Source organism: Triticum aestivum, chromosome 2A (genome assembly GCF_018294505.1).
Source record: "Triticum aestivum cultivar Chinese Spring chromosome 2A, IWGSC CS RefSeq v2.1, whole genome shotgun sequence".
NCBI lineage: Eukaryota > Viridiplantae > Streptophyta > Magnoliopsida > Poales > Poaceae > Triticum > Triticum aestivum.
In genome coordinates, this window is record NC_057797.1 from 422927565 (window position 1) to 422999653 (window position 72089).

The following is a 72089-nucleotide window of genomic DNA, read 5'->3' on the forward strand; positions in this document are numbered from 1 at the left end:
ATAGTCATGCCCATGATCAGGAAAACAGGATCATCATGCAATACTTGAGCCAGTCATAGAGGCTTGACTAGGAATACATTTTACCGTTTATTATCCCACACGTGCACATGAGTTTCCCTCCAAGCCTCGTTTTATTTGCAGACTCGAGAATCATTGCAGTTATAGCATGGAACATAAACCTTCATTACAAACCAGGAGATACAAAATAACTGATATTACTGCCTCTAGGGCATATCTCCTACAGTTTCGGCATGGGGCGCCACTCATCGACGTTCGACTCGGAGTCATCCGTAAGGGAGGTCCTCCCCTTCTTGGACACTTCCGCCTCTAGATCAGCGAAAGCTGCCCTCTCCTTCTTCTTCTTCTCCCCCTTGGGTGGGGGATCGCTCTCTTCCTCCTCCTCTTCCTCTTCGTCAGGGGAGGAGAGACTTTTGGTGTCTTCAGACACTACGCCTGAGGCGCCTTTACAGCGGAGGCCACTCTAGCCTCCTTGCCCTTCTTGGCCTTCTTTTCCAGCGCCTGGTACGACGTCAGGACTAGCATCCTCGTCAATAGAGGAATAGCTTTGTCTTAGGGTAGCGGATCCAGACAGTGAATCCGTTCCGCTTTCTTTGTCTAGCCTTGCAAAAGAAAATGGAGAGTTTAGTGTGATCCTTAGGCTCGCAAAGTAATGTTATCAAAGAACTTACGGGGGTCGCAGCGTGGGTGCTGTCGTAGCCGAGGTCTTTGGTTGTCTCCGGCCATGACATCTGGTTCTTGAAGAGCAGCTTCCACATGTCTTCGTGCTTCGTGCCAAAGAACCGTTGTAGGGTCCGGGGACCGGCTAGGTCGAACTTTCAAATGGGCTCTTGACGCGCCCGACAGGGGAGTATCCGGCGGAAGAGCATCACTTGAATCACGCTGGCGAGGCTGGTATTTTTATCTACCATGCTCTTGATGCGCTTCTCCAGCATCGTTACCTCGTCAGACGACGCCTAGTCCAGGCCCTTGTTGAGCTAGGATGTCAGCCGCATTGGAGGCCCGGACTTGAACTCCGTAGGAGCAGCCCATGTGGAGTCACGGGGCTCTGTGACATAGAACCACCCCTGCTGCCACCCCTTCATGGTCTCCACGAAGGTGCCCTTGGGCCAAGTGACATTGGGCAGTTTGCTCACAATAGCGCCACCGCAATCTGCGTGCTAGCCGTCCACCACTTTCTGCTTCACATTGACGACCTTGAGCCATAGGCCGAAGTAGGGGGAAACACGGAGGAATGCCACGCATACGACGATGAACGCCGAAATGTTGAGGAAAGAATTTGGGGCTAGATCATGAAAATCTAACCTGTAGTAGAACATGAGGCCGCAGACGAAAGGATGAAGGTGAAACCCTAGTCCGCGGAGTAAATGAGGGATGAAGACTACCCCCTCATTAGGCTTTGGTGTAGGGATGATCTGCTTTTTGCCCAGGAGCCGGTGGGCGATCTCCTTGGCTAGATACCCCGCCTCTCGGAGTTCCTTGATGTTTTTCTCCGTGACGGAGGAAGCCATCCACTTGCCCTGTGCTCTGGATCCGGACATGGCTGGAGTACTTTCTGGGAACAAAATGCATCGAAGCTTGAGTGCTGGAGCTTGAGGGCGGATGGACTGGGGAAGGGGAAGGCGTGGGGTAAAAGGGGGAATCTTATCTCCTTATAAAGGCAGTGAATATCATGCGTACCCCACGAGCCTTAAAGCTCACCTATTTCCAAGGGGTCATGCGAAACGGCATGGTTGGGTTTCCCAAACCCGTATTGCTGAGAATCCTGTAATAAGTGGGCACGATCTCTGTTTTGATAAGACGTGTCGTCGGAGGTTTCGTCTCGAAACGCGAAATGGGAGGCCGAACAGTGGTTTGAAATAATAAAATGGCCAAACGTAATGTCTCACCAATGAAATCTTCAGAAGACAGAACTTATCTATATTATGCCCTTATGATTCAAAGGTATGACTGATATACAGAGCCGTACATAGTACTGACGATCAACTGATTTGAAGAATTCGGAGGAGGAACCCGCCTTGCAATGCCGAAGACAATCTACGCGCCGGACACATCATCATTGAAGACTAGTTCAGGGGCTACTGAGGGAGTCCTGGATTATGGGGTCCTCAGGTGTCCGGGCCACGTGACTTGGGCCGGACAGAGGCCGTGAAGATACAAGATAGAAGGACTTCCCTCGTGTCCGGATGGGACTATCCTTGGCATGGAAGGCAAGCTTAGCATGCGGATATGAATATTCCTTTCTCTTTAAACCAACTCTGTACAACCCTAGCCCCCTCCGATGTCTATATAAACCGAAGGATTTAGTCCGTAGACATAATAGTCATAATCATACAGGATAGACAATTAGGGTTTAGCCATTACGTTCTCGTGGTAGATCAACTCTTGTAACCCCTATACTCATCAAAGTCAATCAAGCAGGACATAGGGTATTACCTCCATCAAGAGGGCCCAAACCTGGATAAACATCGTGTCTCCTGTTACCATCGATCCTTAGACGCATAGTTTGGGACCCCCTACCCAAGATCTGTCGGTTTTGACACCGACAACAACCTCACCAGAAGTCACTTAGACGCCTGCCCACAGTGGGCGCCAACTGTCGTGGGAATGTATCTGACAGTAGACATAGGGGGTACGTAGGAGAGGGCAGAGTCCTAGCTATGGCGAGGCTGTACACTCGGATTTACGAGTTCATGCCCCTCTCGGAGGAGGTAACAGCCCTACGTCTTGGTGCCGCGGAGGCTCTATATATTGGAGTGTTGAGTTACAGGGGGTGCGGACCCTTGTGCAAGAGGGAAGGGGTAGCTTATATAGAGTACACCAACCCCTCGCGGCCCTCAGTTACACAGGGGTTCAATGAGAGAATAAAGTCACGTACGTTACTGGTAACGCCCGCGTTTAATGATCTTTAAGGTGGTGGAGTGAATGCCCGACTGTTGCCATCCAGGGGTGGCTCTTAGTCTTCTGTCCTTCGAGTGGATTCTTGTCTTCCGATTGAATGGCATTGGTCGAGTGGAATTGGGTTATCCGAGTGAACCTTCTGTCGAGTGGGTTGCACTCTGAGATGATTCCAGTCGGTATCTTCTTTCTATCGTCGTAGGTCATGGCCTCTTGTGTAATGTCCTTGGGTAGGGCATATAGGTCAGGCCTAGGACCCTACCCTAGGTACATGTCCTCGTCAAAGGGAATATAAATCCTACCTTTAGCTCCTTGTTGGGTTCAACACTCTTATTTATCGAAAAAGCTACAATTGATCCCCTATACTTGTGGGTTATCAAGACCTTTTTCTGGTGCCGTTGCCGGGGAGCAATAGCGTGGGGTGAATATTCCTGTGTGTGCTTGTTTGCTTTGTCACTAAGTAGATTTTATTTTATGTTCTAAGTTGTTCTCTATCTTTAGTTATGGATATGGAACATGAAACACCAAAAAAATAGTTGTACTTGCTACTCATGGAGATGGGGAACCTCCTTAAACCCTCGGTGCTCATTATGTGGAAAATATTAAACACTACTTTGATAAATCCTGAGAAAACCCCATTCACTTGATAATGGGATACAGTTGGATCAACATGAAACTTTTGGGATTATCGCTTCACTCAAAAAGGGAAACTTTTATGGGATCAAATTGAAATGTTGCAATGGTATCCTTGGGATTTATGCTTGAGATATGATTATACTTGCTGCTCTAGGATGAAGTCTCCACACCTTCCCTTTAAATATGAATTTAATGATAATGAAACCTTGGTTTCTTATGCTAATGGTAGATATGATTACTATGATGTGGAATGAATAGAAGAATTTGTTATTTTAAGGGTGCTTATGAAATTGAATCTTTGTTTGAAAAGTATGAAGATTTTGATGATGCTGTTTATAGACCTGAAAATTTTGCAATACTTAAATATTGCTATGAGAATTATAAATACAATGCCGATATTGATGTATTTATTGAGAAATTCTCCACTGTCCAAGAAGAGACTAATATTTTGTAGGAAACTATGGAAGAATAAATTGATGACACTGTGAGCCCATTAGATGTAAAGGATGAGGAGGAGAGCGAAGAACAAAAGGAGTAAGAGCGAATTGATCACCCATGCCCACCTTCTAATGAGAGTAACTCTTTATCCCACATATTGTTTAATTTCCCTTCATGCTTACCGAAGGATAATTACTATGATGATCGCTATGATCCCGTCGATTCATTTGAAATATCCCTTTTTGGTGAAATTGGTGCTTGCTATGCTTGTGGCCATGATGCCAACATGAATGATGATTGTGGAGATGAACTTGTTATATTTCCTTACGTTAAGAATGAAATTGTTGTTATTGCACCCACACATGATAGTCCTATTATCTTTTTAATTCTCCCAACTACAATATATCAGAGAAGTTTGCGCTTATTAAGAATTATATTGATGGGTTGCCTTTTACCATTGCACATGATAATTTTGATGAATGTAATATGCATGTGCTTGCTGCTCCTACTTGCAATTATTATGAGAGAGGAACTACATCTCCACCTCTTTATGTTTCCAACATGATAAAATTGCAAGAAACTGCTTATGCTATGTATTGGCCTTTACTTGATGTGCATGAATTGTTCTTTTATGACATCCCGATGCATAGGAATAGAGTTAGACTTCGTCATTGCATGATACTAGATAATACCCCGCGCGTTGTTGTGGAATAGGTTGTAATATATACTAATGTGATACGATTTTATTGAACATTAACATTTTGGATTAATAATAACTAAAACTGAATATACATATGTGTTATTATGTAATTGTAAAATATTTATACAACATAAGTATCATTTTTTCATGCATGGTACATATGATCTAGAATTGGTAAAATATACAATAAGAAAATCATATTACCCATGCAGCTAGTTATCTATGATTTTTGTGAGCTTCAGGCTTAATAACTGGGTTCTAAAGCATTTCTCTTCTTTTTTTCGTACATGGGTTGCCCTTGGCAGTCTTGAAAGAAACTTAAATGAGGAACAAACTTTAGGGGGAAAAACTGGAAACCAAATGGACACTTTATTTAGGGAAATGGATGCTTCATATTTGGTAAGATCAGACGGAGGCTTTTGGGAAATTGGAAGGAAACTTTTAAACTTGGATTATATATGGCGTTACCCCATAGAGTTGGGAATTATATATTGTTGGGGAATGTAGTAATTTCAAAAAAAATCCTACGCACACGCAGGATTATGGTGATGCATAGCAACGAGAGGGGAGAGTGTTGTCTACATACCCTTGTAGACCGTTTGCGGAAGTGTTATATCAACGCGGTTGATGTAGACATACGTCTTCACGATCCGACCGATCCAAGTACCGAAAGCACGGCACCTCCGAGTTCTGCACACGTTCGGCTCGGTGACGTCCTCGCCTTCTCGATCCAGCAAGAGGGGCGAAGTAGTAGATGAGTTCCGGCAGCACGACGGCGTGGTGACGATGTTGGTGAAGAACAATCTCCGCAGGGCTTCGCCTAAGCACTACGAAAACTATGATGGAGGATAAACTAGAGGGGACGGGGTTGCCGGCACACGGCTTGGTGTTTCTTGATGTCTTTTGGGTGCTAGCCCTACCCCTCTATTTATATGTTGAGCCTTGGGGTCGAAACTTGGAGTAAAAGCCTCCACAAAGTCGATTTCAACCGAAAGGCAAGAGTCCTTCTCGGACTCCAAGGCCAGACGCCAGGGACCCTGGCGTCTGGCCCCTAGACTCCGTAAAACTTCCTTTTGCGCTTTCCAAAAACCTTGTAGGCTTTCCCCTTTGGCCCAAATAAAGTGTTATCGTACCCAAACATTTCGGGAAACATCCGGAACCCCTTCCGGTGAATTCTGGAACCCTTCCGGAGTACAAACACTATTGTCCCATATATCAATCTTTATCTCCGGACCATTCCGGAGTTCCTCGTCATGTCCGTGATCTTATCTGGAACTCCGAACAACATTCGGTCACCAACATACATAACTCATAGTACTATATCGTCAACGAACGTTAAGCATGCGGACCCTACGGGTTCGAGAACTATGTAGACATGACCGAGACACCTCTCTGGTCAATAACCAATAGCGGGACCTGGATGCCCATATTGTCTCCTACATATTCTACGAAGATCTTTATCGGTCAGGCCGCATAACAACATACATTGTTCCCTTTGTTATCGGTATGTTACTTGCCCGAGATTCGATTGTCGGTATCTCAATACCTAGTTCAATCTTGTTACTGGCAAGTCTCTTTACTCGTTCCATAACACATCATCCCATAACTAACTCATTAGTTGCAATGCTTGCAAGGCTTAAGTGATGTGTATTACCGAGTGGGCCCAGAGATACCTCTCCGACAATCGGAGTGACAAATCATAATCTCAAAATACGCCAACCCAACAAGTACCTTCAGAGACACCTGTAGAGCACCTTTATAATCACCCAGTTACGTTGTGATGTTTGGTAGCACACAAAGTGTTCCTCCGGTAAACGGGAGTTGCATAATCTCATAATCATAGGAACATGTATAAGTCATGAAGAAAGCAATAGCAACAAACTAAACGATCAAGTGCTAAGCTAACAGAATGGGTCAAGTCAATCACATCATTCTCCTAATGATGTGATCCTGTTTAATCAAATGACAACTCTTTGTCTATGGCTAGGAAACATAACCATCTTTGATCAACGAGCTAGTCAAGTAGAGGCATACTAGTGACACTCTGTTTGTCTATGTATTCACACATGTATCATGTTTCTGGTTAATACAATTCTAGCATGAATAATAAACATTTATCATGATATAAGGAAATAAATAATAACTTTATTATTGCCTCTAGGGCATATTTCCTTAAGTCTCCCGCTTGCACTAGAGTCAATAATCTAGTTCACATCTCCATGTGATTTAACACCAATAGTTCACATCACCATGTGATTAACACCCATAGATCACATCGTCATGTGACCAACACCCAAAGGGTTTACTAGAGTCAACAATCTAGTTCACATCGCTATGTGATTAACACCCAAAGAGTTCTAAGGTGTGATCATGTTTTGCTTGTGAGAGAAGTTTAGTCTACGGGTCTGCCACATTCAGATCCGTATGTATTTTGCAAATTTCTATATCAACAATGCTCTGCACGGAGCTACTCTACCTAATTGCTCCCCTTTTAAAATGTATCCAGATTGAGACTTAGAGTCATCTGGATCAGTGTCAAAATTTGCATCGACATAACCCTTTACGACGAACCTTTTATCACCTCCATAATCGAGAAACATATCCTTATTCCACTAAGGATAATTTTGATCGCTGTCCAGTGATGTACTCCTAGATCACTATTGTACTCCCTTGCCAAAAAAATAGTGTAGGGTATACAATAGATCTGGTACATAGCATGGCATACTTTTATAGAACCTATGGCTGAGGCATGGGGAATTACTTTCATTCTCTTTCTATCTTCTGTCGTGGTCAGGTTTTGAGTCTTACTCAATTTCACACCTTGTAACACAGGCAAGAACTCTTTCTTTGACTATTCCATTTTGAACTACTTCAAAATCTTGTCAAGGTATGTACTCATTGAAAAAAAACTTATCAAGTGTTTTGATCTATCTCTATAGATCTTGATGCTCAATATGTAAGCAGCTTCACCGAGGTCTTTCTTTGAAAAATTCCTTTCAAACACTCCTTTATGCTTTGCAGAATAATTCTACATTATTTCCGATCAACAATATGTCATTCACATATACTTATCAGAAATGTTGTAGTGCTCCCACTCACTTTCTTGTAAATACAGGCTTCACCGCAAGTCTGTATAAAACTATATGCTTTGATCAACTCATCAAAGCGTATATTCCAACTCCGAGATGCTTGCACCAGTCCATAGATGGATAGCTGGAGCTTGCACATTTTTTAACAACTTTAGGATCAACAAAACCTTCTGGTTGCATCATATACAACTCTTCCAGAAATCTATTCAGGAATGCAGTTTTGATATCCATTTGCCAGATTTCATAAAATGCGGCAATTGCTAACATGATTCATATAGATTTAAGCATAGATACGAGTGAGAAACTCTCATCGTAGTCAACACCTTGAACTTGTCGAAAAGCTTTTTGCGACAATTCTAGCTTTGTAGATAGTAACACTACTATCAGCGCCCGTCTTCCTCTTGAAGATCCATTTATTTTCTATGGCTTGCCGATCATCGGGCAAGTCAACCAAAGTCCACACTTTGTTCTCATACATGGATCCCATCTCAGATTTCATGGCCTCAAACCATTTCGTGGAATCTGGGCTCATCATCGTTTCCTCGTAGTTTGTAGGTTCGTCATGGTCAATTAACATGACCTCCAGAACAAGATTACCTTACCACTCTGGTGCGGATCTCAGTCTGGTTGACCTACGAGTTTCAGTAACAACTTGATCTGAAGTTACATGATCATCATCATTAGCTTCCTCACTAATTGGTGTAGTAGTCATAGGAACATATTTCTGTGATGAACTACTTTCCAATAAGGGAGCAGGTACAGTTACCTCATCAAGTTCTACTTTCCTCCCACTCACTTCTTTCGAGAGAAACTCCTTCTCTAGAAAGGATCCATTCTCAGCAACAAATGTCTTGCCTTTCGGATCTGTGATAGAAGGTGTACCCAACTATCTCCTTTGGGTATCCTATGAAGACACATTTCTCCGATTTGGGTTTGAACTTATCAGGATGAAACTTTTTCTTATAAGCATTGTAACCCCAAACTTTAAGAAACGACAACTTTGGTTTCTTGCCAAACCACAGTTCATACGGTGTCATCTCAGCAGATTTAGATGGTGCCCTTTTTAACGTGAATGCAGCTGTCTCTAATGCATAACCCCAAAACTATAGTGGTTAATCGGTAAGAAACATCATAGATTGCACTATATCCAATAATAGTACGGTTATGACGTTCGGACACACCATTATGCTGTGGTGTTCCAGGTGGCACAATTTTGTGAAACTATTCCACATTGTTTTAATTGAAGACCAAACTCGTAACTCAAATATTTGTCTCTGCGATCAGATCATAGAAACTTTATTTTCTTGTCACGATGATTTTCCACTTCACTCTGAAGTTATTTGAACTTTTCAAATGTTTCAGACTTATGTTTCATCAAGTAGATATACCCATATCTGCTCAAATCATCTATGAAGGTCAAAAAATAACGATACCCGCCGCGAGCCTCAACACTCATCGGACTGCATACATCAGTATGTATTATTTCCAATAAGTCAGTTGCTCGCTCCATTGTTCCGAAGAACGGAGTCTTAGTCATCTTGCCCATGAGGCATGGTTTGCAAGCATCAAAATGATTCATAATCAAGTGATTCCAAAAGCCCATCATCATGGAGTTTCTTCATGCGCTTTACACCAATAAGACCTAAATGGCAGTGCCACAAATAAGTTGCACTATCATTATTAACTTTGCATCTTTTGGCTTCAATATTATGAATATGTGTATCACTACGATCGAGATCCAACTAACCATTTTCATTGGGTGTATCACCATAGAAGGTTTTATTCATGTAAACAGAACAACAATTATTCTCTAACTTAAATGAATAACCGTTTTGCAATAAACATGATCAAATCATATTCATGCTCAACGCAAACACCAAATAACATTTATTTAGGTTTAACACTAATCCCAAAAGTATAGGGAGTGTGCGATGATGATCATATCAATCTTGGAACCACTTCCAACACACATCATCACTTCACCCGTAACTAGTCTCTGTTCATTCTGCAACTCCTATTTCAAGTTACTACTCTTAGCAATTGAACTAGTATCAAATACCGAGGGGTTGCTATAAACACTAGTAAAGTACACATCAATAACATGTATATCAAATATACCTTTGTTCACCTCGCCATCCTTCTTATCCGCTAAATACTTGGGGCAGTTCCCCTTCTAGTGACCAGTCCCTTTGTAGTAGAAGCACTCGGTCTCAGGCTTAGGTCCAGACTTGGGCTTCTTCGCTTGAGCAGCAACTTGCTTGCCGTTCTTCTTGAAGTTCCCCATCTTCCCTTTGCCCTTTTCTTGAAACTAGTGGTCTTTGTCAACCATCAACACTTGATGCTTTTCTTGATTTCTACCTTCGTCGATTTCAGCATCACGAAGAGCTTGGGAATTACTTTTGTCATCCCTTGCATATTATAGTTCATCACTAAGTTCTAGTAACTCAGTGATAGTGACTAGAGAACTTTGTCAATTACTCTCTTATCTGGAAGATTAACTCCCACTTGATTCAAGCAATTGTAGTACTTAGACAATCTGAGCACATGCTCACAGGTTGAGCTATTCTCCTCCATCTTGTAGGCAAAGTACTGTCAGAGGTCTCATACCTCTCGACACGGGCATGAGCATGAAATACCAATTTCATCTCTTGGAACATCTTATATGCTCCATGGCGTTCAAAAATGTCTTTGAAGCCCCGATTCTAAGCCGTTAAGCATGGTGCACTAAACTATCAAGTAGTCATCATATTGAGCTAGCCAAACATTCATAACGTCTGCATCTGCTCCTGCAATAGGTTTGTCACCTAGCGGTGCATCAAGGACATAATTCTTCTATGCAGCAGTGAGGATAATCCTCAGATCACGGATCCAATCCGCATCATTGCTACTAACATTTTTCAACTTAGTTTTCTCTAGGAACATATCAAAAATAAAACAGAGGAGCTAAACGCGAGCTATTGATCTACAACATAGATATGCTAATACTATCAAGACTAAGTTCATGATAAATTTAAGTTTAATTAATCATATTACTTAAGAACTCACACTTAGATAGACATCCCTCTAATCCTCTAAGTGATCACGTGATCCAAATCAACTAAACCATAACCGATCATCACGTGAAATGGAGTAGCTTTCAATGGTGAACATCACTATGTTGATCATATCTACTATATGATTCACGCTCGACCTTTCGGTCTGAGTGTTCCGAGGCCATATCTGCATATGCTAGGCTCGTCAAGTTTAACCTGAGTATTCTTCGTGTGCAAAACTGGCTTGCACCCGTTGTAGATGGACGTAGAGCTTATCACACCCGATCATCACGTGGTGTCTGGGCACGACGAACTTTGGCAACGGTGCATACTCAGGGAGAACACTTTTATCTTGAAATTTAGTGAGAAATCATCTTATAATGCTACCATCAATCAAAGCAAGATAAGATGCATAAAAGATGATATGATATGGCCATCATCAACTTGTGCTTGTGATCTCCATCTCCAAAGCACCGTCATGATCACCATCGTCACCGGCGCGACACCTTGATCTCCATCGTAGCATCGTTGTCGTCTCGCCAATCTTATGCTTCTACGACTATCGCTACCGCTTAGTGATAAAGTAAAGCATTACAGGGTGATTGCATTGCATACAATAAAGCGACAACCATATGGCTCCTGCCAGTTGCCGATAACTCGGTTACAAAACATGATCATCTCATACAATAAAATTTAGCATCATGTCTTGACCATATCACATCACAATGCCCTGCAAAAACAAGTTAGACGTCCTCTACTTTGTTGTCGCAAATTTTACGTGGCTTCTACCAAGGTAGTCATAATCCCGATTCAACTCCTAGAATCCTACGACTTCATGACCCTACGAAAGCATGTCGATCCAAGTCCCACTATGAATCCGGATCAGGTAGAATCCATGTTGAGTCGTGATCCAAATCATAGAAACCTTGACAAAACTGTAGAATCCCGACTAAACTATGGACTATGTACGATTCTACTAATATATCTAAGCAGTTTGTTTAGTTGTAGCAGAATAGTATGACATCATCCAAACCCTTATTCACATGCCAACTCTAGATTGAAACTAAGAATCTGGCTTATCACGGATGGAATTGACATGGGAAGGAGCATGCGTCAAGATTGATAGGAGAAGGAGCGCAAGACTCTTCAAGGTTCAGTACTACGGGTTAGCTATACAAGTGATCGTCTATTCAAGAACTCTAACAGAACTCCTAAGTAAATTTCATGCATTGAAGATTTAAACGTTCCATATATTTCCCTCTCATATGTGTTCCATACATACAAGCTAGATAGTAGGTTAGGTATAAAAAGAAGTGGAATACAGCTAGCATTGAATGTGTATGGTTTTTACTCTATATTTAGTGTTAAAACTCTGTAGAACTCATGTAAATTTCCAGCATGGATACAAAATATCTTATTTGAGTAAATCTAGTAGAATCCTTGATTCAACGACTCGATACTATGACTCGATTATGTCTAAGGAAATTCGATCCGACTCCGAATCCCGACTCTGACTACCTTGGCTTGTACTGGGCTTAGCAAGAACCGTTCGTACCTACGCATCAAAACCACAACGATAATTCGTCAAGTTGGTGCTGTTTTAACCTTCGCAAGGACCGGGCGTAGCCACACTCGGTTCAACTAAAGTTGGAGAAACTCACACCCACCAGCCACATGTGTGCAAAGCACGTCGGTAGAACTAGTCTCGCGTAAGTGTACATGTAATGTCAGTCCGGGCCGCTTCATCCAACAATACCGCCGAACCAAAGTATGACATGCTGGTAAGCAGTATGACATATCGCCCATAACTCACTTGTGTTCTACTCGTGCATATGACATCTACGCATAAAATCTGGCTCTGATACCACTATTGGGGAACGTAGTAATTTCAAAAAAAATCCTACCCACACGCAGGATCATGGTGATGCATAGCAACGAGAGGGGAGAGTGTTGTCTACATACCCTTGTAAACCGTTCGCGGAAGCGTTATATCAACATGGTTGATGTAGTCATACATCTTCATGATCCAACCGATCTAAGTACCGAAAGCACGGCACCTCCGAGTTCTGCACACGTTCGGCTTGGTGACGTCCTCGCCTTCTTGATCCAGCAAGAGGGGCGAAGTAGTAGATGAGTTCTGGCAGCACGACAGCGTGGTGACGGTGTTGGTGAAGAACAATCTCCGCAGGGCTTCACCTAAGCACTACGAAAACTATGACGGAGGATAAACTAGAGGGGACGGGGTTGTCGGCACACAGCTTGGTGTTTCTTGATGTCTTTTGGGTGCTAGCCCTACCCCTCTATTTATATGTTGAGCCTTGGGGTCGAAACTTGGAGTAAAAGCCTCCACAAAGTCAGTTTCACCCGAAAGGCAAAAGTCCTTCTCAGACTCCAGGGCCAGACGCCAGGGTTCCCGGTGTCTGGACGGCATCTGGGTCCAGACGCCGGGAACCCTGGCGTCTGGCCCCTGGACTCCGCAAAACTTCCTTTTGCACTTTCCAGAAACCTTATGGGCTTTCCCCTTTGGCCCAAATAAAGTGTTCTCGTACCCAAACATTTCGGGAAACATCCGGAACCCTTTCGGTGAATTCCGGAACCCTTCCAGAGTCCAAACACTATTATCCCATATATCAATCTTTATCTCCGGACCATTCCGGAGTTCCTCGTCATGTCCGTGATCTTATACGGAACTCCGAACAACATTCAGTCACCAACAGACATAACTCATAGTACTATATCATCAACGAACGTTAAGCGTGCGAACCCTACGGGTTCGAGAACTATGTAGACATGACCGAGACACCTCTCTGGTCAATAACCAATAGCGGGACCTGGATGCCCATATTGTCTCCTACATATTCTACGAAGATCTTTATCGGTCAGACCGCATAACAACATATGTTGTTCCCTTTGTCATCGGTATGTTACTTGCCCGAGATTCGATCGGCGGTATCAAAATACCTAGTTCAATCTCATTACCGGCAAGTCTCTTTACTCGTTCCGTAACACATCATCCCGCAACTAACTCATTAGTTGCAATGCTTGCAAGGCTTAAGTGATGTGTATTACCGAGTGGGCCCAAAGATACCTCTCCGACAATCAGAGTGACAAATCCTAATCTCGAAATACGCCAACCCAACAAGTACCTTCGGAGACACCTGCAGAGCACCTTTATAATCACCCAGTTACGTTGTGACGTTTGGTAGCACACAAAGTGTTTCTCCGGTAAACGGGAGTTGCATAATCTCATAGTCATAGGAACATGTATAAGTCATGAAGAAAGCAATAGCAACAAATTAAACGATCAAGTCCTAAGCTAACGGAATGTGTCAAGTAAATCACATCATTCTCTAATGATGTGACCCCGTTTAATCAAATGACAACTCTTTGTCTATGGCTAGGAAACATAACCATCTTTGATCAACGAGCTAGTCAAGTAGAGGCATACTAGTGACACTATGTTTGTCTATGTATTCACACATGTATCATGTTTCCGGTTAATACAATTCTAGCATGAATAGTAAACATTTATCATGATATAAGGAAATAAATAATAACTTTATTATTGCCTCTAGGGCATATTTCCTTCATATATGGCGTTACCCCATACGAAAAAAGCAATAGGTACTACTCAAGAATGGCTCGATAATCTGGTCTTTTCTTTTTTGAGGGAACTCGATAATCTGATCTGATGTGAACATTTTCCTTATTTTTACATGTTAATGATTACTTTATTTATATAAGATATCCTACTATTTCTGATTAAAATAAATTGTGTGACTGAACCCTCCATGTACCTTAATCATATATGCGTTTTGTTCTAATCTAGGAAATGATCAGATAGCATAAGTTGATAAAAATCAAAAAAAAACAAATCAGTAAATAAGCAGCAGCCTTGGAGTCCGACCTTTCACCCATCTCTGAACAGAAGTCATGGCAAAGAATAATAAGCAAATCAGGTAGCACAACCTTACACTAAAGTTGCGAGATAATTAGAGGATTAGGAATGGAGCAATCAAGTATATCCTGCTATGTTTTCCTCAAAACAAAAATGGAAGAGCATGCTACATGGTACAGATGTCATGAGGGTCGGGCCATAATAAGCAAATAGTGTAGCATAACCTCACGCTAAAGTAGGAAGACAATATGAGGATTAGGAATGGAGCAATGAGGAAGAACCTGGTATGTTTTCCTCATAAAAAAGAGGGAATAGCCTGCTACATTGTACATATGCCATGAGCGGTAGGACCTGCAGGCAATGGAGAATACAAATTTCACTGACCACTATAATCAGTATGAGCTGAGCAGAAATTGAGGTGCATGAAGAAAATTAACCACATGCCAAGATTAATTTAGGAGACATAATCGAGGATTCACACCAAGGGTTATTTACCTACTCATGGGAGAGGTCTTGCTGCAGTCGAAGGCTGGATAAAAGTAGGGGACTTGTCCATGATGCAACGGGCAGGAGAGGCGGGGTGAAGGCGCTGGAGATGACACCAAAACGTTGATCATGGTCTCATGGAGTGAAGGTCATGGGGGCGGCAGCAGGCGACATGCCCACCGTGGTCAGCAATTATAGCAGCAGTAACTTGCAGGTGTTTGGTAATGGTACCTCATAACAAAATGACCCGGTCAGGTGTTAGGCTGCAGTCTGCAGGAAGCTGGATGACATTTGGGAGTTTAAGGGGCATGTAATGGATCCGCTGATCAAGGGAGATGAAGCATCAGATAGTGTGGTGGAATTTTATAAGGCAGAGGAGAAGATATGGGATTGGGGATGGGAAACGTCATGTAGTTACAACTTGCAAAACAACTTGTGTGTTGGTTAAACACTAATTAATGACACGTGAGCATGCATAAGGTGGGTGAATTTCTTTCTCACAGGAAACAAAATGCAAGAGGTGGCTGGCTTCGGTCTGTTGCATGCAAATAGAAACTGAAGGCATGACGTGGTAGTATGGATGTTTAGAGTTGTTGACATGGCTAGATGCTGATGTGGACAGCTTGCATGCTTAGATAAATAAGATAGTGGGGCTGAACTTCTTAAGTATATAGGATATGTTGCTTTGTGCTCACTACTAAAATACAAATCATTGTTAAATAAAATTAGCATTGATATACCTTGGGATCAGGGTGGATCAATTACTTGGGCACTTTATGCCTAGCTTAATGGCTTTGAAGAAAGCACTGCCATAGAGACAACCCGGAAGTTTTAGGGAGTCATTTACTTCTGTTGTGTGCTTTTATAAAGTTTAAAAACAAAAAATATAGAGGGGGACTTAAAAACATTTTCAAAAAGAGAAGCGATTGGAAGGTTATGCATTGAAGAAGTGAGGGTCGACCTTGAACACTTGTGTTCATGCTCATGAAAACAATGTAGAATTTTTCATGGAAGTTTCTCACAAAAATAATTATTCCCTTGTACAAATCCATTCTATTATAAAAGTAATATGCCAAGATTTGCATTTAAGATGATAAGATCGCTTGTTGGTATGTGCGGTGCAAAAATAGAAACTTTGGCTATAGTGCGTGAATTTACATTTTTTTTACTAGAACGTCGAAAGTTTCTGAAATTTTTACAAAGTAATGCTATGCAAAAAAAATATTTTGTCCTAATTTTTCAGAAATTTTGGAGTTACATAAGTATGGTCAATGTTCAGATTGCTACAAACTGTCCTGTTTTGACATATTCTGTTTTTGATGCACTGTTTGCTTGTTTTGATGGAACTATGGAGTGTATCGAGTGGTATAAGCCATGAAGAAGTTAGAATACAGTAGGGATAATGCAAAAATAAAGGGTTTGTAATAATACTTAAATTGGTGATTTGCTTTATTATACTAACGGATCACACGAGGATTTTGTTAAGTTTTTGTGTGGATGAAGTGTTCGAAGATCGAGGAGGTCTCGATATGAGGAGAAGGAGGAGAGGCAAGAGTTCAAGCTTGGGAATTCCCAAGGCACCCCAAGTAAATATTCAAGGAGACTCAAGCGTCTAAGCTTGAGGATGCCCCGGAAGGCATCCCATCTTTCTTCAACAAGTATCGGTATGTTTCGGTTTTTGTTTTGTTCACATGATATGTGTAAATCTTGGAGCATCGTGTGATTTTTTATTTTCTTTTAATAATGCACCATGCTGGTATGAGATATTCCTTGGTCGATTTATAGAATGCTCTTTGCACTTCACTTATATCTTTTGAGTATGGCTTTATAGAATGCTTCATGTGCTTCACTTATATCATTTGAAGTTTGGATTGCCTGTTTCTATACATATAGAAAACCGTTATTTGTAGAATGCTCTTTTGCTTCACTTATATTTATTAGAGTGTGGGCAAGTCTTGTGTATAGAGAATTAAACTCTCTTGCTTCACTTATATCTATTTAGAGAGTCAACATGAATTGGTCATTCACATGGTTAGTCATAAAATCCTACATAAAACTTGTAGATCATTGAATATGATATGTTTGATTCCTTGCAATAGTTTTGCGATATAGAGATGGCAATATGCGGGAGTTACTAGTGAATGATTGTGTTTAGTAGGAATATTGGCGTCAAGGTTTGTGATTCCCGAAGCATGCGCGTATAGTCTCTCATTCGGTGGCTCGGCGATTAGGTGGCATCGGCGGTATCTCGTGGCGTCGCGGCGGAGGCGGGGGCGGGCGCTTGTGGTGCGTCGGCTGCGGTAGGTGCAGATTGGACTTCTCCGGCCATATCTGGTGGGGCACGCTGGAGGGACAGCGGCGGCGGCGGTCCATCCAGGGCTACGGGTCGGGGCGACCTGGGTTGCGGGCGACCACCCTTACCTCGACAGATGGCTGCTAGGGGTGGCGGCGCAACAGCGGTGGTCTTGGCGAACGTGTTGTCCGGTTTCTTGCTGGCTCCGCTGGCGGGAAGTTGGCGAGCGGCGTGGATGGGCTTCTTGGCGAAAAATCTTGGCAGTGGGCGGCGACAGTCTTCGGGGTCTCCATGCCGGTGGACGGGGCGACGTTGGTGGCCTTGCGGGGAGATGCTTCGACCGCCGCGGCGGGGCTGCACATCGGATGCCGGTGGGGAGGTTAGTGGGAGGGGTGGGTGGCGCCGACACTAGGGCTGCCCGTCGTCGGCACAAGATGTGCCGGTCGTGGATGCGTTCGCTCCTCCTTCTCCCCATTCCCTGTCCATTTGTGTGCGGCGACAACTCTGGCGAAGCTCAAGGCGGGACGTAGGCTGTGGTTTCATCGGTTGTGGGCGTCCTTTCGGACTAAAGCCGGTCACTTCGCTGGTCTTGGGGATGTCTGAATATCAGGCGGCGGCCCGGGCGGCGGGAGGCGTGGCGTTCGTGGGCGGAACTTGCGTCTCAAGTGTGGGCGGGCAGCCTTGGCCACGCGGGTGGCCTGGTGACGGGTGGTTGGCGAAGCTAGGATGCGACGGAGGGATGTGAACGGTGGGGTATATCACCTGTCCACCTATGCTCTGGCCGACGATGGCGGCGTCCGTGGACGTCGTATCCTTCATGAAGGCTCCGTCGCAGCGTTCCCACTCCTTTCGTCTTACTCCGGGAGTCCGGGTGAAATCTTGATCTTTGGGATCGGGTGGTGGCGGCTATATGTGGTTGTAACCTTCTGGGAGGCACAATTTTTGGAGTCCTAGCTTCGTTGTGGTCCGCCTCACCTCTCCGTTGTGGTTGCTCATGGTAGAGGTCCCTGTCGGCTTCAAGCGGTCCTCTTTGCACATCTGCAGTGGCTTAGTTGTCGGTGGGGTGATGTGTCGGTGCCCGGCACCTTTGTATCTTGCCTTGGATGTGTGTGTGTCATGTGCGGTGGTGGCGTGTATTTATATCGGTGTCTCAGTTGTTATGTAGTGATGTTTGCTTTATATAATATAAAGAAGGAAAACCCTTTTTCGTCTTATAAGTTTATTTCTATATGGTTCTCACGGAAAGTTTTTAATGAGGCAACTGTAAAGCGAGCATTGTGATATATCATTTTCTCCGTAATTCCCATTAGATCTTTGAAAGAAGTTTTTCATAGCATATTATGTATATCTTTTCATATTTTTTTCACAGGGTTTTTGGAGGAGCATGTTTCAAGACGATCGGCGCTAACCGCCGCGTCTCTCCTCACTCCCTCTCGAATGGATATGTCCATTTGTTTGCGTCCCTTGAGAGATATACAATGTACAAACATCATCAATAATGAAATAAACAGAGATTCATTTGTCTTCCTTGTTTCATACCAGAAATTACGCGCTTGGAAAACCCAGTCCACTTACGGCATGCACTACGCAGCGATGAAACCAACTACGTACCTACGACACGGCCAGACTTTCTGCCCGCCCTGTCTCCAGCAGAGCTGATCGAGTACTCGACTGTTTTCCGTGAGGGAAATAGAAATACTGGATATATATTAACATGGTGGAAATACAAGTGTATGTTGCAACCTTTCTAAAGCACTCGAGTACGGACGAGACTTGCCTGCTCCCCCGTCGTGTGCCCATCCGTGCTCCCGTCTACATGGCTTGATTTGATTGGAGCAAAATAAGACCCGGCCCCACCCCCTTAAAATCAGGAGGGAACATGATTAGATTAAAAAGAAAAAAGGAAAAAAAGACAGCCGTAGGATTAAGTGGGAGCACGGATGGGAGCACGGGAAAGGAGCAGGCAAGCCGGATCCCTCGAGTACCCTGTGTAGCGCAGATTTTAAGGCTAGCTTAGGCCATGTTTGGTTTCAAATAAGTCACCAACTTATAAGTCGAAAAGTGGAAAAAAATGACTTATTTTGCCAAACAAATTCAACTTATAAGTTATAAGTTGCTCCATCCTAACTTAAAACTTATAAATCCCCTTTTTTAATGAGTCACACCACCTTTATATAAAAAATAAGGTAAAAAGATGTGGTCAGATGACTTATAAATCAGATGACAACCAAAATGACTTGACTTATAAGTCAAGTGACTTATTGAAACCAAACAAACCCTTAATTTTATGGGCATCGGAATATTCAAGAGTAGCATCGTTGTCAGATCACTGTCACGAAGACAACGGACACTCGCTGCCTGCACTGCACGCCGATAAGCGTAATCGATGGAGAGACCACCACCGATCGATTCATTAGTGGCCCTCTCTGTGCGACCTTATCCTTGGGTGCCCCTACCACAAAACCAAACTTGCCGTCGTCGCGTCGCCTTGCGCTCCACCAAGACAAACCGAACACCCGGCGCCGCCCCACTGCGTGTACGTCTGCGTCCGCATATTATTTGTGGCGGCGGCGAACACGCGCTATCTACCGAGCTAAGAGAGTACGGCGGGCGACATGAGTCCGGTCGTGGCGGCGCTCCTGGCTTTGGCGGTACTGGCCGCGAGCGCCAACGTGTGCGCGGCGCAGCTCCGGCGGGACCATTACGCCGGCGTGTGCCCCGACGTCGAAGCCATCGTCCGGGGCGCCGTCGCCAAGAAGTTCCAGCAGACCTTCATCACCGTCGGCGCCACCGTGCACCTCTTCTTCCACGACTGCTTCGTCGAGGTAACAGGCAAACATGCACCCTACGTACGCGCATGAAGAGCCATGCCGTCATACGCTACGCTTCAACGTTTGGGTGCATGTAGGGGTGCGACGCGTCGGTGCTGATCGCGTCCACGGCCAACAACACGGCGGAGAAGGACAGCACTGCCAACCTATCGCTGGCCGGCGACGGCTTCGACACGGTGATCAAGGCCAAGGCGGCCGTCGACGCCGTGCCACGGTGCCGGAACCGGGTCTCCTGCGCCGACATACTAGTCATGGCCACCAGGGACGCCATTGCACTGGTAACAAGTTCATGCATAGATCTCTTCCGGCTGATTCTCATACGTACGCACGCAAGTATTTATAATTAGTTAACGCAAGGCACGTACGCGGTTTGGCGCAGGCCGGCGGGCCGTCGTACGCGGTGGAGCTGGGGCGGCTGGACGGGCTGAGCTCGACGGCGAGCAGCGTCCCCGGCAAGCTGGCCCCGCCAACGTCCAGCCTCGACCAGCTCACGGCGCTCTTCGCCACCAACGGGCTCTCGCAGACCGACATGATCGCACTCTCCGGTACGTATGTAATTAGGGCCGCAAACGAGTCAAGCTCGAGCGAGTTGCAGTTGGCTCAGCTCAACTCATATGAAAATTCAAGCGAGCTCAAACTAAATGAAGCTCATGATCGAGCTGTAGAATATGACTCATGCTTAGTTTGTAACGATCTCGAGCTAGTTTCGAGCTAAATGAGATGGTAAAAATTATAAATCTGTGGATAAAAACAAAAAAATTAAGGTGAATATGCTAAGAACCTTTGCCAAAAATATAAGATATTTAACACATAGTCGACCACGTGACATAATTATGCCTAAATCTTCTCTGCACTTAATTAAGTTTCCATGTTCGTTGGTAAATAAAATGGAAAAAAATTATTGACAACATATATGGTACTAAATTATCTTATTTTCGTTTAATATATGGCATGATCATTTAACATAATGATATTCTGTGGAGCTATCGAGCTAAAATCGAGCGAGCCAACATTAGCTCAAGATCGGCTCGTTTCTCGGTCAAGCTACAAAAAGTGTTCAAACTCAGTTTGTTTCTTTTCGAGTCGATCTCGAGTCGAGTCAAAAAACGAGTCGATCTCGAGCGGCTACGAGCCTCGTGCTTTTCTTGCAGCCCTATACGTAATTAAGTCTAGTATAATGATACTTTCGAAAAAAACAATATTATAAGGCGGCAAATTACGCGTTGCTGATCGTGTACGTACGGGCTCTGTGTACGTTTGCTTTGCTTGCACATTGAAATCAAGCTGGGATAGGGACACTGATGACGGTGAAAGCTAGGTAAACCAGGCTTGCACACAATTCCAAATCGGACATACCATGTTTACCTGCCCTGTTGGGAGTGTGCAAAGCGGCCAAACTCCAGTCCAGCCTCATCAATGGACAAGACGTCGAATGCGACGAGACAAAACTACGTGCCTGGCTGCCGGCCCATGACCCTTTCCTACAATGACATCTTTGATGGATCAATCCCTCCAAAAAAAACTTCGACGGAGCATCAACTTAATTGATTGCTCCGTCCATCTACAGGATTGCTAGAATATGTTTTCGCGATTTGCTGTCAGGGACAAGTTGGATGATTCCGCAACAACATCCCTAAATAACAGTTTTGTATAAAAGACATCCATCCACCCTCTCAGAAAATCTAGGACATCCATTGAAGATCCTACGGTCCACATCACGTTTGTCTATTTTTTCCAAGGGGCATGCTATCTGTCGCCCGCCTCGCGGGCCATCTGATCTGGCAAATCTAGCAACATAGCTTTTCCTCTAGTTTTGCAACAAAAGACAGGTTGCAGAACCCATTTGCAACAGATATCTTGTTGCAGAAATATTTGTGACAAAAGTTGTGTTGCGGAAGACATTTGCAACATATGTCAATTTGCAGAAATGTTTTTGAGCTTCATTTTTCGCAACATAAGTGATGTTGCGGAAAAACTTTTGCATCATAGATAATGTTGCAGAAATTTTTTTTTGGTCTTCATTTTTTTTGCAACATCAGTGATATTGCGGAAAAACTTCTGCAACATAGGTAATGTTGCAGAAAATTTTGCCCGCATCCAGACCTCATCGGCAGTCTCATGCGCTCGGGACCTCATTCATTCGCTTGCGAAGATATTGAAGAGGAACAGGAACCTCCCGTTGTAGTGGTTGGTGGTCCCACGCAAGACACATGTCGCGTGGAGGAGGCGGCGGATAATGGTGTGGAAATCGGCCGGTTGAAGCGGAGCGTTTCCCTTTTTCTAATGCTAAGACTTGATTATATTGTAGCCTCCCTCGAGTTAACATGCTACATGGAGTGGTGGAGCCATGTCGGTGTGTGGCAACACCATGCAAGTACACAAACGCCTTCTAGTAGCATATATGGGAGCGAGACATGTCTTCTTCCCTCTAACGAGATATTGCGTACTGAGTTCAGATCATGGCCTTCCCAATTGTTTACCCTCTTCTCATGGAGAAACCCCATCGAAGAGAACTCCAACGTTTGCACTCGTACTTGGATAATCTGTCCATAGTGCACGTTTCCCCTGCCATAAAGATTAGAAATCACAAACGAGCAGCTGCTAGCAACACCCACCCTTACCAAATTCAGATTGCTTGCCTATGATACAACTTCTTGACATGCAATCGCTTATAGGTCATCACCCTTTGGAAACACCATAGACAATGCTACCGGGTAGCCCTGCCTGCTCATCTCCAGGGATAGTAGCAGCTACACCCCATCCTTTTATTCTTTCATACAACTGCATCAATATTAACATGCATGTCTCGTTGGGGAGATGATGGATGGATTAGGCATGTGCATCAACAGTCCCACACAACGGCCCGACCCAAAGCACGATGTTCGGGCTAAGGCTCTACTTTACAGCCCGAAGGCGCCACCCCAAAAGAAAAAACATAACACCTAGAAATAAGAGCTGAACAAAAATATAGGATAATAATGCATTTCTCTATTCTTAAGATACTTTTAGAAATAAGAAAACACCACCTTTTGTCTTTTAGGGCCGGGTCATGCCCGAGCTTTTTTTAGAGAAAAGGTCAGAGCCCGACTTTATAAATAAAGCCACATGGCAGCGTCACGAGACCAAACAGGAAAGAGACCAGTTAACGAGGAGAACGCACACAGCGCACGGAACGAAAAGTATATAAGAGTAGCCAAGGAAGGATGGATACAGGCAACTGCCATACACGGCGCGCAGGCCGAAAAGGAATGAGACCTAAACTCCGCAAACAGCACCACCAGGATTAGACGACAGGATCCCGTCCGGAGATGTGAGATGCCGAAGCCCGGATTTTGTCGATGAGCAGGTCCAGGGCATCCTGATCAACCTCCTTAGTCAATGATCTCCACTGCTGCAATAATATACATGATTTGAAAAGAACGTCAGCAGGCTTAGATGGGAAGATATGCTCAATAGTAAATTTGTTCCTAATGGTCCACAGAGCCCAACATAAGGCACCCAGGCCAACCCAAAACACCCTCTTGGTGACCCCAACCAAAGCTTTGGCTAGGGTTCGAATATCGGAGAAAGAGGAGGGGTTCCAAGAGACCTGAAGCCAAGATCTGACACAGCACCAAACCAGCTTGGCCAGCACGCAATTGAAAAAGATGTGATCAGAGTTCTCCAAGGCCCCACATAGATGACAGAAATCCGAGCCAGGCCCATTGCGCTTTTTAATCTGGTCAGCAGCCGGCAGGCGACCACGAAAGGCTTGCCAAAGGAAAACTTTAATCTTAGGAGGAACTTTGGACTTTCAAACACAAGAGAATCTGGTCGAAGGAGTACCACCAATAAGTCTAGAATAAAGCGACTTGACCGTAAATCTACCTGAGGCCGAATGAGGCCAGACTACAGAATCGGCCGACTCCGAGAGCACGGGGAAGAGGGCAGAGAGACTTTGCCAATCTTCCAACTCTTCAGGAGATAGGGCCCGACGAAAGGCCAGATCCCAGTTATTAGCCACCACCTCCGCGATGGAGATACCCGGATTAGGACAGTAAGAGAACAAAACCGGAAAACTCAGCGAGGAGGGCATCCCCCGACCACCAGTCCAACCAAAAGCGGACTGCCATCCCATTACCAACATTAAATTTAACATGTTCCAGGAAAATATGTCTCACTTTGACAAGGGATTTCCAAAATTGAGAGCCGCGCCTCGCGGTGGCAAACATCGGGTTGGAATGTGGGAAGTATTTAGCCTTAAGAATCGAGAACCAAAGCGAGTCAGCCCCACTAGTTAAAATTTTCCACCACCACTTGATAAGCAAACAAATGTTCATCACCCGAGTATTAATAATACCTAACCCCCCACGGTTTTTAGGCTTACACATATGCTGCCACTTGACCAGCCTATATTTTCGTTTGTTATCCATGTAATTCCAGTAGAAGGCTCCCCTATGTTTGTCGAAGCCAGCATGCACGCCATCCGTAAGAAGATAGAAGCCCATAAGAAACATGGGGAGAGAGGATAAGCAGGAGTTAATTAGAGAAACTTTGCCAGCATTGGTATTATATCTGCCTCTCCAAGGGAGCACCCTGTTCCCCACTTTAGCGACCGCCAGAGCGAAATCTTTAGCATGGAGCACGCCAGGAGAGATAGGAAGGCCTAGATATTTAAAGGGAAAGGAACCCAAAGAACAGTTCAGAAGCCTGGCAACCCGCAAGGCTTCCGCCTCATCCACACCCGTCACCAGGACCTCACTTTTAGCGAAATTAATCTTAAGACCCGAAACAGCTTCGAAAGAGAACAGGATGAATTTAAGATTGGCAATGCAGGTGTCATCCATCTCCACCAAGATAATTGTATCATCCGCATATTGCAAGTGGGAAACACCCTCCGGAAGTAAATGAGAGACCACAGGAGCAATGTGCCCACAACGGGCCGCCCTGGAAAGCATGCACGAGAAGGCGTCGGCCACAAAATTAAAAAGAACAGGGGAAGCAGGATCCCCTTGGCGAAGGCCCCTACCATTGGCGAAGAAATTGCTAACAAAACCATTAACCGAAACGGCAGTATGGCCACCCGAGACCAACTGCATGATATGATGAACATAAGCACCGTCGAAACCTTTAGCAAGAAGGACCTGCTTGAGGAAGGGCCAGCTAACAGAGTCAATAGGCTTTCTCAAAGTCTAGCTTAAGGATAACCGCTTTAGCTCTCCGAGCGTGAAGATCGTGAACAATCTCATGAAGGGATAGGATACCATCAAGGATGAAACGCCCTTTGATGAAAGCAGATTGATAAGGACTAATAACTCTATGAGCAACCGGTGACAAACGATTCGCAAAGCCTTTAGCCGGGAATTTGGCGAAGTTGTTAATCAAAGCAATAGGTCGGAATTGGGAAATAACATCAGCACCCTTAACCTTGGGGATCAGGGTTATCACTGCATAGTTCAGGCGGGAGATATCGACAGTACCAAGACAGAAGCCCTGGATAACATTACAAACCAGCTGTTTCAACTGGGGCCAGAATTTCCGAAAGAAAGGAATAGAGAAGCCGTCTGGCCCAGAAGCAGCATTAGGATTGGAAGTGTTAACAATATCCCAAATTTCCTGATCAGAAAGAGGGATCATCAAAGAGGCATTCTCCTCGGGTGAGATTTTAAGACCTAAGTTCCAAAGGGAGGGAGAAATGGAGAAGCCCGATGGAGGTTTAGCCCCCAACAACGAAGAGAAGAAATCCACCACATGAGCCATAATAACAGACTGCTCCGAAGATCGCACACCATTAATGAGCAGGCTATTAATACCACATCGTCTACGCTTGCCGTTCGCGATCGCAAAGAAATACGCCGTAGGGGAGTCGCCTTTTAGAGTCCAGTTTAGAGTACCCCGTTGACGCCAATAAATCTCATCCTGATGGTGTAACTATATTAAGGCAGCCTCCAGATTATAACAAACTGCCCAACCATCGTCAGAGAGCCCAATAGAATCAGTCACATGATCCAGTGACAAGATCTGGTCTTCGAGGAAAGATTTGGTGCGACGATCCTCCGCCGCACGATTACGAGACCAACCTCTGAGGAATTTACGCAGGTTATAGGAACACGAATGCCAATCATCCAAAGGCCCAAAGGAGCGAGCATTGGATGATAGAGAAAGGGAGATCTTCGCCGCAACCATATCGACAAAGCCATCCACAGCCAACCAGGAGGCGTCAAATTGAAATCTAGCCGGAGGCCTGAGGCTAATGGAACCATCGTCAAGAATTAAGGGGGTATGATCGGAACCGATAATGCATTTGGCGTAAAGAGAGGCCCTAGGGAACAAGGAATCCCACCTGGGACAAAGGAAGACTCTGTCAAGCACAGATCTAATAGGGATTGACTGATGATTGGACCAGGTATAACGAGCTCCCCCCCGAGGCAGCTCATGAATAGCATTGGCACTAATGAAGTCGTTAAAGGCATTAGCCAGCAGCCAGGAGAAGTTATCATTACTTTTGTCATTAGGGCACCGCAGAAGGTTAAAGTCTCCCCCGATAACCATCGGTAAATTACAAGCATCGATCTTCAACAAAAGTTCATTAAGAAATAAAGGCGACAAGGAATGGTCTGCAGGCCCATAGACGACGACAAACTCACAAAGAGTATTCTGAGCTTTATGAGAGAGAACAACACTGGCCCAAAAGATCCCATGATCAAAAGCAACAAAATCAAAAATATCTTTATTGGAGCCTATCAAGATCCCGCCAGAGTGCCCTGAAGCAGGTAAAAAGTTCCAATTAAATCTGTCCATGCCCACAATAGCAGAAAAGTCATTAGGGGAGAAGGATTCCTTGAAGGTTTCTACCAGCCCCACAAAGTCAATAGAGTTAGAACGAACCAGATCTTTAAGTTGACCACGGTGCCCCCTAGCACCGAACCCCCTAATATTCCAGAATAACGCCCTCATTTATAAGAAAGATTCTTGATCCGAAGGCTCGACCTGCAAGGGGCCACGCAGGGTTTAGCACGCTTATTGGTGCCCCTTTTAGACAAGTTGGATTGGGGTTGGCCACTACCAGCGCCCGCGTCCACGACCGGACCACTACTAGAAGCCCCTACCTGAGAGGCAACGGCCTCTTTGGCTTTGGCAATGGCAGCCTGAGCCATCTCGTTAGCCCGAATAATAGCAAGAAGAGAACTAGGAGAACCAACAGACGAATCAACCACCACCCCCACATCCGACATAATATTTAAAAGATGATCATCCGAAAGAGAAGGTAGAACCAACCGAACCAGAGAAGCAACAACAGAGGGAACGGGAGATGTACCTGGGGGAGGGAGATCCTTCGCCGCAGCCCGCTTTTCAGCCCGCTCCAGGACAGAAACACCTGAATTCGCCACCCGCCTTCCTTTGCGAGCCGTGGACACAGGGGATCGAATCGCAGGCGACCGCACAGCAGGAGAGCCAACATGGGGACCCGAACGGGACATAGATCCCAAATCTTGATCAAGACGCCGACAAACCCCCGTCATGGAGTGCTTCGAGCCCGATGAGTTCCGGCTCTTAGCCGAGAATTTGCGCACTGAGGATTTCTTCTTCCGGAGGGATTGGGATTCCACCACATCGCGAGCCGGGGAGGCCGGAAGATCTTCAATTCCCGATCGAGTGGGGGAGAGCGGGCGGACAGGAAGATTGGAGTAAGCACTAGAAACGGGGGTAGCAGAGCAGGGCGGGAACTTCGACATATCAGCACCAGCAGCAGGGACATTGGGAGCAGCAGACGGGATCACCGAATCATCACGAGGAGCAACACCAGAGGGAGCTTGGGATTGAAACAACTCACGTTCAGAATCTGCCAAACCATCTCATTCAGATTGGGTGAAGCGGAGGTTAGACCCATGGCTCTGATTAGAGCCACCCAGAGATCCGTCCCCCTCCTTATCATGCTTTTCCGAAGGGTTAGAAGGGGGAGGAGGGGAAGGTGGAGTTTGAAAAGCAGCCGCCCCTCCACCCGCACCCGAAGCTTAATACCATTTGGGAGAAGGGAAGATATCAATCGAGCCATAAACTCGTTCAGGATCTACACACCAAACCTTCATCCTAGCAGGGCCAACCTTGTTCAGAGAGTCTTCATCCACCTCGATGGGCTTCCCAATCAGAACCCCGAAAGACATGAGAAAAGCAGACGAACGGAGACCAGCAGGCAAATTGTCAATCAAAACCCAGACTTGAGAGAGAGGACCAACTGCCGTACCACTGCAAGAAGCCGCTTTAACAGAAACCACCAATTGACTGAGGGGCAAGGTGAATCTAGTGCATGAGGCAATCATCCGCAAACATTCTTTGGAGGGAAACACCACAGAGAACTCAAATTCAGATATCTGCACAACTTGCCAGTCCCATCCAGCCTCATCCCAAATGCGAAGCCCTTCCAGAAGAATTTGGGGCGAAATCTTTTGATCCTTGACCGTAACAATCGCAGCATTAGACAGAGCAGGTGCCACCTCCCGGACAGGCAGGTCACCGTCGAAAGCGAAAAAGGCGCAACCGGGGAGGCCCGAGCCGAACTGGATGACCGCGGGAGGTTTCTGCCTAGCCATGCAGTTGACCGTGAGGTGACCATCAGAGCGACAGATCAGGCAAAAAGGAGGGTTGGTGCAGCGAGACTGGAAATGGCCAGGCCTGTGACAAGTGAAGCAGGTGAGCGTCGAGGGGTTGTTATGGGAAGCAGAGGACGGGCGGGATTGCGGAAGCGATGGAGGAGGAGGAAGGATCCCATCCCCCATCCCCGGAAAAGGGGGCGCCCCAGAGGCCGGACCGGGCGGCCGACGCGCCGGCCCCGCGAAGGACCGAGGCGGCGCACGAGCACCAGCACCAACCCCAACCGAGCGAGGAGGAGGAGGGCGCGACGGAGCAGATGGACCACGGCCCACTCCCGGAGCAGGAAGGGAGGCAGAAGACAAAGAAACACCACCGCCAGAGGCCACCGCCGCCTCCCACGGGTCCAGCACCGGAGAGAGAGAATGGCCAGATCCAGAGCCCTGCGAGCCGTATCCGGGCACACCAACCCTCTCCGAGCGCTGCGACCACTCCGGACCCGAAGCCCGAGCCTCACGGTCACGAGCCACCTGCTCACGTGCCGCCTGTTCTGCCTCCAACTTGGAACGGAGCGAAGCCTCGAGCTCCAGATCCACCGCGGAGGAAGGGGAGTCCTCACGGCGTCGCTTGCAGCCCGAGAGCGCCTCGCAGGAAGAGCCCCGCGACTTGTCCATGGATAGCACCACAGCAAAAGGAAGAAGGAGGGGTGGAGGTGGGGAGGATCTAATGAGGCGACGAATGGGAAGACGGTGACGGCGCAGATCGGAAGTGGAAACCGGAAACCCTAACAAAGGGGAGGAAGAGCCGCGGGGGATCCATAAATAGCCCGTCCGAGCCGTGCCCACCTGGGCCCGACTCGCCACATGGGCCAAAGAAGGTTGAGGAGCAGGAACCCGGACGATGGGCCCAACTGGGCCGGACGGGACCAGAGGGGGGAAATCTGCCACCGACTAAAGAGGGGGAGGAGAGGCAGGCCCACTGGGCAACGGCAAACCGCAAGGCCCATCAAGCCCACCCGAGGGGACGTCCCGCGGCCCGATGGCCACCGCGGAGAAATCGAGATCTAGGTTACACGAAGCCACCAGCGACCCCGTTGTCGCCGCCGCCGGCGACGAGGCCGCCGCAGAGGCTGCAGGAGAGGGGGATGGGAGGCCACCAAGCTCCCCATCAGGCGCACTGCCCAGGACAACGAGATCAGGTGACGCAACAGCAAACTTACCAGACTTACGCCGCCGCCGAGAGATCCGAGTCCAGCCATCGACCGACGAGGACGCGGCCACCGACCGGCCCCGGCCACCAGGAGCGAACTTGCGGGGACGAGGAGCGGCGGAAGGCACCACCACCCCCCCCCCCCCCAGCATAAGGCACGGGACCACAGGGGGAAGGGACCGACGACCGCGAATCCTCCTCATCAGACGCAAAGGCCTAGAAACGAGATCCGAGCACCGGCAGCGGTGAAGACAGAGGGGAGAACCCCACCCGCGGGGAGCCAGGGAAGGGAAGAGAGAGAGCACCTGCAAGCGGAGAGGGGGATGACCGGGCACCGGCCAGCGGGTCAGGGCGGGGAGCGGGACGGCTAGGGCAAGGAGGGGAAGAGGGGGAGGAGGAGGCGAGGGAGGAGGGAGGGAGGGGATCCATCTACGGTGAATTCTGATTGGTCATGCCCGAGCTTGAGATTTTAGCGTGGGGATTTTATAACCCGGTCCATTTAGCTTCATCTCCCACATAAAATCGTGATGAATGGTGGTGTTAGACGTAGTTCTCTTTGAGCTGACTTGCCAATTTCTCATTTTACTTCCTAGTTTTGATAACATTAGTCGACTAAGAACTAGTTAAGGTTGCATTTGCATGATGATGGATTATGATTTCTCCTAAACTATTAAATTACATGTATTATTTTTAGACACACTTGACCCCTTATGCTCCCATATCCTAGAGCAGTTTAACGTGCGTTAATGCGAAACTTACTTTTGTAAAAAAAAATAGAAATATTGGATATGCATGTTTGTCGAAATATCGGATATGTAGGATACTGCACGAGACTTGTGTGCATAAAGTTTGGTACAATAATCTAATCATTTATGCTTCACGTTATGTAAAACAAAGTATAGCATGCTTACTTATATTTTTGCACATAATCAAGTTTTGCAAAGAAAAATTAAACATATATACTTCATCCCATACATACTTATGTACATACACACATACATATATACATGTATTCTATCTATTTTCTGAATCATTGTAGTAGGTACAATTTTTGTCCATTCAAAATCATTGAAAAGTAAAATGTTCCTAGATACGATAGCTTATGGGATTACGTGAGCTCAATATAAGTCTCGTAAAAATGTGAGCCAAGTGTATATAGGAGGAAAAGTGTATATTATCCTTGTGGAGATTTTGTTTGTCAAAACAATTGGTGTCTATTTTACCGATTGGCTGACCAACTTTTCTTCCACTCTTGTGCTCATCCTCTAGGAATTATTATTATTATTATTATTATTATTATTATTATTATTATTATTATTATTATTAAATTGATATTTTCGACAACCACAAACTGAGCTCATGCTCAATTGGATTGCATAAAATCAGGCTTCACATATAAGTTTAGAGTAAAAAAAATACATGGTCTACTTTACTTTTTTTTTAAGATCCCATGTCTACTATTACTGATGCTCCCTTAGTTGCATGTTGGTTATGAAAGATTTTCTTCCAACTAATTAAAGATTTCTTCACAAGCTCTCATTCACCTTCTTAGAAGCAAAGGACGCCGTGTTTCATGTACATCATTTTTTTTTTGAACCGGTTCATGTACATCATTTAATGTTAACCGTTGAACTATCATATGGTGTCATGACACGGATGAATCCAAAATAATAATAATATAGAAACGGGACATATCCAAATTCTGATGTTATCCTTTCTTTTTGACTTGCGGTGCATGAAGGAGGGCACACGGTGGGGCTGGCTCACTGCCGCACGTTCGCCGGGCGACTGCGGCCGACAACCGACCCGACGCTGAGCCCGCGGTTCGCAGCACAGCTGCAGGCGTGGTGCCCACCCAACGTGGACCCACGGACCGCCGTGCCCATGGACACAGTGACGCCGCGGGCATTTGACAACCAGTACTTCAAGAATCTTCAAGGGGGAATGGGCCTACTGAGCTCGGACCAGCTACTGTTCACCGACTCGAGGTCCAGGCCCACCGTTGACGCGTGGGCCCGGAGCGGTGCCGCGTTCGACCGGGCCTTCGTGGCGGCCATAACAAAGCTGGGCCGCGTGGGAGTCAAGACCGATGCGTCCCAGGGGAACATACGCCACGACTGTGCAGCCTTCAACTGATTTCAACTGCTAGTGCTTTGCCATTGTCCACAAAGGAATGAGAAATACCAGTATGTACTACGTATAAAAATTGTTATTCAAGGGAAATATATCCTAATTGTTTATGATGGTGCCCGTTCAGTTGGTAATCGACAGGTTGTTCTTAGAATGATTCAGTTTGGGATATGAAAGTTTCAGTCAACAGAGAGGAGAAGGTTGTTTGCACAAACTTGGTGCCACGGCTTGTCGTGTGCCTCGCCAAAATAAACAAGTACTATTGTATTATCGTTATTTTCCTTATATAAGAAAACTCAACATAACGCGTTTTGGTTGCCTGCTGTCAGTCAAGCTAATAGACTATCAGGAAAAAGAATCCAGAAACAATCGTAGAATATACTGCACGCATTTGGACAACGTGCTGTTCTGCAGATACAGTGTCTCCCTGGACACAAAAGGAGCAAACCGAGAATAATCACTTGATCAGAGCATCAAACAGAACCAGATATTTCTTCTCCACGAACACGTATGGTCCAAGCTTAGCTAGAGACGCACACGCACTCTGAAATTTTCAGACAAAGACAACTAATTTTATATGAAATCCTGCGCGTTTGACATCCACTTAAAAAAGCTTTTGCTCATGATTTTGTCCTTTGCACAATCTGAAGAGGCATGTCGTTTTTGCTGCCTCCGGTGGAGATGGAGTGGATGCCCCAATAAACAGTCGCCAATTTGGTTAGGCCATCAAGGCCGCCGCCGACCGATCGACGTCAACAACACACCGGACCTGATAGGGCGGGCATGCGTTGATCCAGGTGTCCATCCATCTCTGGCCTGAATCAGTGGCTTTGGCACTACAAGCGGCTCATTTAGTGGCTAATAATTCTTGTTTCATGTTGTAAAAAGTTCAGAGTGGGGGCTGCGTGTCCACCTGTACCTTCAGGCTGAAATGGCGGCCGAGTGCGTGACCGACCAGGGGGTCCTTTCAAGCTACCTGCAACAAGCACCCGCAGACGCACGCGCGCACGAATCAGCTCGGAAATATCTATACAGAAAAGAAGAAGAGGAAAATCAGTTTTGTATGGGCTCATTTGATTTGCAGAATTCTAAAAACCTAGGAATAAAAAACACATAAATATGATAGAAATGCATGTACAAAACGGAGGGATTCTATAAACTTTCATGTTTAATTCACAGGAATAAGAAAAATACAAAAATCCTACTCCCTTCGATCCAAACTGTTAAGGATTAATTAAATCCTAATAATCAATGCTTAGGTCGGTTGTTTAGTTTAATGTAATTACCGCCTCTGTACATGGGTATAAATACCCTATTCTTCAGTCAGTGCAGTTACTGTTCAATCCATTCGTTCCTCTCTCTCTTTTTCTTCTTTACACGTTATCAACACTTTGCCCTAACCTGGAGCGAGCGATTAGGCCACCCACATCAATCCGTCACCGGCGACGTCCTTGATGCCCGAGAGGCAGCAAGGTTTCTCCGACACGACCGGATGCCCAGCGTTCCTTGACGCATCTCGTTGTCCCCGGCGGCAGCCCACGCCCTCCGGCGCGTGGTGCGAGCACGCCGCACCCTGCAGAGCGGCACGGCGGCGCAGGTCTCCAGACGGCGCGTGGTCGCGTGGCCTCGACCTCCCGCATCAGCCGGAGGCGTTCGCGGCACAGGCGCAGGCGCTGCGAGTCTCTCGATCAGGGAAGAAACCAGATGCAAAGAGAAAGAAAGCACAAAATTCAGAGAAAGGTCAAGAACAGCAGAACGGCAAGGGGATCAGAAGAAAACATACAAGATCCATGTGACACATCTCGTACAAAACGACAATAATGCAAAGACCAACTCTGCATCATACATCAATCAGGTGATTCAATTCCGAATTTGTTATACTAACCTCTAGTGCATCGTTTTTAATGTCGTCCAAAGCAAACTTCGGCAGCAACCCATGGCCCGGTCGACGTTTACCTCGGCTAGGCTCCTCGCGGAGCGGCGACATCCTTCGGCCCGGCTGCTCCCAGCGCTGCACCCCGAGGCGGCCGTGGACCACGGCCCCGGCGTGGCGGAGGATGCACTCCGGGCCTGCATATTTTTCGATGAGGCGGCCAGGCGCGTAACGCACAGCGGCAGCAGTGGCCAACGTCCGGTGCCCGGCATGGCAACGTCCGGCAGCAAACACGGTGTCTCGCGGCTATGCGGCGGCGGCCATCGGCCGGCGTGCGGCAGCGCGGTCCTCAGCCCGGGCAGAGGCAGCCCACGAGGCGCAAAACGCGGCGGCGCAACCATCGGTCTGCCCGCACTGCACAGCGGCAGCAGTTACCATGGCCACGACGCTCGCATGGGATAAGAAATTGGGGATCTTATCTTCTTTGGAATTTATTCAATTCAACCCTGTACTTAGAGATAATCATATCTTGCCCCTGCAGTTTCAGATCCAGTAAGACTTAACTGGGATTTACTAAACCGCATGTTTTAGTACCCAGATTTCTGAAATTGTCATTCAGTCTCTAACACTTGCGGTTGCAGTTTTAAGTCTACAGACTTTGTTTGGTCTGCATTTTAATCTATGTACTTGCTGTAAAGCATATTAAAAAAGTTGTAATGTGTTCAATCTTCTTGCCTCATGCAATCTCTATAACACGTAACTATGTACAAGAACTCTATTTTGGCAATTGAAATATATTTTTCTTGCAAATGTTGATGTAAACTCATACTATAAAATTATAGTATGAGACTATCCTCAAATTTTATTTGTGAACCACAAGGTATTGGTGACATCTACTGCATCATTTGCAGATTATCCATCACTATTGTGAGGTCTACATCTTGTCACTTTAACAAGATGACTACCTTCAAAGTACTATTTCAAATATTAATATTAGATGTGACTACCTCAAGATATCATAAGGTAATACTGGCATCTACTGCAAATTTTGCAGACTATCCACTGTTAATGTAAGGTCTACATCGTGTCACTTTGATAGATGATTACCTTCAAAGTGATTTCATATATTTAGCATAACATAAGGTAATAGAATTATGAACATCTACTGACAAAAGTCAGACTATGTTTTCTATTACTGCGAGATCTACACCACATCTGGTGACTATCTTCAAAGTGTTATCCTATATAAATTGAGATCTACACATATGAGTATATAGCATCAGCTATCGTAAAAATTTGCTCCCCTGAAGCAATTGTTGTTGTTCACTAAAAAGAAGATATTTACTCTCATAGTAAAAGGTATCCATGCATGAACACTACATGCTGAAATAACATATATTTTTCATGAATATTAGTTAATTAAGCCTCACTTTGCTTGAAAAAGTCATAGAATATTACGCAAGTATTGTCATATCCTGGTAATTACCTTCTATTACATAAGTAAAATACATGGCAATGGAGCGTATGCCACTATTTATAATTATGGTGTCGTCCATCCATCAAGATGGATCCCATAATTTATGGTACCGATTGAGTGTCTCAACATTTCCGCAATGTCCACATCACATTGTGGTTATACTTTCATAGTGACTAAACTAATGTTAAACATGCAACGTCTATGTTTCTGGCGGTGACTCTAAAGTTGCAACCCTCATATGCATTTTATGTGTCACCAACTTCACTTAGTTCTCAAACTAAGTACATAATGGATGAATATTTATTCATCTCGAATGTTTCACTTAAGAGAAACATGCTGCCATGAGCACATCGCGAATGATCACCCATACGTTTTTCAAGACCTCAAGTCTATCGCAGCTCACAATTCTGTTATTTAATCAACTTCAAGTTGAGATCCCATGATCAAATATTTTCATATGTAATCCGGTTGAAAACTCCTTAATACCCTTTACATCCTCATATGATGGTATTATCATTTTTCCATGATGGAGAAACATGGAATTTCTTAAAATCATCAGATTCACCCAACGGGTTCTAACCCATTATTTGTAATTCTTGCTAGTATGAGGACTTCAAAGACAACCGAAGACGGAATTACCTCTTAATAGGGAATAAATCGTTTTCAAACGATCACAAAGACGGACTCTCAAGTTTGTCAAATGTGCGGTTATACAAACATCGCACCTATGATTACCAAACCCTCAAAGCTATGGTCAAACCACACTGCAAATTTATTGAAAAGGAAAATAAGTTCATTGGATTGTTCTCAAATCTTCATCAGAAGGAGAGAACCAAAATCTAGTGCAATAAAAGGATGGTAAATTCCTTTGCAATGATGATATGTTTGTGTAATGAAATTTTCAATAATACTGGAGACCTCATGTAATCTCTTAATTATCCCAAAATTTTATTAGCCTATACTTGTTGTACTACAAGTAGTGCGATGTTCAATATCTTATTTCTCGGACATGATATTCGATAAATTTTGAATGTATGAATCAAGTAATACTCAATATTGTTACGTACACAATAATTTTCTAGATCTTAATATATTAAATATTTGGCTTGGTAGCCTTAACCATCCTGGTTTGGGGATGATTAGAAAATTATTGACAATTCTGTTGGTCACAACTTATCAAGTTACAAATTTTCCCAAATCATCAGATTTTATGTGCACCGCATGTGCCATAGGGGAAATAAGTTTTAAGGCACTCTCACCTTAAAATTCTAAGCAATACACTTATTCTTCCTTGAACACATTCAAAAGATATGTCTGGATTGCTTAACCATTATCTGGGGTAATTTAGATACTTCATGATACTCATATACACATTCATAAAATGTTTTTAAGTGTGTCTCTTATCACACACAAGCATGCATGATCTTACTAAATAAATTACTCAACTTATCAAAGTAGGAGCAAATTCTCCTGAAAACATGATCTATAAACCCATTCGAATGAACAGTGTTGTTGAACTAATTCAATGAGAATTTTTTTGTATTAGGTACTTTATGTGCATACCCAGAATGGTTTAGCTAAATTTCTTATCAAAGAGAGTTAAATGAATTACATGACCACTTTTAAAGAATTGTAAATTTACCAGCCTTTTGCTGGACGCATACGGCCTTACACACCGTAAGTATGATCTAACTCATACCAACTGCATATCATACTACTTTCCCCTTGTAGTAACTATGTGGAAATCAACAAAGTATTTCCCATCTACGATAATTCGGTTACATACCAATATCACCACTCCAGCGTACATCAATGGACACTCACAGAAAATTAGGGATCTTGTGAGGAATAACAATTTATCCGTCAATCAAAATTATTCATAGCATGTATGCTGATTGCATCAGCAATAAGGATATTTTCCGGCATTAGGGGGAGATAAGTACCATAAAGAATGCCGAGAAATAAATTAGAAATGTTATTGACATTCAATCCTTATATCCACGTACTCAAAGAATCTAAACTAGAAGTTTAGAGAATCATATATTTGCAACACATTGCAAATTTGCCACATACATTTACTGATGACAAGGTGTCACTAAATTCTATATTCCTGCAGTAAAGTGTTAGAAAGAGTGGAGGTACCTGATAAACCACTCTTCTCCCAAAATGAGACCAAGAGGGGGAGAAAATCTGACAACACGAGATATAACTTCTCATATGCTTCCGCGGAAACAGAGGAAATCAAAACCTTAACCAGTAAATGTAATTCAACATCAAGTTGAAAGACACCTCACTGGATGCTCATCATCCAAAGCCCGACATAAATGTGCACAAATGTTTTGGTGCCGGGACATCGAAACGCCTTGACTCCATTTGTTATAGGAAATCACAAGGAGTTAAAAAGGAATAAATATATTATCCACAAACTTCAATCATTCCATCAGACTCGTATAAACTAAAGACTACACTTGTCGACATATATTTCTTCTCAAATTGCTAAACCTTTTGGGCCCCGAACCAAAATCCATGGTAGAGTGCCTCTTGCACTCATATTGGTTCACATAAAAGGAAGTAAGTAATGAAGAATAGCACTCGCTCTACAAATGAATAGTATTTACCGCAGTAATACCTACTCCCCATAAGTATCTTCCATATGGAATACTAAAAACTTCTCATTCATAGACAAAGTCAATGAGGTGGTGAGAAAGCAAGGCTTGTAGCAAAAGGGTTCACGCAGAGACCCGACATCGATTATGATGTAACATACCCTCTTGGTATGAGTGGAATTATGTTTCGATACTAAATATCATTGGCAATAATAATAATAATAATAATAATATCCATGCAGTTGATGGATGAAGTGGCTACATACTCATATGAGTCACTCATTTCGGAAATCTCTATTCAAGTCCCTGAAGGGCTTATACTTCCGAATCCAAAAGCAAATCGTAACAAGTTTTGTGTAAAACTTTATAAGTCACTCTTTGACTTGAAATAGTCGGAAATCATATGGTACTACCGACTAAATGAGTTCCTTCTTCAAAAGGAGTACTCAAAGAATGATGATTGCTTATGTGTTAATAAGGGAATCCCAAATTTGATTTCCTTATATCACTTAGTGTATATCAATGACTTCATCATCAATGTCTATACAAGACCTAAACACACAAAAAATCATCTCAAGACGAAAAATTTGGATTAAACCAAATTTAGCTTAAGTTTATAACTTGAGCATTCTCTCAAGCATACATATCAGTCTACATATATCCAAAGCATATATGAGAAGTTCAATATGGATATATCACACCAACAAAACGTATATGGTCGATATGAGGAATATTAAATTATATCTCAAGTTCACAATAAATCTTGGACAATTCCATCAGGAAAATCAAGATTTGACCATGATATGATATATGATATTGGCTCTTTACTTGATCCCAACAAAGCCATATCAATGACTGAATTTGATGTAATAGCCTTCTTATGAAAGTCATCTAAATAGAATTTAACGGCTACTTCCACTTATCATTCTCATAATTGCTTTATATAAAGGCATTGAAAATATGCTTAGCTTAGCAGAATGATTAACCACACTCAAAACCATGTCGTTGAGATTCATCAGAATAAAGTAACTTGATTTATCAAGATGCTACCACTTGTGTTACTCAATACATACAGATTATATGAAGAGCGATATCACAAAGCATATTGCTCGAGATTACTTATCCTGATGAATTATAGAAAAGTGATGAAAAATTTGCAAGTAAAATACTGTGAAAATCCAACAGATTATTCACAATGGCATGATCATGTCAATGAAATTGGTACGAGATATCCTCGAGATTTGCAAACTTCACGGGGAGTAATCTCCCAAACTATAACCTGTTAACAATCATCAAATTACATATATTGTACTCTTTTTCCCTTCATGAGTTTTCCCTCATGGTTTCTCATAAAAGGTTTTTAATGAGACAATATTGATACAAGTGTTCACATATGTCATGTCAGTTTCTCCTTATATTTTTCCCATTGGGTTTTAAAGGAGTTTTCAGTGACATATCAGATCGCACTCTTTTCCTTATGAGTTTTCTCTCAAAGTTTCTCATAATGGTTTTTAATGAGGCAATACCTTTTTAAGATAATATGCAATACTTTCAAGTTTTCCCCATTGGGGTTTTTAAAGGAAAGTATACAAAGCATATTCATTGTTCTCTAAACTCACCAATGATTTTTCTCCTTCTTCAAAGGTTTTTCTCATATGAGTTATCAAGAGACAATAATCATTATATGTTGCATCATTTTCTCCTTATTATTTTTTTCACTGGGTTTAAATGAGTTTTAGCAACATATCTACATTTGGAGGAGACTTTAAAGATTATACAAGCATTTCTGAAGATGAAGATGATGAGCATTCTCAAGGGCGGCCATATATTAGGAAGGAGTCTATCAAGATGATGTAGATTCATCTAGTGAAGCATAGATTAGGGGGAGTGTTAAGGATTAATTAAATCCTAATAATCAATGCTTAGGTCGGTTGTTTAATTTAGCAACCGCGACTATGTAATTATCGCCTCTGTACATGGGTATAAATACCCTATTCTTCAGTCAATGCAGTTACTGTTCATCCATTCGTTCCTCTCTCTCTTTTTCTTCTTTACACAAACTAACTAGCACAGCTTTGGTACAACTTTGTATTTTGTACTAAAGTTGTGACAGTTAATATTGGATCGAAGGGAGTAATAAATATGGTCAAGTCAAAGTTAAACCACATGAAAATATTTAGTTAGATTGACATTATGCCACAAAGGATCTTATTCTCGTTTTTTGCGCATAGAAATTTGAAAAAGAGGTCCTGGTGGATGTTAGAATTTATGTGTTTTTCCTCAAAACTGAGCTAAAAGGAAAAATTGCCTCCAGATTTTCCTTTTACACATTCCTTTAACCAAAACATGAATAGTATTATCATATGAAAAATTCATATTCCTACTATTTTCTCGACTTTTTCCTTGAATCAAAGGAGCCTCAAGTGTGCACGAAGATAGAAGGTGGCAGATTGCAGATTTTTTTAAAAAAACTTGCCCTATTGATCAGTATGTTTTCCATTTTGTACCCTAATTTGAGTATTGAGTTGAATGTGACTGGCGTGGCCCGCTCCTCGTGTTGATTTGGATGTGATGTCTCCGGCGATTGCCGCTACCGCACCTCCTCTAGAGCGCCTCCACCACCACCCTCATCTGAGAAATTGCGATCTTGAAGCCGGGTGTGTAACCTAATTTCCTCCGCAGTCTTAGGCTTCAGTGGCATTTACCATGCGCTTTTGGGATCCGAGACTCTTGAGTACATTGAAAGCTTCGGGTCACTAGTGACGCTTTGAGCTAGTTGCTAACAATCGAATTGATCACTAGCCAGTTAGTTTGAGGTAAACAAGGCTGCCTTGGGAGAAAACATTTTGAGAGGCGCACACAACATGAAAATGCCCATTGTAATGGGGTACAAAGTGGAAAAAAATAATGCTAAATGGGTTATAAAGTGGTCAAGGTTTTGAAATGTGGTTACCTCTTGTCATCTTTGGACACTTAGAGGGTAACAAAGTGGAGTTTACTTGAAGATTTTTTTTAATGGACATGAATATGACAAAGGACTTGCCATATTGTATCTGATACAGCTACCTACGAGATACAACACAGTGATACAAAAATCATCTATTATACGGTTGCCAAGTAGAATCTTGCTTGCCTGTTTCACATCGGTGCCATGATCGCGCCTCTCTGTGAAACCAACACTATAACTAGCTACAATATACTCACCAATTTTTTACCCGAGTTACCCCGAGAGGTCCAAGACATGTGAAATTTCATGGCAGAACAAATGGCATGATTTTGTTTTTCAAATATGGCTTCCCCTATTTCACGTTAGTGACATCATGGAACAAGCAATTTGTTGGGTTTAGGCCCACATCGATTGCTTGAAGTAAGTAGGGCATAAATATGTATGAGGGTACCTACCAGGCTAGATTTTTCTTGGGAGAGGATGTGTGGAAGGAGCCTCTTATAAGCTTGTCTAGCATCCATTGAGCCTAGTTGGTGGGCCGAGACTCCTGTGTAGTTGCCACACGATGCATTTGGGCTAAAAATGCTCGTTGACAGTTATGAGATTGTGTAGAAAGTTGCACCAGAGCCAGTCCCCTTGCAACAAATCATGTTTAACCCGTTGGTGGTCGGTTATGGTTGCTGGGCTAGGAATGCCAGTGTTATCAGGCCCATGCGATCAATGTGTGTGGGGAGCTTGTATTGCTCTCCGGGTAGGCCTAGTTGGTGGATCGAGATGCTCGTGTAGTGAAACTATGGCATATGTGTGTTGAAAGCATTGGTCAACGGACCCCAATACCACACTCAATCAAAAAATAAGAGAGAAAATCACATTCAATACACTATTTGAAAGAACACGATAAAAGGCAGATTCAGTTACCTTTATGGGATGAAAACCCAATGGCACCTCCAATATTTTACAATCAGACATAACATGTTACATGAGCACATGCGAAAGCATCCAAGAAAAAAGAAGAACATAGAGTACACAAGCACCACTCCACCACATAAAAAAAATCAAGGCACATGCATTTACCCTCCAGCCATGTAGCTAAAGAAGTGTGAACAAGGATGGCGACTGTTGGAATCTACTATCTACAGACGTGAAGTTATTGTTGCATTAGGGGGGGCATAGCTATATTGGTACCACCATTGATGGCTTATAGCATACACTCATGGTGAAGACCTTACCTATAATTCAAGAAGGAACAAGCATGAAAAAATAATCACAAAAGGCGACTTGATGACCTTGTGATCAAATAAAGCATAATCATTGCATTTACAAATGGTCTAACACAACACATAAACACCAAAGGTAAAAAGGTTTTGTCATCTCATAGAAAGGAACAAATATACACATAATGTTGCTATAAGGAGACATGGATCACTCGGGTATCGAACACATGCTCCTACAAGTACCAAAACAACCTTGGCAACAACACATGTTTTGCAGACTTGCTAATATCTCTTCACCATATATTGTAGCAAGCATAGCTTGCTGGACTAGTGACCAAATACATGTTACAGTCTAGGGACAAGCTAATTCCGATGGGAACCTCAGGCAAAGATACCCTAACTACTAAAGACACAATGTTGTCCCATTGAACTTTTTTAGACCCACTGAAGATCAAAAAAGTTGCCTCCCATCCAATAGTCTTCCCGAATAAAGAGCAGTATCACAAGATCCCATTGTTATTTCCTCCGGACTAAATCAGCCTCAATAATCTTCAAAATGGGCTATCAGCAAGGTTGATAGGTTTTGCACCAAAGAATTTGTAAAGTGGAAAATATTTAGCTCTAACTATTTGCCACCACATGGTCAAGCGTCCACGCATACGAAACTCACATTAAATTGATGAATAGACCTAAGTACAAGACACCTTTATACTTAGGTTTGCGATCCTTTGTAATCTCATCAAATGATGTCTCTTCTTAGCCCCACCCACTTGTGACAAGAATTTTCTCCTAGAATTTTCGAGGGTCTCTAATATTGTTAGGCATGCAGAATATACCTAGACATAAAGCACATGGGAATACTATACAAACATGACTTAATAAGCACCATCTTACCACCATTAATACAAGGAATTCACTCTCAAAGCCTCTAGCCTATTATATACCTTTTCACATAAAGAGTTCCATCATTTTGCCAAGAACCTATAAAGCTGCTACTAGAGACTAATCTAACAACTGCCACCTCCACCTCCACCTCTGATCTCATGTCCCAGCTGCCGCCACCTCCTACCTCCCCATCCTTTCTTTCCCTCGCTACTTGTAGGGACTAGTGGTTGAGCTAAGCCCTGACAATAGTCGATGAAGGTGGCCGCAGGAAGGTCTCCTCTCCGGTAGCCTTCTATAGTGAGATGCAATGTATGGACATCAACTGAGGTAGAGGGTATGGTTCTGGGGCGATGGCAGTGGGATTTCAAGCCTAGCTAGCGCTTTGTGGTGGCGAGACACTAGTGGCCGTGAACCCATCTGCAGGCACACATGTGGCAGTGGTGGCGCAATGGTCCTGCACTACTAGGAGATTGTCGCGAAGAATCGAAGGGGACTGGATCTTCAAATTCGGCGGCAATGACAAGTATGTTTTGTCGACCAATTGCAAGTACAATGAGGGTTTGCTGGAGCATCTCGAATTGGCATTTCTATAGTACTGGTGACCTTCTTCCCTTGTTGATCCCCGTCGCATGTGCGACGATGATCTTCGTTATCGAAGCCTTTGATCACGAATGACTTTTATCGCGGCTCGACTGCTTGCTTGTGTGTGCATGGTATTTACTTGACTGCATCTCACATCACAACCATACTACGCATATAGCTAATGGGATCATGGAAAGTGGTGGCGGCAACACGTGATTGGCTTTGATTTGTGGTGCTTCTCGAGTACCCGATCTCGAACTTCATGGTGAAAACCCTAGGTCTAACCCTAGTTGGTTATATCCGACAATAATGTTTTTTTTTTGCATTATTGCCTTTTTGAAAGCATTGCTCGGATATGCTCAAACTTGCTCTTCAGGGTGAAAACCTAGAATCTGGCCTTCGTTGATTGAATCCGCCAATGGTGACGCTTGAGCGTCATCCCCTTCCTGAAAGCGTTGATTGTGGAGAACTTTTCCCCTTCTCTTTCTTATGTCAAGAGATGGTTGGTGCACATATGATCGTTGTTGTAGTTTCTCAATCGTTGTTTTGATTGATTTGGGTTATTCTCTTCTCCTTTTTTTCATTAGGCATACTATTGGTTTTGTATGACTTTGCTCTTTGCTCGCGTGTTTCTTTTTGTATGCACGTTCATGTTGGCTGTGTGCATCTTTTTCTGACAACTGGTTGTGTGCATCCTGATTGTGCAGAAACCAGGAATGTGCGCATTGAGTTTGTATCCCCCTAATGTTTCATTTCAAGCCAATAAAATCCACTCTTTATCGATATAAAAAGTTATAAAGCCAGTGTGCCAACAACTCATAAAATTTATCCAAAGCTCACACACACCGTCTCATAGATGTAAAAGAATGGTACGTTTCAGAAATTGCTAATGGTGCTCGAGAGCTTCATGCAGGATGCAGCCCATAATTTGTAATTTTCAAAAAATAAAATTTTAGTTTTATAAAATTCTGAAAAAATACACACGTATGATGTATAATATTCCCTCTGTTCACAAATATTGTAAGGCAACCTCACCATTATGAGGCAATGCAAAAAAAAAAAAAACCCTCACTATTATGAGTCACGTGTGCAGCCAAACCAGCAATCAGGTCGTGCTTTATGATATGGGCCATGCCATCCTGTAACTTTGGAAATGGAGGCCATGTGTGACACGACACGATTGCATGATTGGATCAAGGAAGGGAACAGTACTGCTACTAGTTGGATCATGCAGACTGCCATAATCGGGCACCTGATTTATCTGCAACTCTGGTCATCGCAAGTCGCAACAGGACAAGTAACACCAATCATAGCATGCATGCATGTGATCTTGAACTAAGAGGGTGTTTGGATCACTAGAGACTAGAGACTAGTAGTAGTCACTTTTAGTCAGTAAACCTCCAAACACCCCTGACTAGTGGGTGACTAAAACTAGTTTAGGCCCAGTTCTTTTGGGTAATTCTTCCAGAATTGACCCCCTCCCCAGCTTCTCCCAGAATTGCCACTTGATATTTTTTTACAATTCCTAGCTAATTAGACCTTAACTAGCTAGGAGTTGTAAAAAAAGATGAAGTGGCAATTCTGGGGGAAGCTGGGGAGGGGGTCAATTCTGGGAGAATTGCCCAAAAGAACTGGCCCTTAGTCCCTAGTCACCCCACCCTCAACTTTTACTGACTAGAGACTAGTAGTAGTCACCTTTAGTCAGTAAACCTCCAAACACCCCTGACTTTTACTGACTAAAATCCCGCTCTCTCTCCTCTAATTGGTGTTGCACAAAAGACATTTAATACCGAGACATTTAATGCTGACTAGTAGTAGTCACCTTCCAAACAGGGCCTGACTAAAAACTTTTAGTCTGACTACTACTAGTCACATGACTAGAGAGTATCCAAACACCCTCTAAAACTACCACAGTTATTTTAGATTGGAGGGAGTACTGTAGAAGAAAGGAAATTAAGGAGAGGAGATAGGTCATGAGGAATACATAACTGATTGAGCACTAATCACTCCTGGTGCAGGTGGAGTTAAGAACTATACATCAGTCGATTCGTAGAAGAATAACAAATCCGGCTCTTTTTGTCTGCTGTGTACATTTTTTCATGTGCAGCACGAAGGTCCACGTAACGGTTATTTTTAGTTGGGGACGACAGGTACGTTTTAAGTTTGTGAAACTGGAGGCGGACGCTCTGCCGTTGCTTCAGATAGCTACTAGTCGTGCACAAGATCTAGTTTATTCCGAATTTGTTTCCGCGCACCGTTGAAAAACTCTCCTCCACACTAACACGGCGCCATGCATGTATGGAATCGATCATGCACCCGTCGCCACTGTCCATATCACGGCTGGCAACACTCCGGAAAATATTTGTTTCTTTGTCCATCTTCAGGGTGGCGTGCATGCATGTACTCCCTCGGTAAAGATCTAAACGCTTTTATATTTCTTTACCGTGGGAGTACTACATAATCGTAATATTATCAAGGGGGGCAAATTATCAAAGCGGGAAGACCAACAATTTGTTTCGGAAATCGAATGATCATATGTACTTATGAAGAGTCGTACGGTGGCCGGCCAATCCTAGCGGGAGCGCTAGCTTGCTGGCCTTGGCAGATTTTTACCGGGACACGCGTCGGCCCGTGCGCGTTTTCCTGCAACTGAAAGCGGAACACGTAGGGAGAAAAAACAAAATGGGCATCGAAGAGAGTAGAAATTACTGGAAGAGTAGTAGAGTACGTACAGTGATGTTCAGCTAATCCTAAGCCGCTTGTTCAGACGCGCTGGTGCGCAGTGCGCGGCCAGGGAGACGTACCCAGCGTCGCCGACTGCCATTCGTGCTCCATCCACGTGGTCAATCGCCGGACTCCGGCGCGTCCACGTCAGACGGTCAGGTCAGTGGCAATCGACGCCGTACGTCCGGTAAGACAGTAACTACTACAGCGCAACAGCAAAGAAAGAAATCGGTCGGCCCTTTGCTCTTCCTCTCTCTCACCCAGCTCGCCTATAAAGCAGACCCGGGCGCCACAAACAGAATCAGAGACAGAGAGAGAGAGGGTGTGTGTGCTGGAGCTTGCTTGATTAATTCTTCGGCCGCCCCTCCAAGAGCAGACCAGCTGATCGGCAGAGGCAGAGATTTCTCTCGGCCAGCACTACAATCTTTACACTCCAAGCTAGAGAGCTCGCGCGCTAATTAAGCAAGCAGCATGTCGTACCCCTGCCTTCGCCGCGCCGCCGTGCCGGTAAAGCGGGTCTGGCTCGGCCTCCGCGGGCGCCTCGGCCTCCGTCGATCCACCGGTGAGTCTCATCCTCATCCTTCTCCTACCTCTCCTGTCTCTTATCATCGTGGACGATGGAGCTGACGAGTGGTGCTTCATCCATGAGTTGCAGGTCTTGGCGAGCTTCGCAGGGAGGTCCGAACGTGCGAGTACGACGATGTGCACGTCATGTGGGAGCTGCTCAGCGGCATGGACGGCAGCGCGCCGCGCAAGTACGTGCACGTAGCCGCCACCGCCGCCATGGTTGACGCCGCCGCCCGGAAGAAGCTGAGGGGGAGGAGGCGGGCGAGGAGGGCCGATGCCGAATCCGCCGCGTGGAGCCGCCTCTTCTCCTCCTGCTGCGCCTTCTGATCTCTCGCCTGACGGCCGGGTTTCGAAAGGATGTTTTCGAGATCGATGATTCCTCTCTCTTCGCTCTTGACCGCGTGCAGCTATGATATGAAGCAGCAAACGTGTGCGGAGACGGAGGGAGAAGTGATGACCCAGTGTCGATTCGCGTCTACGTAGTACGGAGTATGTACGTATTGCGAGCTGTAAATACAGGCGGCTCTGCTTCCATTTTGATGTAGTAAACCGATCCATGTAAAAGAGTTTACCATCATCACCACCCAGGGACAGTTTTGTTCGTCTGCTAGCACAATAAGTACATGCTAGTAATTTGCTTGTCCATTTGAAAGTTCGATTGGTATTGTTAAAAAGCAAAAAAACAAAAACAAATCTGCTTATTTCGTATTCTGCGTCGCTTAGTTGCGGGTGCCATCGTAAGAAACAAACGCCTCGTTGACAAATACCATCCGATAATGTATTTTGGATATTTAGCCAGGTGTGAAAATCGATGAAACGGACCCTTTTCTAACACTTCAACACAAAATGATCCGGATCTGAAAATATTTCACAAACTGATCCTTTTTCACATGACGTCCGGGCTGGGTATGTCTGCAGAAAATATAATCTCCATATAGTGTTTTTGGTTCGCTGGTCCTCAAGATTTTTTTTAACCACATGTTAGTACGATAAAATGGGTTAGTTTTTTTTCTCTAGTTACTACATAAACGGTTTAAATTGTACTTCAACTCTTTGTAGCTTTTGTTGCCTCATCTTATTCTACGAGTTGTTTGGTGAAAAAACTATAATATTACCGAACTGAAATAAACCATACATGAACTGAAATTGTCTGGGTTTTTGGATAGGCATCCGGGATGCAACTAGCTAGGATGGGGCGTAGAGCCAATGTCAACCGGAGTGGTGTGTGGATAGCTCGGCACATATGGCTGCAACGCAATAGGAGTTTTTTTATCAATAATTCTCAACACCACAAAGATGGCTAGGCGGGCAACATTAAACTCCCCTTTCAAGACACGAGCATTCAAGCAAAGAGTGTGACGAGTAATTGTATGAACCTTTTGGCGGAGATTCGCTTGAAAGCCACATATGACGTTCCTAACATAATCTGTATTTGACCATATCTTGTCTCTTAACGAATAGAACGCAAAGCTCATGCGTGTTTTTGAAGAAAAACACAACAACACACAGGACCTGTGTCAGAATTGAACATAGCAGAGTCAAAGGCGAGGAAGGTGGGGCCTGATGGGAGGCCGAGGCAAAGAGATTGGGAAGAGCACAAAACCGGTCGAAAGCGGATGTGGATCGTAATACCAGTCGGAGGCTAAGGCAAAGAGGTCGAAAACGGGTCAAGCGACACAGAGGTGTAATTGCAATTTGGATGAAAAATGAGGAAAATTATGGACATTTTCTAGGTACAGGGGTATATGACCTAACCAGAAGATCGGGAAGCACCTTTTCCCCTTGTTTTTTTTTTGCTATGAAGGAGGAAAGATGTGGGCTTAGAAAATAAGCTAGGCAAAAGTTATACTGGTTATTTTTAGCTTATGCTTATTTTCACTTAAGAAGCTCCGAAAATAACTGATCAAATATAAGACAATCTGCTAAAGGCTGGTGCTATACTTTAGTTTTCATGGTGGAGTGCTCTAAAGTTTAGTAGGTATCCTAATCAAGACAAGACAAAAAGGAAGGGGAGGGAGCAAGAGAGAGAGAGAAGACAAAAAGGAAGGGGAGGGAGCACAAGAGAGAGAGAGGGAGAGAGAGAGAGAGAGGATATTATGTATGCGGACGGGATGGATGGAGTGGCTGCCGACCATGCACAATCGGGAAGTGGATGCGGATACAGCTGAATTCGACATCTTTGCACGCTTGAAATGATTGAATTTGTGAATTGGAAATGGCCTAGGCGAGTAGGCGACGTGTGTTACGTGCTACCCTGCATCTCTAGCTGGATGATATTTTAGATATTTATTTAATCATGTACTAGTATATGTATAATACACGCTTGCTACGTGACAACACATCTTGGTCCGACAAGACGTACGCGGAAGCCCTGTGTCTCCCGTTTCACACTGAGGTGCATGCATGCATGCATACATGGCAGAGGTGAGAGGTCAATAATACTACATGTGGATTTGATTTTAGCACGGTACGGCTACGGTATGTCTCGCACACTTACATGAAAGGTAAATGGGAGATGGTCCATGGGTAATACTAATATATATCTGCACGTGGAGCTGTCTCTGAAAATTATTGACCTCTGCGCGTGTGTGTGACCCATCGATATCCTCATGAATTGGATTGGGTGGTAGCGTGACGTGTGGTGTGGTACGGGAATGCTACCCTGCATCGCTGGTTGGTTATGCTGGTGATCTGTTGCCTCACACGCGTGATAATGCGACGTGAGACGTCGACCAGGCGTGCGACAATACCTGCGCGCCAAAGACATACTAGTATATTTCAAACCGGCGCGTGACTGAAACATCTAACCGATTCAAAAAGAAAATTGCTGTCAAAATCGTTTTTTTTCTTTACAACACAAGGGAGCTCAAGATGCGCCATTCATTCAAAATAACTGCAGTTTACATGATTAATGGCATATCATGTTGTATTACATCTGGAATAATCTGTTCCAGGTAACAATGTCGTTTCTGGTGTTTAACACTATTACATGCTTTTGGTTTAGATGAAATTCCTGCAAATAGGCTTAGCTTTGCTGCTTCATGAGCCTCAGTGTTGTGATTTCTATTGACATGAAATACATGAACACACCTCGAGGTTTTGAGAGCATAAAAATCTGTTAGAAGACCTCTCATAATCTAGTGTACGGGCTGCAAGTTCGGCTCCCTTGCTGCTGCGGTCTTGGCCAATGTGAGATTATCTATTAAAATAGTAGCTTCCTGTATTCCCAACCTGTTCAAAATTGTACTCCCTCCGTTCCAAATTACTCGTCGCAGAAATGGATGTATCTAAAACTAAAATACATCTAGATACATCCATACTTGCGACAAGTAATTCGGAACGGAGAAAGTAGCTTGTAACGCCTACGATGCGGCTATATCTCCCACGTGTCGAAGCACGACTTAGAGGCATAACCGCATTGTAAGCAATGTCGCAAATGAGGTAATCTCCACACAACCCATGTAATACATAAGGGAAAGAGATACATAGTTGGCTTACAATCGCCACTTCACACAATACATGAATAAAGCATTACATCATCCAGATACAGACAAGGTCCGACTACGGAACCAAAATAAAAGAAAACTACCCCAAATGCTACACAGATCCCCGATCGTCCCGACTGGGCTCCACTACTGATCAACTGGAACGAAACAACACAAAGGACAAGATCTTCATCGAGCTCCTCCTTGAGCTTGGTTGCGTCATCTGCTCGGTAACATCGGCACCTGCAAACTGGTTTTGAAAGTATCTGTGAGCCACAGGGACTCAGCAATCTCACACCCTCGTGATCAAGACTATTTAAGCTTACGGGTAAGGTAAAGGTATGAGGTGGAGCTGCAGCAAGCGACTAGCATATATGGTGGCTAACATACACAAATGAGAGCGAGAAGAGAAGGCAAGGCACGGTCGATAAAACTATGATCAAGAAGTGATCCTAGAACAACCTACGTCAAACATAACTCCAACACCGTGTTCACTTCCCGGACTCCGCCGGAAAGAGACCATCACGGTTACACACGCGGTTGATGTATTTTAATTAAGGTCAAGTTCAGGTTTTCTACAATCGGACATTAACAAATTCTCATCTGCCCATAACCGCGGGCACGGCTTTAGAAAGTTCAAATCCCTGCAGGGGTGTCCCAACTTAGCCCATCACAAGCTCTCACGGTCAACGAAGAATATTCCTTCTAGCGGGAAGACCCGATCAGACTCGGAATTCCGGTTACAAGACATCCTTGACAATGGTAAAACAAGTCCAGCAAGACCACCCGCTGCGCCGACCAATCCCGATAAGAACTGCACATATCTCGTTCTCAGGGCACACCGGATAAGCTAAGCGTACGGGAGCCAACGTAACCCAAGTTGCCAAGGGACGGCCCCGCACGGTGCTCTGGGTTGGACCAACACTCAGATAAGCACTGGCCCGGGGGTTTAATAAAGATGACCCTTGAGCCGGCCGACTCAAGGGAAAGAAAAGGCTAGGTGGCAAAAGGTAAAACCAATGTTGGGCCTTGCTGGAGGAGTTTTATTCAAGGCGAACTATCAAGGGGTTCCCATTATAACCCAACTGCGTAAGGAACGCAAAATCCGGGAACATAACACCGATATGACGGAAACTAGGGCGGCAAGAGTGGAACAAAACACCAGGCATAAGGCCGAGCCTTCCACCCTTTACCAAGTATATAGATGCATTAATTAAATAAGAGATATTGTGATATCCCAACAAAAATTTCAAAGAACGATCCCATGTTCCAACAAGGAACAAACTTCAATCTTCACCTGCAACTAACAACGCTATAAGAGGGGCTGAGCAAAGCGGTAACATAGCCAAACAACGGTTTGCTAGGACAAGGTGGGTTAGAGGCTTGGCTTAACAATATGGGAGGCATGATAAGCAAGTGGTAGGTATCGCAGCATAGGCATAGCAAAAGAGCGAGCAACTAGCAAGCAAAGATAGAAGTGATTTCAAGGGTATGGTCATCTTGCCTGAAATCCCGCAAGGAAGAAGAACGAGTCCATGAAGAAGACAAACGGACGAAGTCGAACGGATCCTCACAAACGCGACATTATCGGAACTAACCCGAAGAAGCAACACCGGAAAGAAGCAAACAACATAGTAAACAACCACCACATAATCATGGCATGATGCACAATCAAGTATGATGCATGTCCGGTTAAATGAAGCATGGCATGGAAAAGTGCACAAACAACACTACAAATTAAGTGGAGCTCAATATGCAACTCCATTGCATATTGACGGAACACCACATTAATTATTTAGTTCTCTCCCGGTTAGGTACTCAACAAATTTAAATGTTGGTTAACATGGCAAGAGGTGAAGCATAACAAAACTATACCATTTAAACCATTTAAATGGGGCCGGATATAACAAACAACAAATCCGGTAAATCCCCATATGCATTAGTAATTTGGTGCAACAACAATCTAAACATTTTAATTGTTGTTATCATGATGCGGATGACATGAGCAAGTTTATGCAATTTTTATTAAAAGTTGACAAGAGCATTATGAAACATTTTTCATCATGGCGGAAAAGAAAGGGGTGCCACGGCGACGATAATGAAACGGTGCCTTGGCAACGTTCCGGTTCCGTTAACTCATTGAGACGTTGGTGCAAAAGAAAGTGACGGGAGCGTGTCATGCGATGAACGGTGGGGTGCTCCCGGTAACCGGGTTTCCACATGACGGTGACAAGGTAAAAGAGGGCAACGTTCACCGACAAATCAAGCACGGTGCAAGCACGAGCATCTCATACATCACACATGCATTCGTTCACGGCGGTCATCTCGGGGTTGTACCTTCGAAGCGTGCGTTATCGGAGCGGTTTGGGTCAAGCGGTGTAGTCGTTCACGATCGTCGTGGGAAGTAGTGGTACTCGGCGATGGTAGAGGAAGTAGATGTTCATGGTTCGTTGTGGGAAGTAGACGTTCTCGTGGCGACGGTAGTCGTTCACGTTCTTAGTTGCACAATTTTCCATAGATGTTCGGAGTCACGACGAGGGACTTGACGTCCATGGGTTCTTTGTTGGTCGACGGTAGTGGTTCTCGTATTGTCGTGGTACTTGGCGATTTCGGAGACGGCGGAAGATGAACTTGGCGGTTCTTGTTGACCTAGTACTTGGCGTAATCTCCGGTTCGGTGATCGTTTTAGGCGTCAGACGTCGAGGTCTCCGGCCGTAGTGGTACTTGGTGAATCCCGAAACGGTCTTGGCATCTTCGCGCGTAGGGGTACTTGTGAAGAGGTACTCGGCGGTCGTCGTGTAGACGTTCACGTGTCTTCGGCGACACCAGGATACATCTTGGCGGTCTCGTCTCGGTCTTCAATCCCAAAACGAAGCAAGGCAAAGACTCGGGTGTGGTGGCACTTGGCGAACCGAAACATGCAGCCCCGGTCATCGATGGGAGGCGGGCAACGAAGCAGCAACAACATGGGGGCAGCGATGGACCCTAAGGCCGTGAGGAGGAGGGGCTCTGCACGAGGCCAGCAGCGAGGAGGGTCTTGGCCAGCGACGAGGGTTCCATGGCGTTGTGCTTGTCTCTTGGATGAGGCAGAGGGAGGTAGCAGCGCTGAAAAAACAAGGCGGTGGAGCTGGGACTCCAGCGACGAGCAGGGTGAGGCAGAGGTCCTGCAGGCGTCTGGGAGAGCCGGATCCGGCCACGGCTCCACGGTTCAGGTCGGTCGGCGACGAGGCTTGACCGGAGCGGCGGCCTGGTTCCATGGCGTTGGAACAAGGAGGGAAGAGGCCGACGCGGGAGGAAGGAGGCGCGCTGGGGAGGAGCCGCGGCGCCTGGGCGACGCAGGTGCCCTCCGGTGGCACCGGATCGAAGGCGGAGGAGGACGTGGGATGCCCGATCGGGAGGCGGCAGCTGCGTTCGTCTCTGGCGGCGCGAGCATGGAATGAGAGAGAGGGCGAGGGAGGAGATGAATGAGGGAAGTGAGTGGCTGCGAGGGAGAGATGGGATCGAAGGAGATGGGGATCGGGATGCGGTTCCCTGGCGGCGCGAGGGAACGATGGGCACGAGGGAAGAGGAGGATTGGGCCAGGGAACGAGAGGGAGATGGCGGCGCGAGGGGAAGGTATCGAGGGAGAAGGGAGTCGGGCTCCCCGGGTCTAGGGTTGCGGCACTAGTGGGCTGCATGCAAGGGTTAGGTGGGCCTAAAGGGCCGGCCTAGCATAGGTTGTAGCTGGGCTGGGCTCTCTCTCTCTCTCTCTCACTCTAAAGAACAGAAAAAAACAAAGAAGAAAAACAAGAAAGAAAGAAAGAAAAGAGAGAAAAGAAGATGGTAGGAGAAAGAATATACTCTCAAACTCATAAAAATGAGTCTAATCCAAGAAAATAGGAGTGGTCATGGATGCAAGGCTTAGATTCAAACACATTTGAATTAAATTCAAATGGGTGAATAGAAAGTGGAGGTTTGGAAGGTCCAAAATGTTCGGTTTTAGTGGAACCTCGATAAAAGAGATACAGAATTGTGGACAAGATTTGAAGGTCAAACTCGAAGTGGAAATAGGCATGAGGATTATTTTTGCACGTGTGTTATGGTGAATATCAAATTAAAGAAATATTGAATATAGCTCCCTACTATCGGGAGGATAGGTTATAAAGAGAAACCACCATGTGAGTTCCCTCGGTTTAAATGGATCAAAGATCCATGCCATTTATTTAGTTGAGTTAAGAAAAAAGAAATGACATGATGGCATGATGACATGATGCAATGCACACGATGCAAAGATGAATGCAACAGACGAAACAAAACACACAACGAAACCCGAAAACCCTGGAAGGCATCTGAAGCTCCGGTCTTGGGGCGTTAGAACACTCCACCACTATGAGAGGATCTCGACCTGAGATCCAGGATGGCACCGTAGGGAAACGAAAGAGGAAGAGCAAAGGTAAAACTAAGTTGCTCCTTTGACAAACGAGTGAAACCAAAGAACCTTGTAAAGGTTAAGCCATTTCGAGAGAAAAAAATACAACGGAGATAAATGAAGTTGAAAGCACTCCGTTAGCAAAGAGGAACAAGGAAAAACAACTTTGGGCAGCACTCTGCTTGAGAAGGGATGCAAGGCTTGATAGGCGAAAGGAACTTGAGCAAAAGGACAAAACACTCCGGTTAAATGGATAGGCAAAAGAAAGAAGCAAGATCTTGACAAAACAAAATGATGGGTTGAAAAGAGCAACATCGCAGTGCCTCCCGAAGAGAGAAATAGAAGATAGATCATTGAGATAAAAGAATGTAGAAGAAAATGCCAACTTCTGCTACAAAAGAGCTTGAAAAGGTATCCTTAGGAGAAGGGTCGAACATAGTTGTTGGAACACCAACAACGAAAAGAATAAACTTGATATGGTCTTATGGAATACATCTCAAATTATGAGGTGATAACCAGCCACTTACGGGAAAAAGAATTGGATTGATATGAGAGAGGAGGCGAGAAACTTATTTCGCCGGAAGGATAAAAGAAGAACTTGGGTCCTTTATAAACACCATAAATAGCAACAAACCTTAGGGAAGGCTTTAGGTGAAATATAACCCAAGGTAAATCCAAAGAAGAGATTGATGGATTTAAAATATCTCATTCTTGATAACTTGTGACTCATGAAGCACGAAGGGAAATCATCAAGAATGACATAATACCACCTCCAATGGTACGGTAGAAAGAATTGCACTCCGGATTGGAAGATGAATAAAAACTTGAGCTCCTTAGAAAAGAATGTCGATGAACACTTCGAGAAGGAATTAAATCCTTGATGAACCACCATGTTGAGCCTTCGTGAAAACTCCCGTAAAAAGAATGATCAAACGAAATGGAGGATGAAAAGAATAAGGTTGAAGCCTTGCAATGATTTAAATGAATCTCCGTGGAGATGTAATTGAAAAAGGTTGGAACTCCAGGAAAAAGAGAAGATGAAACAATTGAAAACAGAATTTGATGAGCCTCTGGAATAAATAATTAATCATTTGGGTGAATCAAGAATAAGAATTACATTATACTTATCCTTCACCAATTTAAATTGATGACAATCAATGGATTTGGCATATTACTTATTCTCGTAGAAAAGATCAAGATAGATATAGCGTAAACTTGAGAAGGTCTTCAACGATCCATCGGAATGATTGAAACAACAAATAAATTGATATGATAACCAAGGAAGAGAACTCTTGAACGAACCACCATAAGAATTAAAAATGAACGAAGAGAAGATAAAGAAACACCGGGAAGAATTAGCAAATGAATGAAGATGCTTGAGATAATTTAGATACAAGTGAACGAAGGGATCACGAACTGATTAGAGAATATTGAATGATGCACCAGTAAGATTTGGAGAATGATAGCTGGAAGCTGAGAATGAATAAACCTGAATTGATGGACTCCAGATAGGTGAAAGGAATTCTCACAATCAAAACAATTATGAGAGGGTGGCCTCGAACTAGAACCACGAATCTTGAAGAGAAAAGAGCAAGATTGACAGAAAAATCTTCTTCGATCTTCAAATGATGAGAATGACAACGAGAAACACCACCAAGAATTATTGAGGCACACCGGAATAAAAAATGGAAAAGTTGAGCCAACGATAAAAAGAATCTGAAAGATCTTGGAGAAAGGCATTTGACTGATGACAATTCATTCTTACGTCAAACTTCGAAAAGAATTTGATGGTAGCTCCAGGAAAATAAGAAGAGTCAGGTAAGATCCTGGAAAAAGACCTGTGGGTTAGGGCCCACTGAAAAGAAACACCGTTGAAATGATTGCTTGAAAAGGGGATAGCACCGGTTGAATTAAACGGCTTGAATGAGATAACAACATCGAAATAAGTTGAACGGATCTTGAATGACAAGACGAGCCTTGAGATATCTTTAGCACTCCGAACCAAATGAATAGCAAGAAATGGAATGACAAATGAGGTGCACCGGCACGAGAAGATATTTGAAACGAGGAAAAGGATATGGTCAACACCGAAAACTAGAATTAAATCCACCGAAGAAGAGAAAAGAACGAAGGATGATGAACTAGAGGCTCCGTTAGAATCTTCATGAAAATCACCGGGTAAGAACATTGACGGAAAAAAAATGGAGAGACTTCATAATCGTAAGATAGATACTTGATAAAGAAAACTTAGTCCTTGAAGAAGAAAAGGGTGGGTGGGCGGGAAAAACAAAAGCAACTTGAGGATGGATGAAACGAACAATGTTGGAAAAAACAAGAGGTGAACTTGCGGATGTCGAAAATGAACGGATCCATTTGAAGGGAAGCTCACCGGTTGAGAAGAAATTGAAATGACAAACTCGATGATCGAGAAGGATTAGTATTCACATAGAAATATGAGAACACCGCTTGGGGAAGGAATGGAATCAACATTTGACTTCGAAGCAACTCGAATACCACAACTCAAAACAAAACAAAGGATTGGCTTGCAAAATAAGCCGGAACAAACATATGATAGAGATTTCGTCTGAAGTTTTCGTGGTGGGGCCTACACGGGCTCGATCATACAACACCATAATGTACAAGGCAGTGCACATGACATACGAAGCGTCCCCGAGTTGGCATAGCCAAGGACTCTTTAAGACACAACGAGACCACTTTAAAACCGACCGTGGATAGGCGGACCACTAGACGTCGAACCCCAATTTCATAACATACATCTGTCGGAAAGATATCCTAAGAGCTACTTGAATTCCCACTTATAAACTCCCGAAACTTTCCGTTTATGCAATCAGGTGTTGGGGATACAGGGGAAGCATAATATCTCACCCAAAACTAGCAAATCCTACATCCAGCTGTATCCATCCTTCAACACATAACCAAGAAACCTTCGGAAATCGTCTACCTCAACCTTCGAAAAGCATCCGTTATACGAGTTATGGCAATACTCCCGAACTCCCGCCCCAATACTGGGTGGCGTCGAGGTTATCTCACCAACAACTGCATAAAAGAGATTTTCGATGTCGGCGAAACTAAACTCAGGTATTCCAGAACTGCAACGATAAAATTGTGACGACAACACCTTGGAGCTCAACTCCCCGGGACACTGCCACAACCCCTAAATGACAGGAGGCACCAAGAACAATGTTCTCGTCACAAATCGATCGGAACGATTCCAAGATACCCGCGTGATCCTAAATTATTTTAGTGAAATTTGAGAAGAGAAGAGTCAAAACTCTACGTCAGGATGCCTCACCAGAGCGACGAAGGGACTGGGGAGTAAAAATAATTCCTAACCTCTCCGATATATAATTCCTAAATGACTGAAAACATTTTTTCTAGACTCAACAACGGCTGCTAAAAACGATCAAGCAGTGGGGGCTCCTAAGGTCGGGGAAGGCTCTGATTACCAACTTATAACGCCCTCGATGCGGCTATATCTCCCACGTGTCGAAGCACGACTTAGAGGCATAACCGCATTGAAACCAATGTCGCAAGTGAGGTAATCTTCACACAACCCATGTAATACATAAGGGAAAGAGATACATAGTTGGCTTACAATCGCCACTTCACACAATACATGAGTAAAGAATTACATCATCTAGATACAGACAAGGTCCGACGACGGAACCAAAATAAAAGAAGGCTACCCCAAATGCTACACAGATCACCGATCGTCCCGACTGGGCTCCACTACTGATCAACTGGAACAAAACAACACAAAGGACAAGATCTTCATCGAGCTCCTCCTTGAGCTTGGTTGCGTCATCTGCTCGGTAACATCGGCACCTGCAAACTGGTTTTGGAAGTATCTGTGAGCCACAGGGACTCAGCAATCTCACACCCTCGTGATCAAGACTATTTAAGCTTATGGGTAAGGTAAAGGTATGAGGTGGAGCTGCAGCAAGTGACTAGCATATATGGTGGCTAACATACGCAAATGAGAGCGAGAAGAGAAGGCAAGGCACGGTCGATAAAACTATGATCAAGAAGTGATCCTAGAACAACCTACGTCAAACATAACTCCAACACCGTGTTCACTTCCCGGACTCTGCCGGAAAGAGACCATCACGGTTACACACGCGGTTGATGTATTTTAATTAAGGTCAAGTTCAGGTTTTCTACAATCGGACATTAACAAATTCTCATTTGCCCATAACCGCGGGCACGGCTTTCGAAAGTTCAAATCCCTGCAGGGGTGTCCCAACTTAGCCCATCACAAGCTCTCACGGTCAACGAAGGATATTACTTCTAGCGGGAAGACCCGATCAGGCTCGGAATCCCGGTTACAAGACATCCTCGATAATGGTAAAACAAGTCCAGCAAGACCACCCGCTGTGCCGACAAATCCTGATAGGAGCTGCATATATCTCGTTCTCAGGGCACACCGGATAAGCTAAGTGTACGGGAGCCAACGTAACCCAAGTTGCCAAGGGACGGCCCCGCACGGTGCTCTGGGTTGGACCAACACTCAGAGGAGCATTGGCCCGGGGGTTTAATAAAGATGACCCTTGAGCCGGCCGACTCAAAGGAAAGAAAAGGCTAGGTGGCAAAAGGTAAAACCAATGTTGGGCCTTGCTGGAGGAGTTTTATTCAAGGCGAACTGTCAAGGGGTTCCCATTATAACCCAACCGCGTAAGGAACGCAAAATCCGGGAACATAACCCCGATATGATGGAAACTAGGGCGGCAAGAGTGGAACAAAACACCAGGCATAAGGCCGAGCCTTCCACCCTTTACCAAGTATATAGATGCATTAATTAAATAAGAGATATTGTGATATCCCAACAAGTAAACAATGTTTCAACAAGGAACGGTCTCCATGTTCCAACAAGGAACAAACTTCAATCTTCACCTGCAACTAACAATGATATAAGAGGGGCTGAGCAAAGCGGTAATATAGCCAAACAATGGTTTGCTAGGACAAGGTGGGTTAGAGGCTTGGCTTAACAATATGGGAGGCATGATAAGCAAGTGATAGGTATCGCAACATAGGCATAGCAAAAGAGCGAGCAACTAAGCAAGCAAAGATAGAAGTGATTTCGAGGGTATGGTCATCTTGCCTGAAATCCCGCAAGGAAGAAGAACGAGTCCATGAAGAAGACAAACGGACGAAGTCGAACGGATCCTCACAAACGCGACATTATTGGAACTAACCCGAAGAAGCAACACCGGAAAGAAGCAAACAACATAGTAAACAACCACCACATAATCATGGCATGATGCACAATCAAGTATGATGCATGTCCGGTTAAATGAAGCATGGCATGGAAAAGTGCACAAACAACACTACAAATTAAGTGGAGCTCAATATGCAACTCCGTTGCATATTGACGGAACACCACATTAATTATTTAGTTCTCTCCCGGTTAGGTACTCAACAAATTTAAATGTTGGTTAACATGGCAAGAGGTGAAGCATAACAAAACTATACCATTTAAACCATTTAAATGGGGCCAGATATAACAAACAACAAATCCAGTAAATCCCCATATGCATTAGTAATTTGGTGCAACAACAATCTAAACATTTTAATTGTTGTTATCATGATGCGGATGACATGAACAAGTTTATGCAATTTTTATTAAAAGTTGACAAGAGCATTATGAAACATTTTTCATCGTGGCGGAAAAGAAAGGGGTTCCATGGTGACAATAATGAAACGGTGCCACGGCAACGTTCCGGTTCCGTCAACTCATTGAGACGTCGGTGCAAAAGAAAGTGACGGGAGTGTGTCATGCGATGAACAGTGGGGTGCTCCCGGTAACCGGGTTTCCACATGATGGTGACAAGGTAAAAGAGGGCAACGTGCACCGACAAATCAAGCACGGTGCAAGCACGAGCATCTCATACATCACACATGCATTCGTTCACGGCGGTCATCTCGGGGTTGTACCTTCCAAGCGTGCGTTATCGGAGTGGTTCGGGTCAAGCGGTGTAGTCATTCACGATCGTCGTGGGAAGTAGTGGTACTCGGCGATGGTAGAGGAAGTAGATGTTCACGGTTCGTTGTGGGAAGTAGACATTCTCGTGGCGACGGTAGTCGTTCACGTTCTTAGTTGCACAATTTTTCGTAGATGTTTGAAATCACGACGAGGGACTTGACGTCCACGGGTTCTTTGCTGGTCGACGGTAGTGGTTCTCGTATCGTCATGGTACTTGGTGATTTCGGAGACGGCGGAAGATGAACTTGGCGGTTCTTGTTGACCTAGTACTTGGCGTAATCTCCGGTTCGGTGATCGTTTTAGGCGTCGGACATCGAGGTCTCCGGCCGTAGTGGTACTTGGTGAATCCCGAAACGGTCTTGGCATCTTCGCACGTAGGGGTACTTGTGAAGAGGTACTCGGCGGTCATCGTGTAGACGTTCACGTGTCTTCGGCGACACCAGGATACATCTTGGCGGTCTCGTCTCGGTCTTCAATCCCAAAATGAAGCAAGGAAAAGACTCGGGTGTGGTGGTACTTGGCGAGCCGAAACATGCAGCCCCGGTCATCGATGGGAGGCGGGCAACAAAGCAGCAGCAACATGGGGGCAGTGACTGACCCTAAGGCCGTGAGGAGGAGGGGCTCTGCACGAGGCCAGCAGCGAGGAGGGTCTTGGCCAGCGACGAGGGTTCCATGGCGTTGTGCTTGTCTCCTGGATGAGGCAGAGGGAGGCAGTAGCGCTGAAAAAAACGAGGCGGTGGAGCTGGGACTCCAGCGACGAGCAGGGTGAGGCAGAGGTCCTGCGGGCGTCTGGGAGAGTCGGATTGGCCACGGCTCCACGGTTCAGGTCGGCCGGCGACGAGGCTTGACCGGAGCGGCGGCCTGGTTCCATGGCGTTGGAGCAAGGAGGGAAGAGGCCGACGCGGGAGGAAGGAGGCGCGCTGGGAAGGAGCCGCGGCGCCTGGGCGACGCTGGTGGCCTCCGGCGGCACCGGATCGAAGGCGGAGGAGGACGTGGGACGCCGGATCGGGAGGCGGCAGCTGTGTTCGTCTCTGGCGGCGCGAGCATGGAATGAGAGAGAGGGCGAGGGAGGAGATGAACGAGGGAAGTGAGTGGCTGCGAGGGAGAGATGGGATCGAAGGAGATGGGGATCGGGATGCGGTTCCCTGGCGGCGCGAGGGAACGATGGGCACGAGGGAAGAGGAGGATCGGGCCAGGGAATGAGAGGGAGATGGCGGCGCGAGGGGAAGGTATCGAGGGAGAAGGGAGTCGGGCTCCCTGGGTCTAGGGTTGCGGCACTAGTGGGCTGCATGCAAGGGTTAGGTGGGCCTAAAGGGCCGACCTAGCATAGGTTGTAGCTGGGCTGGGCTCTCTCTCTCTCTCTCTCACTCTAAAGAACAGGAAAAAAACAAAGAAGAAAAACAAGAAAGAAAGAAAGAAAAGAGAGAAAAGAAGATGGTAGGAGAAAGAATATACTCTCAAACTCATAAAAAATGAGTCTAATCCAAGAAAATAGGAGTGGGCATGGATGCAAGGCTTAGATTCAAACACATTTGAATTAAATTCAAATGGGTGAATAGAAAGTGGAGGTTTGGAAGGTCCAAAATGTTCGGTTTTAGAGGAACCTCGATAAAAGAGATACAGAATTGTGGACAAGATTTGAAGGTCAAACCCGAATTGGAAATAGGCATGAGGATTATTTTTGCACGTGTGTTATGGTGAATATCAAATTAAAGTAATATTGAATATAGCTCCCTACTATCGGGAGGATAGGTTATAAAGAGAAACCACCATGTGAGTTCCCTCGGTTTAAATGGATCAATGATCCATGCCATTTATTTAGTTGAGTTAAGAAAAAAGAAATGACATGATGGCATGATGACATGATGCAATGCACGTGATGCAAAGATGAATGCAACAGACGAAACAAAACACACAACGAAACCCAAAAACCCTGGAAGGCATCTGAAGCTCTGGTCTTGGGGCGTTACATAGCTACTAATTTGATATTAGAGCTTCAACATGAATTGCCGATTGAGCCATGATGGTCGTTGCTACAATCTTCATCTGCCATCTTGATTGTCCGTTTTGTACATGCATGAAAATCCCTAGTCCTCGTTTTCTTGTTTGTTTCTGTTATGCTTGCTTGCTCCTGCTCGTTCCATGTTGCATCTGTAAAGACCTTAATTGGTGTTGAGAGCTCAGCGTTGTCTACTGTACTCCCTCGATATGTTTTCTTTCTCTCTGTTTGTATTTTCTTTCTCCTCCAGATGTTGTTGTTTCCTGTACAATTATATTTTGTTCAAAGACATACTATTTTCTTCTAGCTTGAGCAGCAGAAAAGACATGAACTATCCACCTGAGTTTCCACTCGAATTTTGGCTATGAGTTTGTTAAAGTTCGTAGTGGCAACACTACAACGAATATTATTCGACTTTCTCTTGAAGATTGCGTGTATGTGGTAATAACCGAGTACTGTTCGCAAGAGCTCGAAAGAGACAACATATTGGTCCATTGTACTCAAACTTAAGCCACAACGATACCCTATGCATGTATCATTGCTTTGGCATAATCCCGTTACTGGACAACAAAAGTTTGAGCAAGCAATGATTGAAGTAAAGTGCTTGAGAGCATTGATGAGGAGACACTTGTGGGTGTTAGCGAGCTACTCTAGTTTAATTCATAACTCAAATGAAAACTAAATAGCAAAAAAAGTCTATTAGAACCAGACTACCAGAACCATAACTAGATACCAGAACAAAAAAGTTGAATACTAAGATCCACCAGGACACATGCCTCTCGGGCTTCGTGGAATCACCACAAAGAACAAGACTACCAGAGTAATTTTACTCCTAAATCCCCACGACTATCACTAGATGTTGATGAATACTTCAATTTTTTTGAATATCTAAGTCCCCCTACCTCACAACGCCATGATGGCAGCCGGAGGCAAGGGGACAAGAAGATTCTTCTCCGACGTTTGCTAGGGTTGTGTACCTAGCTGCATGAGCTTTTTTCTTCCAATCCAAGATAACAAGAGTCTGGTACCGCCGAAGGATGGCAGCCATGTCTTAGCCCAAACCCATTTAGTACTTCTCTATCATAATGGAACACAAGAAGAGAATTAGAGGAGTTTGTGTGTTGTGCTAGATCGTATGTGGGGAAGCACAACTCCCCAAACCGCAAATGGTTTTGGAAAACGCACAAAGAGAGTGCAACATTCTTTGAGGCCCATTAACGTGTCTACGTAGTTTTCCTAGCCTTTTGTAGGTTTTTGTTTTGTTTTTCTTGCGGGTTTTCTTTTTTTTTCTTGCTTGTTTTTATTTCGGTCTTCCTTATATTTACTTATTTTCATTTCTTTTAAATACACGAGAACACCTGTTCTGATTTTGTGATATGCACACTTTTTTATAAATATTTGAACATATTTTTAAAATACGTGAGCGTATTTAAATTTGTGATCATTTTTAAAATACATGAATGTTTTTGACTATGTGACATTAATTTTTTAAAATGTAAATATTTTTGAAAAGATTTTAACATTTTTAAATACATGACTTATTAAAACACATGAACACTTATAAATGCATGATTGTTTGTTTTTATGCATGTACCTTTTTAAACATAAATGTAATTTTTATGTATTATGTTTTTCTTAATAGAATCCTTAAGTCTGTTAAATAAAATAGAAATACCTGAACCTATATGGGTCGTCGCATGTAGACGCCTGTTTTGTGTGCTAACATGGGCTGGCCCAATAGTGTCGAAGCATGCAACCTTTCCCTTTTGATTTCTTGGTTCGGTTTTAGTGTTGGGCCCAGTAGTGTCGAAGCATGCAACCTTTCCCTTCTGTTTTCTTGGTTCGGTTTTAGTGTTGCATCTATCCCCCCTCCCCCCTCCCCCGCCCCCAAACCACACACACACCCTTTTTCGCTTTCTATTCATTTTTCCTTCCTCTCCCCCAACACCCCCCGTGCGCGCGCACACACACACACACCCTTTTTTCGCTTTCTGTTCATTCTTCTTTCCTTTTTCTTCTTTTTACTTTTTCTAATTCTTTCCTTCATTTCTCGTTTCTTCTGTAAAATAAATGTAAATATTTTCTTTCACCAAAACACCAAAAAATTGTATACATCTTTTAAATATGTGTCGAATATTTTGGAAGTAACATTGAACTTTTTTAAATACAATATGATTTTTATCTTATACGAGATTATCTTTTACTTAAAATGCAGACACTTATATATAAAATTATAGGGATATTATATAAATACATGTTTGTATAATACATGAATATTTTTATAAAGTACATGAATACCTTTAAAAAAAATATGTTGAACACTTGGTTATATCAATATTTGTCTACTCCTAATGTCTCAGTTGGTTGAATAGTACCACGGTTTATTTTCGTCTAGTTATATTTCTTCTAGTTTATTTTCGTCCGGTTTATCTTCGTCTCACATCCCATCACCATATCTCCTCACGTTGATTTTTTTACCCTCACAATAAAAACTTTCCTAACTTTTTCAAAGTTTCCTAACTAGACACGTTATAAACGGGCATGAACCGATAGCACGTTACCAATAAAAACCTTCCTAACCTTTTCACCTTTCCTAACTAGCCACGTTACAAACCGGCAGGAACCAATAGCACGTTACCAAACAATAAAATCCAGTTTTATGGTAATTAATTTTAAATCTCAACTTTCCTAACACGACGATCCGTACTTTCGAATAGCATTCACGGTTTATTTTCGCTAGGTTTTTTCGTCTCCGCTGCCCCCGTGCAAACGCAAAAAAAATGTTGGGAAACGCGGTATTTCAAAAAAAATCCTACGATCACGCAAGATCTATCTAGAAGATGCATAGCAACGAGAGGGGAGAGTGTGTCTACGTACCCTCGTAGACCGAAAGCGGAAGCGTTTAGTAACGCGGTTGATGTAGTCGAACGTCTTCGCGATCCAACCGATCAAGTACGGAACGCACGACACCTCCGCGATCTGCACACGTTCAGCTCAGTGACGTCCCTCGTACTCTTGATCCAGCTGAGGCCGAGAGTGAGTTCCGTCAGCACGACGGCGTGTCGACGGTGATGATGAAGTTACCGATGCAGGGCTTCACCTAAGCACTACGACAATATGACCGAGGTGGAAAACCGTGGAGGGGGCACCGCACATGGCTAAAGATCAACTTGTGTGTCTATGGGGTGCCCCTCTCCCCCATATATAAAGGAGAGAGGAGGGGAGGGCCGGCCAGCCCCTAGGGCGTGCCCCAAGAGGGGGAATCCTACTCCTAGTAGGAGTAGGTTCCCCCTTTCCTAGTCCAACTAGGAGAAGAAGGAAGGAGAGGGAGAGGGAGAGGGAAAGAGGGGTCGCACCCCCTTCCCTTGTCCTATTCGGACTCCCCTGGGGGGCACCTCCTGGTTGCGGCCCTCTCTCTCCCCTAAGGCACACTAAGGCCCATAACTTCCCGGGGGGGGGGGGGGTTCCGGTAACCCTTCGGCACTCCAGTTTTATCCGAAACTATCCAGAACACTTCTGGTGTCCAAATAACATGGTCCAATATACCAATCTTTATGTCTCGACCATTTCGAGACTCCTCGTCATGTCGGTGATCACATCCGAGACTCCGAACAACCTTCGCTACATCAAATCACATAACTCATAATACATATCGTCATCGAACGCTAAGCGTGCGGACCCTATGGGTTCGAGAACTATGTAGACATGACCGAGACACATCTCCGATCAATAACCAATTGCAGAACCTGGATGCTCATATTGGTTCCTACATATTGTACGAAAATCTTTATCGGTCAAACTGCACAACAACATACGTTGTTCCCTTTGTCATCGGTATGTTACTTGCCCGAGATTCGATCGTCGGTATCATCATACCTAGTTCAATCTCGTCACCGACAAGTCTCTTTATTTGTTCTGTAATGCACCATCTTGTGACTAACTCATTAATCACATTGCTTGCAAGGCTCATAGTGATGTGCATTACCGAGAGGGCCCAGAGATACCTCTCCGATACACAGAGTGACAAATCCTAATCTCGATCTATGCCAATTCAACAAACACCATTGGAGACACCTGTAGAGCATCTTTATAATCACACAGTTACGTTGTGACGTTTGATAGCACACAAGGTGTTCCTCCGGTATTCGGGAGTTGCATAATCTGATAGTCATAGGAACATGTATAAGTCATGAAGAAAGCAATATTAATAAACTAAAGGATCATAGTGCTAAGCTAACAGATGGGTCTAGTCCATCACATCAGTCTCTAATGATGTGATCCCGTTCATCAAATGACAACACATGTCTATGGCTAGGAAACTTAACCATCTTTGATTAACGAGCTAGTCTAGTAGAGGCATACTAGGGACACTCTGTTTGTCTATGTATTCACACATGTACTATGTTTCCGGTTAATACAATTCTAGCATGAATAATAAACATTTATCATGATATAAGGAAATATAAATAACAACTTTATTATTGCCTCTAGGGCATATTTCCTTCAGTCTCCCACTTGCATTAGAGTCAATAATCTAGATTACATAGTAATGATTCTAACACCCATGGAGTCTTGGTGCTGATCATGTTTTGCTCATGAGAGAGGCTTAGTCAACGGGTCTGCAACATTCAGATCCGTATGTATCTTGCAAATCTCTATGTCTCCCTCCTTGACTTGACCGTGGATGGAATTGAAGCGTCTCTTGATGTGCTTGGTTCTCTTGTGAAATCTGGATTCCCTTGACAAGGCAATTGCACCAGTATTGTCACAAAAGATTTTCATTGGACCCGATGCACTAGGTATTACACCTAGATCGGATATGAACTCCTTCATCCAGACTCCTTCATTTGCTGCTTCCGAAGTAGCTATGTATTCCGCTTCACACATAGATCCCGCCACGACGCTCTGCTTAGAACTGCACCAACTGACAGCTCCACCATTTAATAAAAATATGTATCCGGTTTGTGACTTAGAGTCATCCGGATCAGTGTCAAAGCTTGCATCGACGTAACCATTTACGACGAGCTCTTTGTCACCTCCATAAATGAGAAACATATCCTTAGTCCTTTTCAGGTATTTCAAGATGTTCTTGACCGCTGTCCAGTGATCCTCTCCAGGATTACTTTGGTACCTCCCTGCTAAACTAATAGCAAGGCACACATCAGGTATGGTACACAACATTGCATACATGATAGAACCTATGGCTGAGGCATAGGGAATGACTTTCATTTTCTCTCTATCTTCTGCAGTGGTCGGGCATTGAGTCTGACTCAACTATTCACACCTTGTAACACAGGCAAGAACCCTTTCTTTGCCTGATCCATTTTGAACTTATTCAAAACTTTATCAAGGTATGTGCTTTGTGAAAGTCCAATTAAGCGTCTTGATCTATCTCTATAGATCTTGATGCGCAATATATAAGCAGCTTCACCGAGGTCTTTCATTGAAAAATTCTTATTCAAGTATCCTTTTATGCTATTCAGAAATTCAGTATCATTTCCAATCAACAATATGTCATCCACATATAATATCAGAAATGCTACAGAGCTCCCACTCACTTTCTTGTAAATACATGCTTCTTCAAAAGTCTGTATAAAACAATATGCTTTGATCGCACTATTAAAGCATATATTCCAACTCCGAGATGCTTGCACCAGTCCATAAATGGATCACTAGAGCTTGCACACTTTGTTAGCACCTTCCAGATCGACAAAACCTTCTGGTTGCATCATACAAAACTCTTCTTTAAGATATCCATTAAGGAATGCAGTTTTGACATCCATTTGCCAAATTTCATAATCATAAAATGTGGAAATTGCTAACATGATTCAGACGGACTTAAGCATCGCTACAGGTGAGAAGGTCTCATCATAGTCAACTCCTTGAACTTGTCAAAAACCTTTCGCAACAAGTCAAGCTTTGTAGACAGTAACATTACCGTCAGCGTCAGTCTTCTTATTGAAGATCCCTTTATTCTCTGTGGCTTGCCGATCATCAGGCAAGTCAACCAAAGTCCATACTTTGTTCTCATACATGGATCCCATCTTAGATTTCATGGCTTCAAGCCATTTTGCGGAATCTAGGCGCATCATCGCTTCCTCATAGTTCGTAGGTTCGTCATGGTCAAGTAACATGACCTCCAGAACTGGATTACCGTACCACTCTGGTGCGGATCTTGCTCTAGTTGACCTACGAGGTTTGGTAGTAACTTGATCAGAAGTTTCATGGTCGTCATCATTATCTTCCTCACTAATTGGTGTAGGAATCACTGGAACTGATTACTGTGATGAACTACTTTCCAATAAGGGAGAAGGTACATTTACCTCATCAAGTTCAACTTTCCTCCCACTCAGTTCTTTCGAGAGAAACTCCTTCTCTAGAAAGGATCCATTCTTAGCAACGAATCTTGCCTTCGGATCTGTGATAGAAGGTGTACCCCACATTCTCCTTTGGGTATCCTATGAAGACACATTGGGTTCGAGCTTATCAGGTTGAAGCTTTTTCACATAAGCATCTCAGCTCCAGACTTTATTAAACGACAACTTGGGTTTATTGCCAAACCATAGTTCATATGGTGTCGTCCCAACGGATTTTGATGGTGCCCTATTTAACGTGAATGCAACCGTCACTAAAGCATAACCCCAAATTATAGCAGTAAATCAGTAAGAGACATCATAGATCGTACCATATCTATTAAAGTGCGGTTACGACGTTCGGACACACTGTTACGCTATGGTGTTCTAGGTGGCGTGAGTTGCGAAACTATTCCGCATTGTTTCAAATAAAGACCAAACTCATAACTCAAATATTCACCTCCACGATCAGATCATAGAAACTTAATTTTCTTGTTATGATGATTTCCACTTCATTCTGAATTTTTTTGAACTTTTCAAATGTTTCAGACTTATGTTTCATCAAGTAGATATACCCATATCTGCTCAAATCATCTGTGAAGGTCAGAAAATAATGATACCCGACACGAGCATCAACACTCATCAGACCGCATAAATCAGTATGTATTATTTCCAATAAGTCTGTTGCTCGTTCTATTATTCCAGAGAACGGAGTCTTAGTCATCTTGCCCATGAGGCATGCTTCGCAAGCATCAAGTGATTCATAATCAAGTGATTCCAAAAGCCCATCAGCATGGAGTTTCTTGCTACCTCTTGAGCATTGCGTTGGTTTTCCCTTGAAGAAGAAAGGGTGATGCAACAAAGTAGCGTAAGTATTTCCCTCAGTATTTGAGAACCAAGGTATCAATCCAGTAGGAGACTACACGCAAGTCGCCTCGCACCTACACAAACAAATAAGAACCTTGCAACCAACGCGATAAAGGGGTTGTCAATCCCTTCACGGCCACTTGCAAAAGTGAGATCTGATGGAGGTAATAAGATAAATATTTTTGGTATTTTTATGATATAGATTGAAAGTAAAGATTGCAAAGTAAAATAGATTGGAAACTTATATGATGGAAAATAGACCCGGGGGCCATAGGTTTCACTAGTGGCTTCTCTCAAAATAGCATAAGTATTACGATGGGAAAACAAATTACTGTCGAGCATTGATAGAAAAGTGCATAATTATGAGAATATCTAGGCATGATCATGTATATAGGCATCACGTCTGCGACAAGTAGATCGAAACGATCCTGCATCGACTACTATTACTCCACACATTGATCGCTATCCAGCATGGATTTGGAGTATTAAGTTCATAAGAACAGAGTAACGCATTAGGCAAAATGACATGATGTAGAGGGATAAACTCAAGCAGTATGATATAAACCCCATCTTTTTATCCTCGATGGCAACAATACAATACGTGCCTTGCTGCCCCTACTGTCACTGGGAAAGGACACCACAAGATTGAACCCAAAGCTAAGCACTTCTCCCATTGCAAGAAAGATCAATCTAGTAGGCCAAACCAAACTAATAATTCAAACAGACTTGCAAAGATAACAAATCATACATAAAAGATTTCAGAGAAGAATCAAATATTGTTCATAGATAATCTTGATCATAAACCCACAATTCATCGGATCTCGACAAACACACCGCAAAAAGAATTACATCGAATAGATCTCCAAGAACATCGAGGAGAACTTTGTATTGAGATCCAAAGAGAGAGAAGAAGCCATCTAGCTAATAACTATGGACCCGAAGGTCTGTGGTAAACTACTCACACATCATCGGAGAGGCTATGGTGTTGATGTAGAAGCCCTTCGTGATCGATTCCCCTTCAGCGGAGCTCCGGAAAAGGCCCCAAGATGGGATCTCTTGGGTACAGAAGGTTGCAGCGGTGGAAATATGGTTTCATGGTGCTCCTGGATGTTTTCGGGGTATAGGAGTATATATAGGCGAAAGAAGTCGGTCAGGGGAGCCACGAGGGTGGGGGCGCGCCTCCCTGCCTCATGGCCTCCTCGATGCTTCCATGACGTCCACTCCAAGTCTCCTGGATTGCGTTTGTTCCAAAAATCACTCTCCCGAAGGTTTCATTCCGTTTGGATTCCGTTTGATATTCCTTTTCTGCGAAACACTAAAATAGGCAAAAAAACAGCAATTTGCACTAGGCCTTTGGTTAGTAGGTTAGTCCCAAAGATAATATAGAAGTGTATAATAAAGCCCATTAAACATCAAAAATAGATAATATAATAACATGGAACAATCAAAAATTATAGATACTTTGGAGACGTATCAAGCATCCCCAAGCTTAATTCCTGCTCGTCCTCGAGTAGGTAAATGATAAGAACATAATTTTTGATGTGGAATGCTACCTGCATAATTTTCTATGTAATTTTCTTTATTGTGGCATGAATGTTCAGATCCGAAAGATTCAAGACAAAAGTTCAATATTGACATAAAAATAATAATACTTCAAGCATGCTAACTAAGCAATTATGTCTTCTCAAAATAACATGGCCAAAGAAAGTTCATCCCTACAAAATCATATAGTTTGGTCATGCTTCATTTTCTTCACACAAGAATGCTCTCATCATGCACAACCCCGATGACAAGCCAAGCAATTGTTTCATACCTTAGTAGTCTCAAACTTTTTTCAATTTTCATGCAATACATGAGTGTGAGCCATGGATATAG

General features: G+C 44.2%; 2 protein-coding genes and 1 long non-coding RNA gene across 3 annotated transcripts; 2 read left to right on the top strand and 1 right to left on the bottom strand.

The window, feature by feature from the left end:
- Window positions 1–19928: 19928 nt before the first annotated feature.
- Window positions 19929–32377, top strand: LOC123188873 (peroxidase 51). Its single transcript, XM_044601149.1, has 4 exons — window positions 19929–20313; window positions 20397–20597; window positions 20699–20864; window positions 31838–32377. The coding sequence occupies exons 1-4, from the start codon at window positions 20104–20106 to the stop codon at window positions 32230–32232; spliced, it is 972 nt and encodes a 323-aa protein (XP_044457084.1). The 5' UTR covers window positions 19929–20103; the 3' UTR covers window positions 32233–32377.
- Window positions 32378–32580: 203 nt separating this feature from the next.
- Window positions 32581–34900, bottom strand: LOC123188874 (uncharacterized). The gene is made up of 2 exons (XR_006495263.1): window positions 33628–34900; window positions 32581–33253 (listed from the first exon to the last, which is right to left on the bottom strand). It is a non-coding gene; the product is annotated as an uncharacterized lncRNA (long non-coding RNA).
- An 11872-nt stretch (window positions 34901–46772) lies between these two features.
- LOC123185354 (uncharacterized) lies at window positions 46773–47681 on the top strand. Its single transcript, XM_044597247.1, has 2 exons — window positions 46773–47096; window positions 47190–47681. Exons 1-2 carry the CDS (start codon window positions 47006–47008, stop codon window positions 47426–47428), a joined length of 330 nt encoding a protein of 109 aa, XP_044453182.1. The 5' UTR covers window positions 46773–47005; the 3' UTR covers window positions 47429–47681.
- The last annotated feature ends 24408 nt before the right edge of the window (window positions 47682–72089 follow it).

Bases quoted from the DNA above. Each gene is read 5' to 3' on its own strand.
- LOC123188873 (XM_044601149.1), top strand. From the start codon at position 20,104: ATGAGTCCGGTCGTGGCGGCGCTCCTGGCTTTGGCGGTACTGGCCGCG. The intron at 20,598-20,698 runs GTAACAAGTTCA...GGTTTGGCGCAG, and splicing joins CCAGGGACGCCATTGCACTG to GCCGGCGGGCCGTCGTACGC. The intron at 20,865-31,837 runs GTACGTATGTAA...CGGTGCATGAAG, and splicing joins CGACATGATCGCACTCTCCG to GAGGGCACACGGTGGGGCTG.
- LOC123185354 (XM_044597247.1), top strand. From the start codon at position 47,006: ATGTCGTACCCCTGCCTTCGCCGCGCCGCCGTGCCGGTAAAGCGGGTC. The intron at 47,097-47,189 runs GTGAGTCTCATC...CATGAGTTGCAG, and splicing joins CGGCCTCCGTCGATCCACCG to GTCTTGGCGAGCTTCGCAGG.